Here is a 72089-nt window from a genome sequence, read left to right as displayed (position 1 = left end):
CCCTTGTAGCTATACATGACCTGAAATTATTTATATTTGTCCAGTACAAAGTACATTGGCTCTGGGTTTACCCTGAGAGCCAGGATTGAGAACTACCATCACTTTTGTTACAAAGGTGTTTCTACAAGCACCATGTCTGTTTGTTAGATACCAGATCACTAAAACATTTCAGTCCCTTTTGGAACCCAGAAGTGCTGGAAGTTAAAGAAATTGCCAGTGTGGTGGGATCTTTGTTTAAATCCAGCTGTCAAATCCATTCTGGTGACACTGCACAGCAGAAAGGCTTGGCCTGAATGAAAGCTGATATTTTGTTTGTGCCAGCCTGGCAGGAGCACCTCACCCCACCCCACAATTTGTTAGTTTTGGCTGCTGGTTTTGGTAGTGAATTAAAGTTTCCGGAGTTTGTTCTCTGTGTGAAGTTGTTTTCCTGTCTCTCTGTGACACCAGGTTGGAAGAAATGGAAATTCTGGGTGGAAGGAGGTGCTGAGAGGTCACACCTCAGTACGAAACTCCTTCTGGGGAAGAGATGGAGAAAAACCAAAAGCAAGCAAAGAAACCTAAACCAGCCTTAAGGAAGGAACGTGAGACTTGATGAGCACAAGACAAATCAAACCCAGGCTTTGGAGCTGCTTGCTGGGAGTGCACCTGGGCTCTGAACCATTTGTTTTCTCCTCCAGGCCAGCCCCTGAGATCCTACTCGTTCACAGTTGAGCCTTTTCTTTATTTACCATTTCCCAAGCTGGCTCCTGAGGAATTTTGACAGGGATATTTTGAGTTTTGTGTAACACAGACGTGAGAGGAGAGCCAGTCCCCCTAAGAGCTGGGGAGCACACCTGCTCAGCAATTTCTTTTCATTTTCAGGCTTGTCACTTGACTCCTTTCCAATGCACTCAATATGTGTCACATTGATTTTAGAGCATCTGAGTGTCTCAAAATTTCACGTGGAGCAAAGCTAACACACACCATACAGAATGTTTGCATTCCAGCATTAAAGCTGTTGTCATTATCAATGGGAACTTTAGCTAAAATCCCTAAAAGTTGAAAAGCTCTGGGGGCAAGGGGCAGTTTAAATCTCATGATTTAGGACTTGTAATTATTCAAATATTAACAAGAATATGACATTTCAGAAGCTGAAAGAAGAAAAAGGTTAACTTTTCCTATGTCTAGTATGCCTGTTATTGCTACAACAGGAATTCAAATTAAATAATGTGGAACTCAAACCAGAAAAAAAAAAAAAGCATAAATAAGAAACCATTGAATTTTTGTGCAGTATTCTTTTCTTTCCATGATATGGACACATCAGATATGATCATGAGATACTGAGTCCTGGAAGTACAAGACAGATTTATTTTATAATTTTGGATTTTCTGTCTTTCTGTTTGATAAATTAAGTTAGCAGTCATTAAAGAAGCTAAGCAAAAGACAACTTCAGATAAATTTAAAAAATATTAGTTAAATCTAGCCGTTAGTGTTAGATTATTTTTTAAAAACAACCGTATTTGTAATTTACTTACTGGACTTAAATTGTACTAAATATTGAAATCCATTCTATCTTAAAATATTTGGACATGATATAAACTTTAATTCCATGATCAATAGCTTCAGTTTAGTCAGAAATGTCACCATGTCTTAAGGGAGTAGGAGTTTATTTAATCAAACATGAAGGTAAACACTGAAAGAGGAAATCTACTTTATCTCTCATAAATATTTTACTTTGTTTCATCAGCTGTGCTGAGGAGATTAATTGTCAGCACTGTTAATTCTTCTCACTCCTTACAGCTCAGGAATTACTCTGTGATCAGCAATGGTCAGGCAAAAGCAGCTTGTACCAGAATGTTCCATCCAGCCTCAGAATTGCTTAGAGGTTGATTTCCAATCAGCATGGAAAACCTGAAAACCTGATGAAGATTATTGTGTATGTTTTATTTTTAATCTCCAAAAATCCCAGGGAAACACCAATAACAAGAAGAAAACTCTCAATAGTCCCTGTGAGCTGCCTTGGCACCCAACTGTCAATTTTTGGCTTTTAGAGTGTGATTGAGTGATTGCTTGAACGTATGGTTTTAATATTATTCTTTATCTGAAATATTCCATAGAATATAGCTGGGATTAGGTCCCAGAATTTGCATCAGGATGTTAAATCCCCCTCATTTTCTGGGGCAAAGAGAACTTTATTGTTTGAGATTTATATACTCAAATTTTCCACATTTTTGACATAAAAAATAAATTATAATCAAAATTACCTGAAAAATGTACGTTTAGTTATCTAAGCACAAACTGAAATGTAATGCCAGTGGTTTGACTACCTTATCTCCTATGATTACTGTCAAATATGAATTCTGCTTTAACCAAGTCAAACAGAAGAAAAAGAAGTCTGAGAGATGTTTATAGGATTTTCACTGTTCATTTGAAATACATATATAATGTTAGTCTGTAACATTTTTTTTTTAATTAATGGGGACTCGCCACTGACTTGCTAAAAGAGAAGCACTTAATTCCATTAAAATGCCACTTTCCTCCTAGCAGGACCTCACATCTCAGAGTGTTGTGTGCTTTTGTCTCAAGAGAAAGGCAAAAAAAGCCAGAGGAGGTTTCAGGAATCCTTATTTCCAAATAAACACTGTTGTTCTGAGGCCTTCCCACTTACAGCACGTTAAAACATGACACTGAACAACCTCCCCTTAAATCCTTGTGAAAGGAGAAAGGTTTGTGATGCTCTAAGGGAAGGAAAAAATGTGTTTTAGGCAAAAACCACAAAGATTTTTATCAGGATCTGTAATGAAAAGCACATTTAAACAGTCAAGAAAGGTTGAGGCAGCCTGCACAGCCCTGTAGCACACAGAAATATCACCCTTAATTTGCCCATCTGTCCAACAGCTGTAATGTGCCATCTCTCTCCCTAACCTGCAGATAATACATGACAGAATAAAGAGGAACAGATCAAATGGGCCTCCCATACTTTCTGGAGGTGTCTGGAGCTGACACTCAGCATTATTTCTCTCGTGAGCTTCTCCAAGGCTGCAGAGCAGCATCCCCACCCTGCCTGCAGTTGAATCTGGGTCCCTCTTGGAGCCTTTGCTGGGGTGTTAAATTCATTCCAGGCAGTTCAGAATGGTATTTTTTTGCTAATAGTGCTGTCAAGGAGACAATAAGCAAGAAACAGCACCTCAAACCTAAGCAAGGGAGATTTCAACTGAATGGAATTTTATCAGAAAATGTTCTTCCTTCTGCAGGCAGAGTTTTCAGAAAGCAATTTCTGCTGAATTCCTGATCCTATACCTTATATACCTAATAATTCAACATCCATATCCAAGCGCTCAGATTTTTTTTTCTAGGGCAGGGAGATTATTCATATATTAAACATAATCTTTACATCTCGATCATGACCTGACAGTTTAGAAAGAGGATGAAAAAAGCAGTGGAGGCCATTTTTGTACACAACATTTCATCCACACTCATTCTTCTGTTCTCAGAGTACCACAGAAGTTAATGAGCTATGAAGCACTGTCACTCTTGGGTTATATTTTCAAAGCAAGCATGAATAATTTTCCCCACGAACCACTGTTTCAGGAAGAGGCTGAGATTTGTATCTGCCATCATCCAGTGTTTCCTGTTAGCTGTACCATACAGCTCCCAAAATAAACTCTTGTGAGTACTTTTAGACCTTTTAGCTAAAGGCAATTTGTATTTTCCAGACACTTCAAGAACTTTATTTTAGTAGATTCATAATTCTGCTTCTATCTATAACTCAGCTACAAGTAAGACAATGCATTATTGCCTCATACTATTTTTATTCTCAGGAAGGAAGCTGAATTGAATACCGCACCATAATAAGCACAAAATTACTTAACTGCTGTTAAACACAATTAAAAAGAATATGCAGGGCAATAGGGGAGCTAGAAAAACACACTGAAATAGTTTTTATGGGTCCTCATTACTGAAAGTCTTGCTTTGCTACATGGCATCATCACTAAGATGGAGATGAGCACTCCCAGCCCTAATGCAGATAATTTTGTCAAGGTCATTAGGTGTTCAATAGAGTTTAGTAAAACTGGGAAAGGATTGCACCTGCCTGGCTCTGGGCTGGTTTGTGTACCAGGAAATGGGAAGTGTCGTGTAGATTGGTTACAGATTATTCTGGGGGATTAGTTCCACTGCTTGCAGATGCATTTGCTAGGGGTAAAACTAGGCAAACAACAGGTTCACAATCAGCTGCTATAAATTCTAATTTTGTACCAGGCACAGGCCTATCAATTTGTGTCTAATTATATTCTTCCACGTGAGATATAAAATACCTCAGGGTTTCTATAATAAAGGCTCATTAATGTGGACGAGAAATAATTCTGAAACTCTTTCTACCAGGGCTAATGTTAATACAGATTTTAATTGCTCTTACAGGATATTAAAACACTGATTTTTTTTATATCAGTTTTAACCTAATCATTAAATGGACCCATTTTTGTAACCCTATATATTCAAGTATTGCATTTTACACTGGTAATTGCGTCATTACCAGTCATGTTGAACCAGAGAATAAAAGATGAATGCAGAAAGGATAAAAGGTAATATTATCAAAGATATGTGAGAGCCAATGCCCTTCAATTCATTGTGGTTCCCTTTTCTACCTTTAAAATATCCTTTTCTGGCTTAGATCAGTGAATATCCTAAAATATACTTGTAAAAATAAAGCAATAACATTGTGAATAAAAGAGAATTAATATTACATTATTTGAAGGAATTTAAGGTAAAGGCCAAAAGCAAAATCCCCCCAAAGAAGACTTATAAGTTTAGAATTAAAGTTGTTATCCTATGATCTCAAGGATATAATTCTTCTGAAGCTACTCAGAGGGTACAAAACAAGCAGAGTAACATCCCAAACTGACATTATGTGACTTCAAGATCAGGTAACCAATACCCCTGTTCCTCAGCGTCCCATCTTTTACAGGTACTGAAGAGAAAACTATTATTTTGCCCACAATAAAAAGCAAATTCTCCATTGTCAAATTCCTCAAATGCCACTGTATTTCAAAAGCCTTTTGAAAATAGCATTCAGGTATATATTTTGTACTGAAAAAGAATAATATTCATGGAGTCAGTGGTGATGGAAGAGACACTTTGATGCACACCTTGTCAAACTGCAAAGCACCACCAGCCCCGGGCCTGCTGTCATTTGAATAGGTGACAGGGGCATTTGTCACAGGGTGCAGCCTGGACTGCACAGCTACCTGGATAAATAAAATGTACCATAGGCAAAAGGGCCTTCGTGGCTTCACTTTTGTCAGGAGAAGGGGAAAAGACAAAAAAAACCTGAAAGGTTCACACTTGGCTTTCGAAAACACGTGCAGATTGAAAAATAAAGCTGATCTGAAGAAGCAGTTTGCATGCTAGAACTGTCAGTTCCTTTGTAAAAGGGAACTGAGCTAAAAATAAACTGATAAATTCATAAAACCAGGGTGTGTGTTCAGGAAAGAGAAAGAAGGACTTAGAAATATACTGAAGTTTTGGTACCACTGATGCTTCCACCAGGAGAAGAGAAACACATTTTGTTTTTCTGTGATATTGTGCATGAGGAATATATTAAGGTATCTTAAAGAATTCAATTTAACATCTTATCAAATATCTTACTCAGAATTCTTTTGCCTTTGACAATTGCATGAAAATATCCTGAGATAGATAAGTCCAAAAACATTTCTAGTGAAAAACTCTACTGGGAGCCTTAGGGGAATTTGCTGTATGTTCTTGCAGGCTATAATAGAGCACAAATCCAGCAATAGATCTGAGTAATGTCCATTCAGCACTGAATGGAACAGGCAGAAAAGACAAGAAACAAAAGTTGTGAGGGGAAAAATTCAGCCAGCTATTTCACATGCCTCAATTAATGATCAACAGCCCTTCTGCCCAGGGAATTTCTGCTTTCAGGTTTAACAGCTGAGTTTTGGTAGAAGAGCCTTTCAGTGACTCCATAAACTGATCCCACAGAAGAACTGCAAAACATATATTTGTCCTAGAAAGGGAACTAGACAGAAAAACTGCGGAGTTTTTTCCCCTTTGGGTTTCAGAGCCCTTCTAAAAACCCAGTTGCACTCGACAAATGTCAATGCCTTAATTACCAGGTGAATTCATTTCACCATTAACATGCCATTTAGAAGTATGCACCATTACCTTCACAGGCTTCAGCTTAGAAATAAAACATGAGTGAAAATTAGATGACCTAAATATCCTCCACATAAAGAGAAATGGATGGTGCTGGGAGGTGACAGCCCAAAAGTAAGAACTGCATTTCTGGTTCTGCAGCGAAATGCTCCCAGAAATGTCTTGGAGCAGACCCATCACTGCAAGAGTGTGGCAGCAACCTGAGGGACAGATTTATGTCCCCAGCCTCCAAAGAACTTCCCTAAGCACCTGAATGCATCAATACATCCTATTCATAACTTTTACCCTCACATTTACCTTTAATAATCTTTGCAGACTGTGGCAAATACATTTCTCTCCCTCTCAGGATTTTTCATAGAGGTGCACAGAGAGAAATGAAAGAGAAAACAATTTCTCTTTCTGCTCCTTGTTTTTCCCATGTGGAATGTGTTTGGAGAATTATTTCCTGGGGTGTTGCTTGGTTGGATTCTGGTGAGGATTGTTTGAGCCTGGTGGCCAATCCAACCCACCTGGGGCTGGGCTCTCAGAGAGGGTCACAAGTTGTGTTAGAGTCAGAGAAAGTAGTATGTAGTTTAGTATCCTCCTTTTATATAGCATATTAATGTATTTTAGCATAGTTATAATAAAGAAATAATTCAGCCTTCTGAATTGAGCCAGACATTGTCATTTCTTCCCATTGAGTTCGCCTGCATTTACAATAGCAGACCAAGAGAGAGTGAGAGGGAAAGTAGGATTTATGACAACATTCACATGAAAGCACTACATTTTTATAAATTATTTGGACAATTGACAAACTTGATTTTTAGTATTAATATTACTCAGGCATCTAGTCTTTCCTTCTTCCTTCTTTTTAAATGTTATTACTAAAACCAGCCAAACAAAAATAGTAAAGAATACTGGTTTGGGGTAATAAGGACTTCTATTTCTTTAAATATCTTGTGTTGTTGTTTGGTATTTGTATTTTTAAATAATTTATCATCTTCTTTCTGTTTGTAATTATAAATACTTACAAGATTCTCAAAAGCAAATTAAGAATGATTTTTCTAACAAACTAACAACAAAAATGTTGCCATTCTATAGGCTGTAGTCGGTTTCAAATGCACCGATTTCTGTGCAATGTGAACAGATATATGTATCAACTCAATAATAAACATCCTTTAGGAGGAATAAAATATTAAACAAGGAATAATTTCTAGTAAATACCTGAGTCCTGGAAAGAGGTGTGGCACTGATATTTATATTTGACCCAAGGCTCACAGGCTGAGTAGGTGTAATACCTGCATCAGTGATGACTTCACAGAGCAAGTTTGGCACAGGAGGAGCAAAAAGTTGAAAAATATGTAAAAATACTGGATCAATTTTCCCTCTTAACCTGGACTTTTAACCCTCTTCTTCTGCCCAAGAGCTCTGCCCTTCCCATCACATCCTGGCCAGAGCAAGTTGGTTTTTCAGGCAGGAGCTGAACCCTCAGAGCCTGAAAAACAAACAAAAACCACGAGACATAAAAATCCCTGGGCTTGAAATGTCCTGCCTGAGCCTGAGATCAGGCTGCCAGTTTCCAATAAGTGTTTCTTCAAAATGTGTTTTTCAGGATATTTTGACTGCTTAATCCCCTCCCTGCTTTGGACAGTTCCTGGTAAAGATTTGCTTGGTGTGCTACAGCTGATGACACCCTTTAGTTAATTGCCAAAAAACCCTCAATTTCAGAGTAAAAAATGTTTTCCTCTGACATTTATAATCATTCCTACCTGTGAGGAGAATACAGACACATTTCATTCCTACAGCACACATAGGCAAATCAGTTGGAATAGTTCCCATTTCTGTTTTGGGCTGGTTTTGTGGGTTCGATTTTCTGTAAGAATGCTTATATTTGTGTAACATGTTCTTTTTTACAATCTCTTTAATCTTTGCAAGTAAAAAATAAATAGAAAATCAACTTGTGCTGTAGTCAGATATTTTAAAAGCACAATAAATGCTGAAACCCATTTTTCCAAGATGGATTTATACAGGATTGAAGAATGGTTCACTATTAATCAACTCACTTAAACTGGAACAAAAAGGTGCCAGTGAATGTGGCATTTTTACCATTCACCACATGCCCATATTAATTACAAAAAGGCTGAAACAAGTAGTAGGATTTTTTTTCCTTGTCTTAAAACCTGACAATGCATGAAGAACCAGACACCAGCCACGAGTCAGAGAGATTTGTAAACCTTCAGGGTAAAATATTTAATAGGATAGATATGGTAATACAAAGTTTTATACTTGATGAAATTAAACTGAATTATAGGAACTAAAACAGATTTTGTGCAACATGAAAGGTAAATAATGAGGCAAAGAGTCATTGCTTATGGCCTATACTGATGTATTTATGTAATTGTCAGCTGGTTTATCACCCACATGGGAAAAATTTGAATTTTTAATAGATTTTAAGTTCTTGAACAGCTGTCCTACAATCTAGTGGTACTTAAAAGAGTTTTTTTTCTAGCTGCTTTGTAAGAAGATGTTTGACTAGTTATGGAGCACTGAGCACCACTCTGAAATACATTCTGTGCAAAATGAAAGGTTCTTTTCATTCAAACATAAAATCTGCCTAAAGTTTTTTAATTTTCATTTAAGAAATAAATAATCAAAGAGAAGTGGTTTGCATTTATGAAAATGTATAACTCTGTGATTTTTGGCTTCTGCACTTATTTTTTAGGGTCTGTTCAGTGCATAAAGATAAGAGAATGGCTCAGACTTGGGTTCTTTTAAAATTAAATAACTACAGTGAGCATCAAGATAATTTTTCAGTCTCTCTTGATCAGAAAATATGTTGAATTAAAACCTTCAGCAAATGGAGAAAATCAGTGGACCATGTTTTAAAAAACCAACAATTGAAAGTATACTGAATCAAAAGTATTTCTAATCATGCGGATCCTAAAGGTAATTATTTAAATTTACAAATAACCAAAAGTAGCACTTCAAAGCCAAGATTACATTTGGTCATACTTAATTCTGAAACTATTTAGATTTTTTATTTCTGCTTTGAAAGACTTTTACTAAAGAAATTGTCCATATGGTATGTATGTGTAATTTCTACTTCTCTGAACATATAAAATCATAAGGACATGACTGTAAATAATAGAAACGTTTTTTTAGAAACATGAAGGACATAAGTGAATAATGTATAGTTTCTTAATTATCTGTGATGTATTCAGGTCATGTTTTCTGTAATACCAAATCTGATTGCCAAATTGTCAGCTCTAATGCAAATCTCAGTTTTAACCTCCCCTGCAGTTCAATTACAAGATTACTTTTTGATCAAGTTTCTAGATTTTAGAATTATCTTTTCACGATAAATTAAAAAAAAAACTCATGTTAAAACTTGCTTTCTTTTACTTGGAAATAATAGAAACTACTTTGTGGAGCACTAATAAAAATGGAAAGAAATTCTTAGAAACAAACAACGACCTTCTCATTCCCAAAATCTGAAGTTACAAAGTTACACAGGGCATTAAGAAAAGGAAGAAATAAAAACTTGACTGTTCTTCTAGAAAATAATCTGACAGAAGCAAGGAATTAATGATTAATAAAGAGTAGTGGTACAACTTTGTGGATGCTGTCTGGAGCTCAGCTATCATTGTGGGACAGGAATTAAGCTACACCTTGCAAAACACCTTTGCCTGATGGGTGGAAGAAAGGGACACAAAAATGTAGGGGAAAGCATTGATAATAAAGGGGACATTCCTGTTGAAAAGCAAAATATTGCCAATGGATCATTCGAGAGCCATAGAAGACATAGGAATGCCAAGTTGCTTTATTATTATTATTATTATTATTATTATTATTATTATTATTATTATCCATAATGCTGTTCATTGACAATGTGTTCCTCTCAGCCCTAGCACAGCCTGGGTTCCATGCACCTGGAATGTGGCCAACACCACATTTATTTTATGTCACTGTCACAAATTGGTTGGTGGTAGGATGGGACAAATTTACCTGTGTCCTTTGCAAAGCTTACACTTGGCACAGATACCCACTGGATTTACATTATATAATCAATAGCCATGGGAATCTCTGAAATACAGACCATTCACACTATATTATGAAAGAATAAATAAAAAAAAAAAACCCACCCTAAATTGGCAGACAACTTTAAAATTACACTCCTATTAAGTGCTTTGGATTTTTTGGCTTTGAATCTATTTCAGAAATGAGTTATCTGATGAACACAGAAATTGATGTATGCTTCCCAAACTTCAGAACAGAAGAAAGAAATTAATCATATTTTTGCCTCTCAGTTGTTATAACAATGATGAATGATGTACTCCCCTAGAAATGTTGCTGAATCATCCAGTAAATTGTTTGCTCTACAGTAGGTCTCATCCACAGATATGCTGACCTTCAGTGTGTTCCTGACAGGCTCAGTTATCAAAATCTGTTTTTCTGGCACAAATTCTGCTCTTCCAAAGCCGTAACTTGTTCATTTGTAAAAAAAGGCTGCCAGTAATTGAGCCTGTTTATAACCTTTCTGTCAGGAATTTTCTTTGTGTGACTCCAAACAGAAGAATGTTACACAGATTCATAATGATGCGTTTAGTGAAGTAACCCATTATCAATGTCATAAACACATTAAGAACTTAATTTAAAATGAGGGCAAAATGGAACTGCTCTGCATAATGAAAGCTGATCATTCAGGAGAGTTAAGCTCTTCATCATTTACATAACTGCCTAAACATGAACTAAAAATAAAAATTAATACCTAGTCTTTACCATATGATGAACAATTCCACTCTGAACAGGTTTTCTGTCTCTCACCACCACCAGCAACACATGTTTAGAAAGGACGGCAATCACCCTGGGAATACCCACGCCAGGAACCACACAAATTCCACACCATGGCACAGTCCTGCAGCTACACACAGGAATAATTCCTTCTGAGGTGAACATTCAAATACCCATTTCATTTTTAAGCCTATCGGCAGCTCTACTGGATGCAGAAAAATTACTTTTTCTCTTTGCTTTAGCCACAGACTCTGCCTTTACTACTACAGCCCTTGGATCCTTGTGCAATAATGCTGATTGCAAACAGCATTTGGGTGCATTTCTACCAGCAAACTCAAATTTCTTTGGTCCCCATACTGTAATTGTTCTAAGATGGTCTTTGCTTCTAATTTTGATTCCAACAACCTCAACAGGTCTGTAAGGCAAGACAGACAAAACTTCCAGGACAGTTTTAATCTTACATGTGGCATTTTAATTCTCTTCAGCTCCTGCAGGAAGAGTTTCTCCTGCTCAGGTGGGAAAACCATACCCTGTGCAGAAGTCACAACACAGGGTGGCTCTGAGCAGCAGAAGGGAATGAACATCAAATGCACCAATGAGAATTTCTCTGCTTTTCTCCAGCAGCACAACCATGGCTCCAGGGCGAACGGAAATCCACAAAAAAAGCCCAAGAAAACAGGGAAACTACACCGAAATGATGTGAAATCCTGATTCAGCAAGTGTAAGATCATCAGCTCAAAGCAACCTCAGAATCTGTCACTGCAGGAAGTGCCTGGGAACGCTTTACCTTAACAACCTCAGGAGATGCTTTAATTGCACGGCTGTGGAGGAAGCACATCCACCACATGTGAAATGATCTGCTCTGTGTGTGACTCTAAGGGATGTGTTCTGCTACTCTATATACTTAAAATGTAAATTACACCAAGTGCTTATCATTTATCATTGCTTATCATCAGTGCTTATCATTATCGTTTGCAGACAATACTTTTTTTTATCCTTTTTTACAACCACCTTTAATGGTACAACAAACTAACAAGTTTTTCAGAGCATTAACTCTGTAATTGCCTCCTTTCTTCATGTAGTAACAGATGGGTTTTTATCTCCTGGGAGAAGAAAATCAGGAATCCTTTATTTGCAAAGCAATTTTCTCTCTCATTGTAATCAATACCTTTTAGTATGTATGTATTAAAATCCAGTTAAACAACAAACCCAAATGTATCTATATACATATATACATATACATATATAAAAAACTAAACTAAACAGGTGACATGGTCAGTTGAACTTTTTTATGCAAAATTGTGCAATCTTTATGCAGAGGATGGAATTCCTATTAAAATCTCACGTCCACATTTTGATGAAGGGGTGAGATCACAGACTGCAAGAATCCCAATGTAGTAAGGAAGAAAAATCATCACTTTACAATATTCACTCTCATGATCATGGTTCAACAATTTTACTACAATGGCACAATTCTTGCTGCGTGATTGGGGAATACAAATTTTTGAGCTTCACTGCTGATGCACACAGGTTTGAAAAGGAACAAGCTCATCTTTTTCTTTTGCAGTCCAGAATTATATACCTTGATGAGATTCCCAGATTATATTTTGAGCAATTTTAACAAATCTGAATGACTGTGATATTTTACTTCATCAAGAAAGAAAAAGAAATGTTTTTTTATGATGGTTACAGTGATTACTCTGTACTGTAGTATAAGAAAGTAGAATAAATTATTGGAGGGAACTAAAGACCATGGCAATTAGAAGACTGAAGTAATTTCTTCCTTTTCTTTGTTAAAAACTCTCTAAATCCACCTGACGTGTTCTGAGCTGTAGTGTGTTACTGTTCTTTTGGAGTACAAAGCTGCATTTTTGACTGTGGTTTGACCATTTCACCTCTGAGTAAGTGAAACAAGTATTCAGATTCAATTTTAAGCAAACATTCTTCTCCAAGCAAAAATTAACCCCTCAGTTAAAGAATTCCTACCTCATATTTAATAATATTCTTTATTTATTTTCATAACTAAACAGAAATAAAATACTTTATTTCTAATAAAATAGTTTTAAATGTCACCTTTTTGAATTTTAAATGGATAATCTTCAGTGTTCTAAGGTTCTTTTTCCTTAGTCAATGTTGTTTTTTGACACTCATATTTTAGGGAAAACATAGACTTGCAAACTTACTATTTGACATTTTAATTATTATCTTTAATAAAGACCACAAAAAAGATCATCAATTCACTGAGTAAAGACAACAGTGGTGTAAAGACTTTCTGTTAAAATTCCATGGATATTTCTGCAATTGACTAAAATGAAATACAGAAAATAACTTACAGTTAGGTCCATTTTTGTCTTTGCAGTCTCAGAGCAGTTGCCTATGAACAAAAAGAGACCTATTTGAAATAGGTAAGATCATTTTACTGAAAAAAAGGAATTATTTCCTATTCAACAGCTGGTCCACAACAATGATATCCCATTCCTGTTATTGCTCTATTTGGGTCATTGGCAGCTGAAAGTGAAAATAAACTTTTGCAATGGCAAAAGAACAGATTCTCAGGACAATCATCTACAAGACAAAGATTTTGGATAAATTTATAGCTAAAAAACTAATATTTTTAGAAGTCTCTCTTAGCAGATCGCAGACACTTTTCAGTAACATGAATTTCTACAGCGAATAACAAATAGCCTGGATTCTTTATTTAAGAGGTCATATTGATTTTGGAACCAGTTGTACTTAAGGAGATACATTAAGAATGCATTGCATCTTAATTATAACCTACTCAAAAGCGCAATACTCTTTATTGGCATTAAACAAATCAATCAGCATAAATTAAACATGACAAGGCTCAGAACAAGAGATGCTGTACCTGACACTTTGGGTCTATAGCTGGATAATATAACAATAATATTAATGAAAATAAACTGCTGGAATTCAGTCTCTGTAAACTGGAAGTTACATATTCTATTGCTAAAATAACCCCATGAAATACAACCATTTGTATTGGTAGGAATAATTTCCCTTCTTTTGTTTTTTTTCTCCTTTGACAAGTTAACTTTATGTATTTTACCTAATTCAATTCAAGTAATCTCAATGCTATGTGACCTAACTAGGGCAGAAAAAATTAATGTTTTAAATATGGACTAGAAACATAGGAGTGAAATAGCATCTAAACCTGTCCCCTAGGGAGAGTAAAAAAAATTATCTGAATCAATAAAGAAATGAAGATAGGAATCAGTGAAGATATAATTTAATCATATTTTGGTAGAATTCTGAATTTTTGAAAAGTTCTGATGTTTTTAAAAATCTATATTTTAGTTGCTTTTTGGCTTCTTTTTATATATGATATTTTAGCTGCTTTTTTTATTGCCTGCTTTTCTTATAGAGAGAATATTTGACTAAAAGCACTTTAAAAAAAATTTTGAATGATAGGTCTTTCTTTTGCCATGATCAAGATTTTTTAATAACAGCCAATGTTTTGAAGAGAACTCTAATAAAGAACATTTCCTGTTCTGTACAATTTTAATATTTCCTGCCACAGTGTTGTATTCTGCAACTTGGTCAATTTTGTTCTCATTCCGGCAGCAATATTGGTCACATAAACAAGGTTTTAATGATCTTACCAAGCCTTCATGAAAAAAATTCATATTATTTTATTAGCATTCTTATCCAATAATTTTGCTTGATGCAACAGCTTCTTTACTGTTTGCAGTGCCTTAATTCCAAAGGCTAGTGGAAGGAGCACTTATTACATCTGACCTAAAATCAGAAGCATTTTCAACTTTGTAATCCTGCTGGAATATAAACTATGGTGAACAAAACATATTTGGAAGAGGTCCCTTTGCAACATTTGCATTTTTCCTGCCCTAAGTGCCACAGCAGAGGTGACCAAGTGCACAGAACAGCTGCCAGCTGTGCTTACAGAACAGTAAATAAGTTTAAGAGAGCTCAGATTATTTCCATGCCTGGTTTCTAAATCTTGTAGCACTGGAAGGCCTTAAAGCAGATATTCTGAAGAAAAAAATAAGGCACATTGAGTGTCCAAAGAAATTGTGCCTCTTTAATCAGCTAATCACCTGCATGGTTAATCCTGCTCCTCACAACGTTGGCGTTAGAGCTGTAAGACAGAAATATGTTTTGTTTTTGTCAGATTTTGCTCAAAGACAGACAGAATATAACAGTCAAAAAAATGCAAAATTAAAAGAATCTTTGAATAAATAGATGCCTTGAGATAAAATCTTTTAAAAAAGTATATCAAAGTCCTGAATGATGTCATCATGGCTGGATCTGGTCCCCGGCTCAGGTGGGGCTGAGCCAGGCTCAGGACTGTGAGTGGAGAGGATGCTCTGGACCACTTTAAACCCTCTCAGGGCTCTGACACCTTCTCTATTTACAGCACATCCACAGTTAATGTTATCAGAACCTGGCCACATAAATAACTTGCCCAATTAAGTAATTAATCTAATTAGGTGAGCGTTCAGCTCAATGGTTATGCCACGATTTGGAGCCTGGGTCGAGCAGCTCTGCTCACCCTCTGTGTGCTGCTCATGGGTGGGAGTGCACAAATTACAAACACAACCCACAAAACTGCCACAAATCTGCTTTTTTTTGCTTGCTATATTTTCTGTGCATTGAAATTAAACATCGAGTTTGTTCCAGTGTTGTGTTCTTTGACAGTTACATTCAAAATTCTTTCGGAGCGGCTCAGCTCTAATAGTATTTTACAATAATATTGGTTCCAGAAAAGCTTTGGAAAAATGACAACATGGGAAGATTTTGTAGAAATAGCAGGAAAAATTAAAACCAGAAGTTGTCAGCACCAAGAAAGATAAAATGGGAAAGGTAAAGGAAGCAAGCAGTTAGGCAAAAATGTTCAATACTTCAACTCAATTATCACACCTAGGACAGGAGTATTAAGAGCTAATCAATACAAGTGGGATATTATGTAGCAATACATTAACAGTTGGGTTACTTCTGCAATTATTTTCTAGCAGAGACAAAAATCTCAACCCTCACTTTGTAACAACAAGTTATCCTGAGTTTCAGGAATCACAAAACAAGATTTATGCTTAGGAAAAGTACAAAATTTCCTTATGCCAGTCTTTGAGATGGGCTCACCTAGCACCCTGAAAACCCTGGTGAGACACCAGGAATAACCACTTAAACCTGTTTATGATTAACAACAAATTCAAGAAAACAACTGTTACAAAGGAAATGAAGACATGGCCTGAACTGCTGGGATTGTATAAATCAGCAGAATTTTTAAATTACTTTCAGTCAATTAAATAATATCAGCGTTTTTTTATTGGTACTGATTAGAACCTATGGACTGATCTTTTATCAGGAGCAAGTTTAAGCATACTGTACTTTAAGCAGAGCTGCTGTTAACATAAATTTTAATATTTCAGTGCCTTACAAGAAGATTAAGAGGTTGAGCAGCTGACAAAATAGAAAATTTGATGGATTACATTGAAATCAGACAAATATATTTTAATAAAAAAGCCATTTTGACTTGCTTGCATTCAAAATACTCCACACATTTTAAAACCTCCTCTGTAGACAAAGAAGTGTGGGTAAATATAAATATATCCAGTATGAGCAGCTGGATAAGGTCACTACCTGAGAGTGACATCACTTGCCTAAAGTTTTAAGCATTTCCACATGGTATGTATTTTTCATTTTTTTTAAAGACAACGTAATTTAAAGTGAATTAATGAAAATTATACTATAAGGAAGTATATTATGTTTGGGGATATGGTGCTAGAAAGGTTTAGGGGGTATTTTACACATTTTTTATAAGCCCACTGAGTAAATCTCAGAAGTCAGCCATTGTTTTTGGACATGAAAGAGTTAGAAAATCCTATAAAAATCTTTGTGGAAGTGCTCTGGCAGTACTGCTGCCATAGAAAAATGTGTTTTGTATTATCACTTATTACAGCAAAATCCCAACTTGTGAATCCAAGGGAGTTCCTGAAATCACTTCGGCAAAATTATTCTTCTTTTCTTGCAATATTTTCAATCACATGTATTACCTTATTGTGAAAATATAATGGAGTGCATGACATCAGCCTCTCTCCTTTTCTTAAAATAGCATAGTTTAGTGCAACTAAGACAATGTCAAATTTACTTTTGTGCAGTTTTTCTGTAATATTTCTAAATCACACAATTTTTTTTCCTCCCTGGAGTTATTTAGAGTCTTCACTTTAAATGAAATTTGGCCTTTGAGAAATGTAGTTTCAATCTCAATTACCAAAAGACTTTACTACAGGAAGAGATGGATTTAGAGAGCTATTTTAACAGTTTTCCTGTGTAGCCTGTGATTTTTCTTCCACTATAGCTGTTTAACAAAGTCTGTGTGTATGTAACAGTGTACAAAATGAGAATGTTTCTGATTTTCAGATCTAAATCCTACTAGACACATTCCTACCCATTTCAGGTGGATCTAATTATAATTTGGCTACACTGAAGACTAAACCACTTTAAATCTTAATCAGAGTAACACAAAGGTTTTATAAAAAAAACTAACTAGAAAGAGAATTGTTTGGAAAAGAGAAAGTTCAAAGAGACAGGGAAAATACGTTAAGAGAAAGGAGACTTGAGGAAAAATGGAGAAGACTTTGAGATGGTCAAAGAATCCAAATTTATTGTGGAGTACAACTGCTTATGTACTTATTCTAGGAAAGCTAGTAAAGTTTTACTACAATGATCAACTTCTCACAAGTCATAATAACTCAATTTGGTTAAAGAGAGAAAAGACATAAAAAAACATGGAAAAATACATAATGATTTGGAGATCTTAACTGTTCCTGTGCTCTGTAGACAGGTAAGAGCAACCTCTGGTTACACAAAAGTAAGCGGCAATGGATTTGAATTAACTTCCACAAATTAAATCCATCATATAACTTTATTTTCAGCATTTATTTTTTTTCCCAGACAAGCAATTAACTTCTCAGTGCCAGGAAGAATCAATTTAAAATTTGCAAACTGTAGAAAATTATGAAAGAATTTGAATGTTAAAAGCAGATTAGAAAAGAAAAGATTTAATATCAGGTTAGAAGAGTAAAACACAGCTGGAGAATAAGTTCTTTATATAAAGAATCTACAAACTCATGTAAAAGCTAAACATAATTATGATGATGGTACTTTATAATGTTTTTGGTTCTATTCCAACTCTGAAATCAGCTGATAAATGCTCTGTGGGCTTTGGTGGCTTCCACTTCCACAAAAAGCTTTCATTGAGGGAAAAGGGTGATGGAGAAAAGGGGCAAAAGTATTGCAAATACTGCAGCAGCCGAAATGGTTCTTGGCATGTCTGGGATAAGCATGAGAAAAAAACCTTAAAATAATGTCAATCTCAATTTACACATTTTAATCAAGAGTAAAAAGTAAGATCCCTTTTATGGGCAGGTTTTATCTAAATGATTATTTTTGATTGCTAGTTTATTAAATGTCAGTTCTAATTTTTTTTTAGTGTAGGAAGGAAAAGCCACCTTGGATTTCGAAAAATTGTGCTGTGGCTAACATAGAAATAGCACAATGAAAGCAAGAGTCTCATTGTTATTTTAATAGCTATGAAACCACGTGCAAATATGTGCTCTGCTAATTTCCAATGACTGAATGTCAAAAATCTGTCCTGTCAAGGCCACTCTCCCAGATATCACAGCCATTGGCACACTTGTTGAAGGAGAAAAGAAAAACTTTAACAAAATTAATGATTCTACACAGTGGAACTTTCTAAGGTCTTTATGAATTAAGAAAGGCAAGTAGTTTCCAACCTGTAGGAGTGGATGTTGTGGTTCAGAACAGAACAGAATTTTTTATTTTCTGTCCTGCATTCAAAATGAACAGCTCCACAGAAAAAGCAGCATTTTTATTATCACTTAATCCATTATTTATCATGCATTTATTCATCAACTTTATTTTAGAAGAAACTACCTGTGAATTTGGGACTGAAATCCAGCTCTAAGCAAAAAGTAGGTGCTGCCATTGCTTATAGAAATTGATTCTTATGGGATCAATAATTCTTATTGAATTATTCCTAATGAATAATTCCTATTGAATTAAATAATAATTTATTTATAAAATAAATTAAATTGAATAATAATTCCTATTGAATTAAAAGTCTGAGAACCAGGAGAAGCTACACATGCACACAGAGTGTTTTTAAACAGCCTGTAGTAGATTGAAGCAATCTAGATTTAGCTCTTCATTGATATCTAGTGTTGCCACATTGGACCATCTGGTCCTGTTCTGTTTCTGCCTCATGAACTAGGAAAATGAGTATTCCTTTTCCAAATCACAAGTCACAAGACTTAAATATTCGGTGATAAATTACTACAGAAAAAATTAATTAATAGAACATCTGCCTGCCAAGAAGATAGAGTGCAAGGAACTAATCTGTTACAGTTCCTGGCCCAGATCCCCCCATTATTTTGGCAGCTAACAAAGACCAGAAGGCAGATGGGTCAATCTGGCCAACAATTTTTCCACGATGGTGTAACTGTCACCTGGCAAATGTCACCAAGCAAAAACCTCTTTCTGTCTGTGCCTGCAGCAAACTGGGTGCTCTTCCAAATCCCTCTCAGCATCCATCACTGTCTTTGGGAGATTCTGTGACTTTGAAAGTCTGGTACTAAATTACCAAAGTACACGAGTCCCATTATGTTATAACAGGTTCAGAATGATGAAGCCACTCCTGAAAACAATTCTCACATCCCATAAATTGGTACTGCTGATGTCAAGCAAAAAGGACATTTTTTACACATATGGTATGGCGACTTCAGTGCAATAATCTGTAACAGTGAATTTTCTGCCTAAGAATAATTAACATGAATTATTTTTCTTTAATTGATCATTTGGAATTCTTTTATTCAAATTGAATATGCAATGCTTTTATTCCACTCCATCTTTGCATTTGCTTTGAGACGTCAAGTGTCATTTCTACTTTGCCAAGAAGTCTTTTGATTAGCAAGATAAAAGAAAATGTTTGTTCTGAATAAATTCTTATTTTTTATGTTACAAATGACGTGAAAGGAAAACTTCTACTAGTGATACACTTCTCACTAGCAAAAGGATCCCTTTGCAGTGGTAATCAAATAAACTTTTCCTTCCAGTCAGTCATTTCTCATTTTTATAATTACCATCAATGTCCCCATTTTTTTTTTCCTCTTCTGAAGCATAACTTGAAATGTATGCCTGTGAAATCTTTCTAGTGGGTTTGCCATAAAGAAGCTGATGGACAGAACTCCTGCTGGGGTAATGAACTTCTCCTAAGCAAAGAACTAAATTCACCACCAGACATAAAATCATGCCAGGAGAAAGCCACTGCCTGAGGGGAAGGAAAGAACTGCAACTCATGGTTGTGAGTGGTCAGCATTAAATACAGAACTCCAGCTGGGGCACAGAACTTGTGCTCTGTCAGAGCCCAGCACACCCCTCTGGCTGCCCTGGCTGTCCCCAGACCCTGGCAGGGGGCTCGGAGACCCTGGCATGAAGTCAAAAACACCTGTGGCTTCCATTTTAGCCTGTGGAAAAAACTGCCAACTCTGTGTGAGGAATTACAAGGCACAAGGGTTTGAGTAGTGTGATATTTAAATTAACACAGGGTGGAAAAGTAGAAATTTGGGTTTTTTAGAATATAATCCAGGGGGTCAAGATGGAGGAATTTGGGTGTGTCCTGACCTTCTTTTCCTTCTTGTCCTCCATGTCTTGGTGTGATGGTGACACTTTTCTATTGGTTTAAGGTAGAGATTCACTGTCTGACATAGATGATAGGTATTGGCACAATATTGTAAACATCTACACGTATTTTTGAGTATATAATGTGGGAGCTGCCCAAGGCTTGAGGCAGACTGCCACGGCTTCCTTTCTGGATGGACCTCAGCAGGTCAGAGAAAGAATGTTGTAGATAAGGAAAAATAAACAACCTTGAAAACGCAACTGGACGCATTCAGACTCCTTCTTTGGCTGGAAAAAAATCTTTCACACTGTCAGAGTCCCAACAAGCTGACCCTGACAGTGCTCTGTGCTGTGTTAAATTAATTCACTGCTGACATCGTGCAGGCGTGGCTCAGTCACTCTGAATGGATCCTCACCAGTGCTCTTGAGGGCACAGCCTCCAGACAATGGCAAAGCATCTACAGAATCATAAATTGACCTATCGTGTATAAAATGAAAAGAAATGGGATAAATGTGGGAGCCTGAGGTGAAAGAGGAAGAGTTTGTGAGCTGAACTGGCAGTGGAAATCAATATGGCACAATGAATATGGAATCTCAAAGTGCTGGTCCTACAGGACTGAAAAGAGTGACTTTGGAGGATCAACATTTTCTGTTCTGTTCTCCAGCCTTTTAAAAAATGCCTTGTTTTGCTGTACCTGAGAGATGAGATGAAGTACTTGATAAAACTATTGGATTTTTAAACACAAAAGGTACAGCATTTCAGCCCAGATCTCAGGTCGAGTCTTTTTCTGGAATTATTCATGACAGATTCACAGTGTAAAATGAAAGAAATTAGAGTATTAAATATTCTGATATGACACTTGCAATGAAATTGAGAGATCAGGTTATGACCAAGTCAGTGTTTATTTCATTGACTTCTGATATGACATGGATCTAAAGCATTCCCAGCTGTAATTTTCTCCAAATTCAGAGGTAAAAGCAGTAATCCTCATCCCTCAAAAACTCCAAAGCTGAATTTTAACAGGATTTTCTCTCCCAGCTGGTCTGGTCAGAACTTAAATGCTTGACATAACCTGGCCACTTGCAAAACAAATGTGATGAGTGATGCCAAAACCACCTACAAGTAAAGTATTGTGGGAAAAATCAGGGAATAAGAATGTTTGAAACCCTGTGACCCCATCAATTAAACAGGCAAAAACACTGACTTTGGTGAGTTGGATCAAAAGAGAGAGAGAAAAAAAAAACACCGTTTAAAGGAGAGTGAAAGATTTTTTTTCACTTCAGAATGGATCATTTCAGTTAGAAAAGACCTGCAATGATCAATTTGTCCAAGAACGTGGCTTCAGCACTGACCAAACAACTGCAAACAAACAAAAAAATCCCCTCACAACCTTTATTGGCAAGGAAGCAAAACTTCCTTGCCATTTGGGTCAACTTGACCATTTCTCAAGGTAATTTTTTGTGCCTGCCATCAAGAAACAACAGCAAAATATCTGAAAATGTCAAATCCTTTTAGTTCATCCTTTCAAAACCAAAAAATGTTTAAGAATTCCCCTTTGGCTTGTTTATAGCAGCAACAGAATAGAAAACCATGTTTTGTCCTCTGTGTTTCTCCACAGGAACCTTTAAAACTTCAAGTTCAGGGGTCTGAACACAGAGTGCTCAGTGACCTTTTGCTGCACTGTGTCATTTCTGTCTCCTGAGCAGAGAATCTCTGCTCTTTTCCTGGGAAAAGTCTGGGAACAGAGTTTCACAGTGGGAACTGCTGATTCCACCCAAGCTAGAATAAGTTAATGAAAAAAGTCACTACAATGCTTCTTACTTTGTTTAAAACACAGACCCTCTTGAGCCAAATAAAGCAAATTTCCTTGTGAAGATCTCCAGTATGAAGAGCTGATTTGTGATAGTTATGAAAATAATTATTTCCATGTGTTGGGAACAATCATTGTCAAACATAATTAGTTTGCTGCTACCACTCCAGTTATTCCTGCAGGAATCTGTGCTGCAGACCCAGCAAACTCCTCAGAACCTTGGTTTGTGCCAATTGTTTAGGATTCTTCTCCAGAAGAATACAGACATCTACCATTAAATTCAACCAACACAATCACAAAAGCAGCCTGATAACAGAAAAAATGGAGATTGTATTGTGCCCAAACACAAGCACCTTATACCCTGCCATGTGCTTGGAACAGGAACAGTGGATGGACCCAAAGGATGTTTGTAGGTGAGAAATGAGCAGTAAATTTTTTTCTTTTTTCTGCTCACAATTCCAGCCTTGTTCCTGGAGCAAAAGCCCTGGAGTCAGCAGATAAAACTTTTCTTTGCCACACACTTTGCAGTAATTGTGTTACGTCTTCGTGTCTGGCTTTATTCACAAGTACATCACGATAATTTCCAGCTCACTGACATGGACAACCTAAAGTATTTTACAGGCATGGGGGAATTTGAGAATCTAGAGAAAACTGTGATGGAGATGTAAATTACTGCTATGCCATGCATATATTCTCATTTTTTACAGTATTATCTGATGCATTTTATATTTTGAGGTAACTTCCACATTCCAGGATAATTGCAAATGCCACACTTTTCCATTATGCAGGAAGAGATAAAAAAAATTATTTTCAAAAGAAATAATTTTTTGTTCTTTTTCAACCATCTCATTTATATTTATAAGCAAAAGATATTTTGGAATGCAGACCTGTTTTCTCCCTCTTTATAGGATCTCCTTGTTCAAAATGCCTGAACAGCTTCATCCAAAGACTACTGAAGACACAGGGTGAGAAAGTGGGGTCTATATCCCATGTTTGCCACTGCCTTGTCACCTCAAAAAAAAACATTGTAGGAAAGACTGGAAATCTAATGTAATCTCAAAATCAGGAGGTTCTGAAAAATGGATGCAGATGTACCAGCAAATTTTAACTCAAAATTTTCCCACATTTAGCTCTGTCAGGTTGCCTCCCCTCTTCACATCCTCGTGGGGCTGACATTTACCAATGTTAAGCTATAAAAAAAAAAAAAAAAAAACCCAACCAAAAAAAAAAAACAACAAAAAACAAAAAAACAAACAAACAGGAGATGTTGGAAAGACTGACTTCATTAAATGGCATCTGCATCCAACACAGACTACAAAGCAACACACAAAAGCATCTTTGTGCACTGCTGGTGCTTCCCTGACATCTGAAGAGGCTTCTCTTGAATGCTCTTGCAGTAGAGGAGTTTGTTTTTTTTTCGGTGAAAGAAAAGCAACTCTCAACATTTCTCTGCTTAGAAAAGGAAGTTCGTGAAACAGGGGAAAACTCTGGGCAGCTTCTTTCTGCAACTCCCCCCCAGCCCCCCTCATCCAAGATCACCATAACAATATTTAGAAAAGCTTGTCTAAGCGTATTTTGTTGGCAAAAGTGATTGATTCTTGGCCTTGGTGAGCCTAAGATGCATTTTTTTTCCAGCAGATAGCAATATTCTGTTAAGTGGCAATAGCAGCAGGAGGCTGCATCCCTCACAGCCCAGAACTTGATCTTGGCATCTGTGAGGCAACAAACATTCTTCCCTTGTAGCTGAAATAATTAAACAATTCAACAATTCAACTGCAGCCAATCTATCCCAAAGTTACTGGATGTTCTCAGCCTCCAGATTTTCACTCTTTCTCCAGACTCCCACTACTCTGAACGGTGCAAATGGAAGATTTTTTCTCAGATGCAGAGCACATAGCAGAAATAAAAAGATTGCTACAACTTGTGCACACACAGGTCACAGAAAATGAGAAATTCAGTCAAAGCACTGTCAAAAGAATAACTTTTGAGTGATCTCAAAAATACCAGGTCTTCTGATCTTTCTGACAAGGCTGTTCTGTGAAAACACAGCCTTTTGTTTTTCCAGAATGTAAAGTGCAGAAGATGACAGGTAACACACCCAGAACAAGCTTCTAAACTCTACCCCCACAAAGGAAACCTTTTTAGGAATACCTTTAAAAACTCAGTTTTTCCATGGAACTAACAAACAGAAAGGTTTCTAGAAGCTGACAGTAAAGCCACTTTCTCTCAGCATATCATTCTCTTTTTCAGAATATTAAAAGTTTTTCACCAGACATTTTAATTAAGTACAGACTCCCTTCAGTCTTTTTGGATGGACAAGGGCTACTTATACCTGGAGACTAAAGAATCCAATTTCTTTGAAAGCAGGTGTCTGTATGTACCTAAAGATTAAAAGAAAAATAAAAGAAACTCATAGCAACATACAACAGTACCAATATCAAGTTGTCACTGTGGATCTGTAGCAGAAGAAAACATCCTAATGAGCTCATAAAAAACCTGAAAGCCCCAAGAAGAGACATGTGGATGCTGCAGAGACCATGAGCAACCAGATGAGAGACTGGATTCCTTTAAAATGTTATGTCAAAAAATCCTGGGCTGATAAATTTGCAAGATGGAAAAGATACTGAGTAGCACTTTCTGAAAGGGTGACCTGAAAATGAAAATTATCACAGACATTTCCTGAGTATGATCTGTTTATTCCTGGTGCTGTAGGAACAGAAAGAAATCCTCACCAACCTCAGGGACTTCAACAGGACTCACTGCAGTGTGTGAAGGGCAGGATGAAGAAGAGGAAATTATGAAAACATTATTGGAATACTTTTCCAATGATTTCTCTTTAATTATTCATTATAAACCCCACTATTTCTAAATACTTAAAAGTCATTTTAATATTTCAATGGATCTTTTTGCCCTGTAATCAAAGCTCATATTTTTTGTATAGAATCAAGTCAGACTTCTGTAATTTTAAGGGGTACCATATCTATTATTGTGCTAGATACAAAAAAATTGTTTGTACAAGTATCATAAAATTTTATAGGATTAAATCCAAGTTGTGGAAGACTGAGGGTAAAACATTCTACGAACTACTCAATGTAAAAATTGAAATTAGGTTCTGATAAACAGGATCCTTAACCAAAGGCAGGTGCAGTAGATTTTCTGGAGAGGAATTTGCGAAGAAGACAAGAAATGACTATTTCTGCCCAGTATTTCTTATTCGGCCAGTATTCTGTTTTATCAGGAGCAGTGGATGGACCCAAAGGCTGTTTGTAGTTGAGAAATGAGCAGTACATTCTTTTCTTTTTTCTGCTCACAATTCCATGGAAAACAACCCAACCAAGAATATTCAATTGCAGCTGTAATCTTTGTTGTGCAGGTTATTTTTTACTAAAATGCAAGCTTCTTGTGTTTAAATAAATAATTTAAAAGAGGACATGTTAATGGGCTATCATAGTTTGCTTTCTAACATCAGGGATTCTCCATGGGTATGAAGAAAACATAATCACACATATGGTGGAACTAAAATGTACTATTTTTCTTGAATGAAATTCTCTTGTTAACTCAGCAGGCACTGCATGAGATCACATATCATTTTTCAACCATCTGCACATCTCACAGTATTATGGACAGAAAATTTCCATTATTCAGCCACTAAGACTTTATGCTGGATGACTTTTAAGTGTGGATTCACTGTAGTATCTTTCATCACTGGGGGAAAATTTGGCATCTATGCAGATGCTACTTGCATTTTTATAGATTTCAGTTCAAAGAATAAACTTCAAGTCTGTCCTCTTTCTAACCCCTGATGGATCAGACATTCCAGGTAATTTGGACACATGACCTTTCATATCACAGGCAAGCTGGAAAAATTCATGGCTCAGATTTCAAAATGAAAAAGACACTTTAAGAAACATCAAGAGTCCTTGATTGTGATTAGCTGTTTGATAAAAGAGAAACATAATAAACCAAATAAAAAACAACCCCCCCCACCCTTCACATCAACAGCTTTGCTGCCCAAAGATCAAAAGCCAACATGTTAATGAGCTCTTTTTTATGAAATGAAATCACTGCTGATAGTGCTCAGTGAGTTCTGATTAATTCACAGTTTGCCACAATACAGTGCTTAGTGAATTACCAGATTTAAGGACTGCAGCAGGAAGTTCAGACCATGCCTCTCTTTTGGTGTTGGCTATTGAGGGGCTTGCAAGCCCCAGGCATTCTGTTACTCTGTCATTTATGACATCTTCCATTTTCAAATTAGAAATCTCAATATATACATCAACAGCAGGACATGTTCAGGAAGCTCTGACATGATATTCTTGTTTATATAAAAATATTTTGGAGATTAAATTCAGTTTAATTTCCTGAGTCCATACAGGTCTGATTTCTTACTTGAGACATAGCATCTAATCCTTGAATATCCTGAAATTAATTAAGAATGTGGTGAGTTTTACATTAAAGGGTAACCTGTTCTTAGGCTTTCATTATTTTAACCTGTTCCTTAATATCTACAAGAGACCCATTGGGAGTCATTGTTTTTTTAGAAACACATTATGGAAATTCTGTCTTTAAAGGAATATGCCTGTTTAACTGTAGCTAAGTAGTTGAACAAATAAAAATCAGCAATGGAGGGAAACACCCAAGAATTTTTTAAATAATAACTGAGCTTCTTGATTTTCCAACTAGCCCTGCATGATTCCTTCTGTACTTTCATTAGCATATATATTAACTTCCATAGCATCAAATTTTTGAATCTGTAAAATGCTATGAAACATCTTTTTTAAAAGCACACCTGTCTAAAAGGTTGTGCTGAAGGCCCCATACTTGATTAAAGGTGGCAAACAGCATGGCTACACTATTTATTGACATTTCCTCTTGCTGCTGTTGCTAGAACCATTATCTTTTACTGTGCTCTCCATTTCCCTGCATGACATTTTTAGCATTGCCAAATACTGGTGTTTAATTGTTTCTTAGGGGTGATGAAAATATAAAATGGGGAGTCATTATCTGTGTGGGAGAACAGCACTGGGAGATTTCACTCCTGGATTCATCACAAGGAAATGGGAGTCACTGGTGTGACAGCAGAATAAAGGGGAAATATTGCGGGATGTGCTATCCCAGAATGATGCTGGATTGAGGACACAAGAAACAAATTACTCTGGCAAACTCAACACTACTGACAGATCCAGAATGCTCTATCCAGGCTTGGAAAACAGATCTTGGAGAAGATATTGGCTACTGGAAATAAACTGGAGGAGAGAAGAAAGCGCAGTAAGAATTTTAGAAAAAAACAGCTGAGGAAAATATGGAGTTGATTTTCCTTATGTGTAAAGATAAAGACACAAAGGATCAGAAGAAAGACAGAATCCCTCATGCAAAAGAAAAAAGCTGTGGAGCTTTCCAGTGGTTCTGAACTCCAGGCCAAAAAGAGCTGAAACATTTGTGGAGTCAGCTTGAGCAATGCTTTTCTTTACAAAAGCATGTACAACTTTCTGCAGTTCAAGTATTTGATTAAGCTCATTTGGGGATGAAATTATGTATCAGAAATTAGAATAAAGCTGAAACTAAACGTGACTTTGAACTGCACCAATATCTGTACTTAGAATACACTCTGCTGGCAATGTTGCATTACTATAAATGTCTGTTATTGTCATGATACATAAACATTCAGGCACCTGAAGAATGTGCTTTAAACTCACATTTGTAGTAATTTGCCATGCCTCTGGTGTTTAATAATGCAACAACCCTTGCTTAGCATTAGCAAAATAATTTAAGTGAGTGTTTTGCAATGTTCCATGAAGAGCATTAATGCAATAATACATTCTAAGTACTTAAAAAAAAGGAAACCAACAATACAGCTATACAGCTAAAAGCTCTATTTAATGAATGTAGAAGAAGCAGACATCATAGATGACTTGAATTAATATTTTTAAATTAAAGTTCCAATAGCTGGCAGGTTTGAAAACTATCTTCCTCTGGAAAACAAGGAAATATGACTGAAACCAGTGAAAACACAAAACTGAAAATGTTTCATTGTGAGAATTCTGTGATTCTCTTTTTTTTTAAATATACACCAGAGGTGACATAGCAGGTTATATACATATTAAACCACTGCTTAATAGCAAATACTGAGCACTGTGGCCTGCCATAATGCAGGGTTTGGAGATAAAACAAAAATGTGGCTCATCACCAAAAGACAGAGATTCATATTGGTATAATATTCCCTTTGAGTTACTTCACCATAGTGATATTTTCCTTTTGGACAGTAATAACTACTCCTAAAATAAGTTTATTTCCTGAGCTGGGATGAAAGGGATGTTTTCAGCCACATTCATTATGCAAAGAGGGGAGTCTGTGGCTGCTATCACAGCAATTCCTGCTTGCACTCACTCTTGTCAGATGTGAGCCTCATCTGCCGTGCAAACAGCACTACAGAGCTCATTGCTGATGGAGAAGCTTTCCAAATTTGACATCCAACCCCACGGGTACAGAGGATTAGGAATCCTGAGGATTTGCCCAAGGACTGTGCTCTCTGCTTTTGTCCCAGCCTGGGTCATGGCCCCCCTGTAACTCTGATCCATTCCCCCAGGTTGCTGTTGGAAGGCACCTTACAGGATTTCCCTGTGCAGCACAAGATTCTGCTTCAGATTATGCTGCTCCACATCTCACATTCTGCTTATACAGGCATCGCATCACACACAGACCAAATGTGCCATTTTTATGATGAGCAACCAAGAAATAATAATTCAAGCTTTTTTTTTTTTAAATTACTGCTGTCAGAATTTTGATGAGAATATTCCTATGAAACAGCTGCTGCTATATGACTATGAAGTAGGATATTGATCGAGGAAAATAGTGAATAAACTCTCTCTTTGAGCTGTTTTTAGTGTTAGCTAAGCTTGATGCATATTTCATTTGTATCATATATAACTCCTATTTCTTGTATCCTGTTTTTCTCCTTAATTATAATCATCTTGTGGTTAATTACACAGAGAGTTCTAATGACATCATGTTGCATTGTATCAAATAAAAAAATCTATTTTATGTTTCAGAGTGATAGTTTATCAAGTAGTAGAGATCTGGTTAGATATTCCATCTCGAGCACCTCAGTTAACCAGCTCCTTTCCCTTATTTATTTGGGTAAATCACAGAGTTACTCAAGAATTATGATGATTTTATCCATATAACTAAAAAAACCCTACAGGAACATAAAGCAAAAAAATGAAGTATCAGGTCTTTGTTTCACCAATTCTATTCAATCCCTCTCCAAAGGACTCACACAATGCCCCAGAAAATAAACCAAAAACACCCACATTCAAGTCCAATGCTTTCTGCAGCCTCAAACTGAGAATTAACCTGTGGTCCAGGTTTGCAATGAAGAAACAAAATCAAAATACTGATCTAAAATCCAGGAGAAGCAGGAACATTTTTCAGCCCTTCCACCTACCAAAACAAGCTTTGCAAGGCTGACAAAGACACTCTTCTAGGATATTTTTGTTATTTAAAATCACTTATTTGAATTATCTTGAGGCTGTTTAAGAGTATTTTCTAAAGTAAGCAGCAGTCACGTGAACTCTAAAAGAAACTCACACTGATCATGAGAAAATTGGAGGAGGAGCCTTCAGATCACCCCAGAACCTCCAATAAAATGAGATAGTAACCTCCACACAAAATAACTAAAAATGTTAATTCAATTGTGGTTACAAAAAATCAAAAAGGTACAATGAACAAATTAGAGCATCCTTCAAAGAACTGAATTCATCCCTAAGCTAAGAACATGAAAAAATCTGGCATGGAAATAGAGAACACAATGGAGATCCATCGTAAATTCAAGTCCTGGTAGAAGAGGTTGCAGATCAAATTCAGCAGAATTTTGAAGAGTAATCTCCAACTCTGGATAGTATTTTACACAGGAGTTCTAAAGGAATTCAAGCATGAAACAGTTGAATGATTCACTGCAATTTAACTCAGAACTCTTTCAGTAACAGACAAAGATATTTCAATGCCAGGGGCCAATAAGACACCAATTTTCCACAAAGACAACTGTGGCAGAAATATGAAAAATTACAGCAAATAAACCTGGCTTCCTTATCCCCCAAACTGGCAGAATTTGTAGTAAACCCCCCATGTGTTAGCAGACACCTGAATAAATATCTTTAATGAGTTAACATAGCTTTTGTTGAGAAAAGGTAGACTTGGAAAATAAGTAGATAAAAAAATTGACTGATATCTCACATTTCAAAAGACCTTGTCCAGAAATGTCTCTAATACTTGGAAATATTGATAGCTGACAGCAGTTATTGAAAAATACGCCTTGGGGGAAAGTAGTTCTTTTGAGTAGAGAAAAACTGTTAATGTTTTATGGAAAATAACATTTGAAAATTAAAAGACAACCTGTCAATATATCATATACAGAGGCAATTGCATTCTTGGCACAGTAGAGCTTTCGTGTAGCAAACAGCAAAAACAATTTGAGTGCCTTGTCTCAAAACACTCAAGAATGGCAACACATGAAAAATGGAAAAGATTGAGTAGCTGGTCATTTTCTTGAGCACAGAATAATTGCATTTTACAAGTTTAATGTTGGTTCACCTGTGCTCTTCAGAAAAACAGGAGATGTCTCATTTATATGTGCATATATAAATATATATGTATTTAATATGCATGTATTGCGTTACTGTTGCATATAATCACAGGAGGTGAATTGGATTTAACAATTTCTATATAAATTACAGCCTCACACTGATTTCTTCATAAATCATAGCTTTAACCTCAGTCAGCTAAAGAGTGCTTTTGAAAAACAATATTTAAAGGAAACTGTAAAAATCTTGCAGTCGCTTAAGAACAAAAAAGAAAATTGAAAACTGGTTTATGGTGAAGTCTCAGAACTTAGATGACTTGAACAGTGATTATTTTAGTAGAGCAGTTTCTGACATCTGGACTCAGATCCTTCATTGCTCACTCACCATGTGCCTGGAGCCAGATTTAGGTCCTTGCCTTGGTCCTGTGGCAGCTTTTTCCAGCCCAGCATCTGACATCAGCCCTGGATCCTGCTCCCCACGTGCCAGACTGTTCTCAACAGCATTTAAAAGAAACACACGCCCACATTGGGGTGCTTTGGACTCACACTGGGTGTAGCCAGACTTCTGTTTTACACTCTTGCTCTTCAGGAACTGATATTTACTGGGGGTCTGAGTGGTCCAGGGACTGGGACCAGCTGGGAAACAAGAAACGATGACAAGGAAACAGAATTAAACTAGGCATTGTGTAAAACACAGCCAAACCAAACAATCATTAAAGATATGGAGGACAGTATTCACCATTCTTTTGAGATGTCAAATCTTTTGGATTTGTTTCCATCCTAGTGATGGCCTGGAAACACACTTGGATTTCTGCAAATGAATAAAATTGTGTGTCTACACATTACATACACACATTCCTTCCCCTCCCCATTTCAGGAATGACATTTTCTTTTCCCCCCAAGGTCTCATCCTATGCCAATAATGCATTTGGGCTATAAAGAACTGAATTAGATGCAAAAGGAATTGTAACCTAGAAATGATAGATCATTTTCAGATTTTCCTAACAATAAAAGGAATTGAATATTTCATTAACGTTATTTTCTTTCTGATTTTAAAGCTTTGGAAACTGTTACAACATGTTTATGTTTGCATTTAAATCTATTTCAAATAAATATATGGTTGTATATAAAAGGCAATTTAAATACATATAATGATAAAATTAAGTTCCATTACTGCAATATTCTTTATTTTCTACAATAACAATTCACTGAGATTGTTATCCCTTTCATCTTAATTGGGTAATGTATTTTCCTCAATGCAACTGTTTAGAAAACAAACACTGGGTTTCTTTGAGGCAATTTGCAGACATTGTTAATCTCTGTAGCAGTTATGAAGCATATTTTCCTACACCACTTCCGTGGTATTTTATTATTGAGCCACAAACCCCTCATTTTATATGTGAAATACACCACAGCAGTGGTGTTTGTTTCAGCAGTATTTGTTCTTTTTTCCCTTTGGACTTGTAAGCACCCAGACAGGCAGGGAACAGAGGGCAGAGTGAAGTGTGCCAGCCCTTGAGAACATCCCAGATCTGCTGATGGAACTGGGACATGAGCACTCCAAATCACAGCAATTATTTGTATGTGATCTTGTGACATTCCCATTCTCTGGACAGAGAGACATCATTCTGTCTCTCAGGATTTCTTGGAGAAGCACAGGGAGAAGAAGAGGAAACAATCTCTGTCTCTGCTCCTTCGTTTTGCCCATGTGGAATGTGGTGTGGGGATTGTTTACCTGCAGTGATGGCTGGGTTGGATTCTGGTGAAGTTGTTTGGGGTCAGTGACCAGTGGATCCAGCTGGGTTGGGCTCTCAGCAGAGTCACGAGTCTGAGTTAGATAAGCAAGAAGTAAGTATGTAGAATAGGATAGTCTCTCTTTAAATAGTATATTAATAAAGCTGTCCTTCATCCTTCTGATCTGGAACCAGACATCATCATTTCTTCCCTGAGCTGGGGTTTGCCACATTTTACTCTAAGATCTGCTTCATGCAATCACAAGGGTCCACGGGCAGCTTAGAAAACCAAGTTAGAAATAAGGATTGCTGCAGCACCCTGGAAATCCCTTGTCTCTGTGGCCTCTTGCTGCTCCTTGACTGCTAATTTTACGTGTATTGTTGCAACAGGGCTGCTTGGACTTTTACTTTGTCCCAGGTTTGCTTTTTTACTCTTTCCTCCAATTGCAGTGCTACTTCCACACCGGTGAAGCTTCAGAGGGGAGAAGCAAACTGAAAGCAGAGGGTGAGGATGGGTGACCACTGTCACCCCGTGGGTGTCTCTGGTCCCCTCCTCACCTGACCTTGATCCCCCTTCAGGGGCTGTGCTCTCTCCAAGACCAGCCCAGTGCTCCCAGCACTTCCCGTGCCAAGGCAGGCCAGGCTTCAGCACATCTGGAGCCAGTTAAATTTAAAAAGAGCTTTAAAGAGCAGCACCTTTCAGTTTCTATCCAAGTCCTTTGCTAAACTGCCTTCTGAATTTTTTTGGCCTTTTTATAAAGAAAGGTTGTGGCAGCATCTTTCCACAGTTGGAGCCTCTTTTACTAAAGAGCAGATGGACTATAATTCAGCTCCTTTATTTCCAAAATAGTGATAGGGTGTCACCTACATGATCTCTTGAAGCTCCTAGATGGTTGCACAGATGATGTATTATCCCCCTGAAGGATTTTGTTATGAAAATTAGGACTTGGATGAAACCTAATTTAAATAACCCAAACAGAGAGTTAAGAGAGAGCCACACAGGGTTTTCAAGAATCTTACGCCTAGGAAAATGCTTCATAAACCCAAGTTTAGTGTATTTTCATAGAACATTTAAGAGATCTCTGATATTTCAATGACAAACCCAAATTTCATTTATCTATTTCTAAGCAATACTTTTTATTTTTGCAAAAATTACTTCTAGGTAATTAGGATTAAGACCAAGTTTAAATCAACGAATACAGAATGCTTTGTATAAACGACATAAGCCCAGAGTAAAAGCTGGATAGGAATAGATGATTTATACTGCTTTGGTTCGGTGACCTGGGTTCAAAGTCAGCCAAGGATAAAATCAAAGTAGGTTTTCCAGTCTGAATAATATAAATGTTATGTGGAAAGATTTATATTCTGAATGCTATCTAAGCAATTAATCCAAAGGGAATTATTTATAATTGCTAATTAGTTACTACAGACGATATAGAATGGAATTATATATCAGTTCTCTTCTAAAATCTCGTGGGCTAATGTAATTGTGTTCCATTAGTATAAATCCCTTTACAATGGAGATTAAAATAAATGGGACTGAAACTTCCTTGGCTTCTGTATCCAGTCCTGCTGTAATGGATGGTTTGAACCCAAATCCTGTAATAGGATGATGCTGCCCAGCTGAGGGACTGTCAGAGGTCACAGGCTGCTATCAAAGTTTCTGCTCTTTTCAGCAGTGGTTATTTACTTCTATTTCTTCTAACATTTACTTCCACTATTTATTTGTTACTCACAAAAAGTGGAAGCAATCTTCTGCTCTGTTTGGTCTCTCCCATTCCATCAGACACAACCCTAAATACAATAAATAACTTTCACTTTTCTGCAGATATAAAAGTGTCATTTCTATTTTTGAATTTGCTCAAGATAGAACATTTTACCACCATCACTACAAACATATACATCAATTATTTGAAGTTATTTTGCTTTTTGCTTCTCTGGGAGGTCAAAAAGTTGTCAGAAAAGAGTACGGGCAGATTTTAGGGTTTTGTGGGAAGCACACTGCCATTATATTCCTTCTGTCCTTTATCAAAGGACACTTCCAGGATAGATAATTTACACAGCAAGCAACATGAGAATGGTTACACTGAAAACCAGATCCCAACAAACTTTCACAATCCACAGAAGCACAACAATGGTATTGGAAGGATCTCCTGCTTTCCTGGTCCAGGAGCTGGAGGGATGCTGCAGCTCTGCCCTTCTCAGGAGCTTCCTGAGGGAGAGGATTCATCCCACAGTTACTGTAGCAAGACAATGGAATATTTGTGCAATATTTTGACATAGATTTCAATTAACAGCAGCAAAAATGAAAACACTTTTTTTTTTGCAGCTCTTGGAAAGTTTGTTGAACTAGAAATAATTTATCCTGGTAAGCTGAAGTCTCCTCCTGAGACAAAGCTTCAGAATTTTCCACAGTTCAAAGGACTTGTGCTTTATAAAATGAAATGACCCTATTAATCTACATTGAGAGAATTTACAGTCAGTTTATGCAGAATAACTTTACCATTTCAAGAGCAGTTAGAACTTGATTTACGTGCTGCTACTCCTAAAGAGGGAGGTGAACTTGTTCTCTTTCTAACGAGTGCAGAATTTCCGTAGGGTATGGGACACTCAGCAGAGCAAAGCAGGGTTTGTGCCAGGAAAGGCTGAGTGCAAACTGCTCCAATCTGCAGGACCTGTGGCATTGCAGATGCTCCTAGGAGGGCTGGGGAAGTGGCAGTGGAAGGGAGATCAGCTGGAACTCTGAGATCAGGGGTGGCTCAGAGGGACACTTCTGGTCACTGGGACAGGACAGCCCTTGGGTGGCTCTGGACACTGAGAGACAGGCTTAAAACCTAAAAAAATTAACTTAAAATCCAAACTAATTGATAGTCTTGAGCTGGCCTCTGTGTTCTCTTCAGTATTCTCCAAAATGTTGAGGAAAGGCAATGAAATCGGATTAAAGTATTTTTAATCTATTAGAAAATTCCATGTACACACAAAAATTCATCACTTGCATGGAACTGTAGGTTTGCACTGCCCACTGTGCTGAAAAAATAGGTAGATACTGTGAAAATGCCATGAAGACATAACCCTGCTCCTAAAAAAACAGACATAGAAACTTCCTTTTGGGAAACTGGCTGAGAAGATCACCTGAAGAACACACTAAGCTAAAGTACTACTGTATTAATTAGTAATTTAATATGCAGAGTAATTCTGAGGGAGAGACAACTGAGGAAGTCAAATAAAAAAGCTCAATAACCACTATTAGGAACTCATTGATTTGTTTGTCCAATTAATTTTAGACCTAACAAATTACTGTATGCCACGTGACTGATCTCCGACAAATTCACAACACTGAGTGGATGAAAATATTTGCACAGATTGGATACCAATAAAGCAGGATGTGAAACTATGGGGGTTTAGATTGGTTTAATTGGAATTTCAACTAAATTAAATTGAAAAATAAGGTCAAAGTAAACTGGTTCTGGTTATTGATATAAATTTCATGTAGCTACAGGAAGATATTGAAGCAATTTATTTCAATCTAAAGTTTTGATTCATTGTTAGATATGTAATTAAATTTATTTTGTAGAAGCTTTACAAATACTTAAATCTGCATAGTGAAATATTACTTCTGCAACAGAAAGTTTAAACAAAACAAGTCACATAGTTATCTTTTGCATTTTCCTTTCTCCCTTTGGGAATGCTATTCTACACTTTCACTACTTATGTACATCAAAGATATTTTCAAAAATTAGAAAATTAGAACTTAGTTCACATCCTTCCTTAGGTGGGGACAAAATTAATGTCAGAGATGAAAACCTCCATCCCTCTTTAGGTGCAGACCTACAGACAGCCCTGAGGTCAGTGGTGCTGAGCCCTGAGCTATTTGTGAGGGATTTCCCCAAATTCACTGTAACCCCAAATTTCAACCTAAAACCCCCCTGTGACCTAGAAATATAAATTTTATGTTACTGCCTTAGATGCTTACACAAAGTGCCTTTAGTGATACAAAGATGATCTGTTCCACGTGGGAAAAGAGATTAATGCTGATAACAAACATGTTGGAGGGAATGTGTTGAGGTAAGTCACCAAAAATAAATGGGAAAATTTTATTCCCATTGAGGCAAATCAGGATGAGGTTGAGATTAATTAAGCAGGAAAGTACAGCACATGACACCTAGTCTAATAAAGACATTTGCATATTTAAAGAAAGTGAAACAATATCTGTTTTAATTAAGTAGGCTGCTCCTTCAGGTTAATGCATTCAGGGGAAAAATTAAATCTGTCTGGAATCCCTGGAAGAAACGGAGAGGGGCTGTAGGAAATTTGCTCCCTGTAATGTGATTAATGGACTTGCCTGATGAGGACTGACTCCTGTAGGGCAGCAGGGCTTGCAGGGAGCCAGGTGCTGACACCTGGAGCAGGGGTCCCTGTGACCCCTGCAGGCACACATCAGCTCTCAGGTGTCACCCCCGTGCTGAGGATTCCCTCCAGCTGTCCAGAGGTGTTGGAGTCCAAAGATTTGACATCTAGTTTGCTCCAGCAGCCTGAACCTCACATTTCCTCCACTTGCTGATCAGAGGGAAATGTTTCTGCAGCACCTGAGAGGCGCCCAAAGGGTGAGGATTCAGCTCTGCTGCAGGTGCTGCTGTCCTCCTCCCTGCCTGCTGGACAGACAGACTGCAGCTGGACAGATGTTTGCTCCACTCAGTGCCACTGATCAGCAGGAGCAATTAAAATGACACTCTGCATTTCCAAAGCTGCTGGTTAAAGGTGTCAGTTCCCAACGTGTCCTCTTGTAAATGCTTTCTATCCTTTGAATTTCTCATGTGAGTCCAAGAGCAGTGAGAAGAAACCTCTTGAAGTGATCAAAATTCCATTCTCAGGGGTGCTTCAAGGTGAGGAGCCAAAGATTCTTTATGCAGAATAAATTTGTCTCTAGCAGAAAATAGTGCAAAGCAAGAACAGAAAGCTGCTTTCTACTCCCAGCTGTCCCCATGTGTAGCTCCACAACACCTTCAGAGAGGGTGCCAGGCAGAAGAAAAAGGATTTTTAAGCTGAAGGTAGAGGAATGTCCTGGTAAGATCAAAGGGGAATTAAATACCTGTGCTATGGACACAAATTTATGCATTCCCTGTGTTTTCAAAGAGCAATTTGATGTGATGCCACTTCATGTCTAGCACATTATGCAAATATTGTCTGCAGAAATCTGGCATTTCCATGGTATGTCTCGTGTATAATCTGAGCAAGGAATACAGCTGGAGCTGCTCTCACCAAAAACCACTGCCAGCATCACTGCCAGGCACAGGGATTTTTCTAATGAAGAGAGTTCTGCACGTTAAAGCTTTTTGAACAGACTTTATAAATAGCAACAACTCTGCAAACTTCTGCTTGAGCTTTAAAAAGACTCAAGAAGAAAAGTGCATAAAAGACCAACTCATGATTATCTAGTAACTCACTCATTAATATCTAGTAACTCATTAATATCCAGTAACTTATTAGTATCTAGTGAGAGTTACCATAAGAAATAAATATAAGGGCTGGAGGAATCCATATTAAATTCAAGGTTATCAAGTGAGTCATGCTTGATAAAAGCACATCTTCCTATTTTTTATTGCCTAGCACTGCTCAGGATGCATCTAGCAATTAAAAACATAATTGTTGCACAATAAAAATTGCCAAAGCTATTAACCAGCCATATAAATGAAAACTTTGACTCCTAGCATTTTCCATCAGAGTAATAAGAGTACAGTCAACATGCTTCACATTTCCAGGAATTCACAGCCATTACATCTGCTGTTTTTGTAAGTCAATCCATTAAGTTAAAAAAAAAAAAAATCTTCAGATCAACTCTGCCACATTTTCCTAGATAGTTTTGATTTTTATATAATAAGAAAAATTTAAGAGACAAATTCTTCTTTTATGAAATCAACTCTGTTATAATTAGCTGGGGGATATTTTGATGTTCAAAAAAAATGTTAGGGAGAGGATGTCCAAAGTTTAAAACATCAGAGTGATAAACTGCACTTTAAGTTGGGGCATAAATATGGCCCCAGTAATAGTTGGAATTAGCAAGACAAGGTTAAAATTTAATTTTTCTAATAGTGAGTTGTTAAAAGTTACATCCTGCAGTATTAGGCATAAATGGCTTGTGTTACTTTGACTTTCATGGGGAGAGCTGAGGTCACCGGGCCCAGCTCCAGGAATGTACTTAAGCACATGTTTAAGTGCACAATAATTATGCACATACTTAAATTTTGTCCTGCCTCGTTTTCTCAAGCTCTTGCAGCTACAAAACCAGTGATAAAAATCAAGAAATCATCTGGTTTATGGATGGATGCTGGTCCCAGAATCTTCTGGGTCATAAACATACAAAAGATTTGCAGTTTTAAACATTTTCTCTTTCCTTAATCTTGGTGCAATCTGATTCAAATAATCTTGGTTTTGGGGTACATGATGCAATAAAAGAGCCATCAACTGAGCATCCCCTCATGATTTTTATTTTTTAATGCACTCAGGAAGACATTGCTAAAATCAGAATTTACATAAATTGCCAGCTAGAGAACATGAGGAGCATTGTCATTTAATTGTAATTTCCAAATGACTTTTGAGGCATAATTGTAGAACATGGACAATATGCACAATTAAAAATGGACTGTGAACAAAATATTAATACATATATTAATTCTGGATTTCATTTTTATACTGCTTCCTTCCACCAGGGTCATATATAAGTACTGGTAAAAAAAGTCACAGGTACCTTCCAACTTGCAATATCAACATTTAATCTCTATGTTATTTTTATATCTAATCCTTTGCCTCTATAATCTTTCCTGAAGTATCTAAAAATGCTTTACACTGCAGTTGTAGTAAAAATTGCCTGATTTATTTACAAATTATTCTAATTTAGTTATTCAGAAGCAGTACATTTTTATCCTGTTTATCTGATAGATATTCTGATGTAGTAGTTTAATAGACAAATGTAATTTTACAAAACACTATTAGATTGCATGCTTGTTTTAAAGATTAAAGTGGGTGACAGATTGATTGCTCCTAAATTGTTCATTCAGGGTAACTGCGTACATTTTAAACCACATTTATTTCATCTTCTGTGTACATAAATCCAATGAAACATTAATTTTTCTATTTAAAAACCCCATGTTATTGGAGGACAGGAATTATTGTCCACGCTCATGAAATTAGATTAGATTACTTTGGTTTTGATAACTTGTATTGGAACAATCAGGTCTTAATTTTGTTATCAAGATCTAAACTGTGGATATACCTTATTTCAAGGGTGATGATATATAAAGATTACTTTTAAGGTAATTTTTTTTCCTAAAGCATTATTCCTAAAATAAGCTATAATACAAATTACTCCTTTACTGACTGAAATATATTTAAATTAATGATTTGTTCATTTTATGAGCATACATTGAGAACAGAAGAAACATTAAAAATCATTATAGATTTGTAAGTATTTTATTAGGAAAAAAATTACCAACTCACTCTCTAATTGGCTGGCCGATTAGAGTGATTTGTTTCTAATAGAAGAATAATTTTGTTTTGGTAAAAAAAGAGGAACTGTTTAGTGTTGCCATTTATTCCAAGTCAGATTTTGCAAAGGGTTTGAACCCAACAGTTAATTTGTCATTTTCCTCTGTATTCAGTTTTGCTCCAGCCAAGGTTTCTGTGTGATGAATACAAACACAGGCTGGGGAAATGTTGCTTTGAGCAGTGAAACCCTTTAGAAAAGGTAGATGAAATTTGAGGGAAAGTTTCACATACAAAGGGGGAGATGTAGATATGAACCCACCTGAGTTCAGCTCCTGGAATCTGCACTGAATCCATTTGCTGGACAATAAATAAAACAAATAAATATAAACTTTTTTTTTTTAATGAATTATTTCAAACCTATCAACTGTTCAAGTGGTTGGTTTTGTTTTTTTTTTTTTTCTTTTTTTGGGAGGTTTGTTTTTTTTTTGTTTTGTTTGTTCTGTTTTTGGTTTGGGGTTTTTTTAGTGTAGTGACAAGTCTTGGGGATAAGAGAAAACCAGACTATTAGAATTCCTTATGACCTCAGTGTTTTACAGTAACACATGATACTCTCCTAAGTAAGCACAAAATAGATTGTTTGGATTAAGTTTTCCCCATGTGGGATGATTATTAATCACTGTCAATTTGAATGGATAAATAAAATGCAGTTCAAGTATGACTTTCCCAGGGATGACAACTCACTGTTTTGTAATATTGTCATGGATGAGGGAAGGAAAATATTCCTACTTAATTGTCAGCTAATTCAGGTGTGGGAGTAGCACAATTGCATAGCCAAAATAACAGTTGCTGTGATCCTGACCAAGAATAATAAATGAATACAGAACCATTGTAAACGAACTTCAGTGGTGCAGACTCTGGGAATATTTGTTAGTTTTAAAGTCAGTGTCCTACCTTTTTTTTTTAATCTCTTCCTTCAGAAAATATCCACAGAGATGAGGAAGTTACTCCTTTTCCTTTGTCCTTGCAAGTCCTCTGTAGTCTTTGTGTTCAGACAGAAGATCAGGCTCATTGCATCTGCTAACGACCCTTCTGCTCTGATCAGACCTGTCAGCTCACACTGGCCAATTATTTTGAAGTGTGCAATCCTGTGAGTTGATGTTTCTCAAGAAATATGAAGTAAAAAGAAGAAATATTACTATTTTAACCTTTATGTGGCATAAACTGACAATACTGTACTTCTGTGTCCTTTTCTTACCCATATTTTCAACAGAAAATCCAGTAGTTCTCCATATAATGGAGAAGGTCCAAAATGTGCAAGGATGACTAGATGAGTATGTTTGAATGTTTTTTAGAAATGTTTTTGTCACCCAGTTGAGATTTGGGTGGTATTGACATCTCTGGAATCACCAGCAGAGTTTTGGGTGGTATCAACATCTCTGGAATCACCAGTTGAGTTTTGGGTGGTATTGACATCTCTGGAATCACCAGTTGAGTTTTGGGTGGTATCAACATCTCTGGAATCACCAGTTGAGTTTTGAGTGGTACCAACATCTCTGGAATCACCAGCTGAGTTTTAGATGGTACCAACATCTCTGGAACCAACGTGAGCTGGGACAGCTCAGCCCACGGGGCTGTGCATGAATTGAGCAAAGGGGCAACTCAAACTTCAGTGAAACCACAACTGCATTCTTTTCTCCTGAGCCTAGTTTATACTTCCAAAACATCACGAGAAGATTTTTGCATGCATTTTTCTCTTTGACTTAGTAAGTTTTCAACAAACAGATCAGAAAGCTTATTCTATTCCTCTCTAATCCCTAGCACAGAGAGCAGTCAGTAGTGCTTCCTTCACTGTGAATGCATCTCCTCAGGTTGTCAAAGAACTGGTGTTACCTTGGTTTTTCCCAAGCATTTTCCAAATCCTTAGTGCTGTTGGACATCATTTTGCAAATGCTGCTGCAAATCCCATCCTGAAGTGCTGCTGGCTTTGTGATTAGCTGATGGAAGAGCCCACAGCAACCTTGTAAAAGCACAATGCTCCCTCTTCCTCTGCTGCCCTGCTCAGGGGGTCAGTATCAGAATAACTCTCACACTTTCTCGTGCTGCTGCAGAGCCTCTTCTATTGCTGAAGTGCTCATCTCTGGGGGAGTAATTTACCTCTGCCATGAGGAGCAGGGAAGGAAAATGACATTTTGCAAATGTAGAGTTAAACACATACTTGAAAACCAACCCAGTGCAGCTGAACTGTAAATTTCCATAACCTTAAATTACACCAACCTTAGCACAGCAGGTTATGGTGTTGACACAGCAAGGTAATCAACAGTTCTTTATACAAGAAAGTGTCTTTTGTGACAAAAGTTCCAATTTTTAAAGACCACAGAAAAAAAATGGATGTCTGATCTTGAGAAACTTGCAAGACATAGGTGGTTGGCACATACAGCAGCAACTAAAATGTTTTGTTTGATTGGGTTTTTTTTAAGAACTAAATGGAATTTTTAAATTCATTCAAATCTTGAAGAGCAAAATAACTTGTATTACCTATTTCTGTTTTTAAGGGGAGCTGAGTGCCTAATTTGCTTTGAGAATCTAGCAAGTATATTCTCAGTTGCTGAAGGAATGAGGACATGCTTGTTAAAACCTGTTCAGCTAATTTGACACGTATTTGCTAGAAGAAAATATATTACCTTACAAGTTGTCTACTTCTATATGATGCCAAAATACATTTGCAATATTTTTCTCTAGTGAACTGAGCTATTAATTTACACAACGGAATTGCAAATCTGAGAAGATTTTCCAGGAACTAAAGTGACTGATGTTAACACTTTTCATAATTTACAGAAACAAGAAAAAAGACATTTGCTGGCATGCAAGTAATGGAGTTATAGGATTACAAACATAAACCTCATCTACATCAGTGTAACACAAATAATCTTGCTTTTAAATTGTTTTCTTACAGTCTGCATGGATTACATGAGCACATCAACAAACTGATCTGTGAGCACTCCTATTGCCAGCATCCCTGTTCTACCCAGGGATAAACAAAATAAACTGGAATTCACTGAGACCTGGAGTGCAAACTGTGGCCAGGATGTGCCCCACACACTCAGCTCCACATTCCAATCTGAACTAAATCCTGTACCTGCTAAAATATGCCATTTTTATACATCTAAAACAGACAGCCAAACCATTTGGATTTAAAGGCTTTAATGATTTTCTGCCTCTTGGTGTGCCCTGCATTTTGACTCCACTTTCACCATGAGATGTCTATGGAGCAGCAGTGGTAACTGGATCCTGAGCCTGACCCAGATGAAAAGAGAAACAACATTATAAAAATTTGTTATTTATTTTTGCCTGGCTCTTCCTGAGGCCATGGCTGACAGCTTGCAGAAGGCAGGCTGGAACAGGTCAGCACATGCCCCCAGCCCAGTCTGCCACTGAATCCATGGGACTGGAGGCTAACTTGGATTTCTGGGTTTACAGCTCTGCAGTGAACCACGATCTCTCTCCCCTCAAAATGGGTCAGGCATGAGAATGCTCTTATTTAATTACTCGAGGGAAATATTGACACTTTTAACTCATTTTCATTTCCTTTCTTGTCAATATCTCTCCTTTCTTTACAATCCCTTTTGTGTGCGCTTGCAAATCTTCCTTTCAGGAAAACCATTGCAGAGACTCTTATTTCTCCCCCTATATATATTTAATTCCTTTTTCCTTATTGCCCATGAACACAAACATAAGTCTCCTCCTTAAACAAACAATCCTTATGATAACTGTTGAAAGCAACCAGTCTGAAAAAAAGCCTCCTTCAGATGGAAAGTTAAAATTTGGAGATGAAAGAAAAATCTTGTGATCATATCCTTCCCTCCAGAGTTATCCGGCTAACTGAGAAAAAATATTAAATAAAGTTTTCTTATTTGCTTATGCTAAATATTGACTTTCTATCTAATCCTTCAGCTGTGTGACACTCTACTAATGAGGCATCATGGACAGAGCATTCCTTTGTTTATTTGGTGATTACTCGAATGGGCAGTGCCCCGAGGAAAACACAGCTCAGCTTTGCACTCATCCAGGACAGAAATTTCTGGCTGCCCACACAGGAGGGGGATGTGCATCAAAATGCTGCTGGCCAGAGATCTGACCTTATCTGTTGATCCAGCTTCCTCTTAGAAAAGTGATAAAAATGCCATGAGATCTGTAAAGAAAAGTATTTTAATTGGCATTGCTGTCTGGAAATGACATTTTGAAAAGGAATGCCAGGTGAGTCTTGAAATTTTTCTCCTAACAGCTGTCACAGTAGATCTAGCTTTATTTCCTGGTTTATTTTCTTTACGTGCTCAAATGAGAGGGCCAGTTTTGGCAAATATTGTAAACTTTCTCAGGAAACACAAACACTAGCATGCTGCCTCTGCTTCTCACTCATGGCTGATTTTTACTTGTTGTAAGAAAGGTAAGTTCAGTATATTTCATAGTTGTGTCATTTTAACTATGTGAGGCTGTTGAAAGGCAATTCTATGTTTACAGAAGTGCTTTAAATTTACAATTCCCTGCTCCAAATACTCCTGCATCCACTGAGTGTGTGCTAGCCATCAAAAGAGAATTAGAGGTTGTCCAGGCAGCTGGCAAAGAGATATTACAAGACTAATAGAAAGACTATTCACCTTTTACAGTGGTGAAAGAGAAGCCAGGCCTGGAGGAAAGAATTAGATTACATTTCTATTACAAATATTTACATTGCATTTTTGAACACTGTTCCAGACCCCGTGAATAAGCTCAAAGCAGAAGCCTCACCCAAGGGGTGACAGTCACAGGCACAAAGATATCTGTGTGCAACAGCAGCTTTGGCCTTAAACCACACAAACCAGCAGTCTGTTGAGCAAATGAGAATCCATGTAGGTGAACCCTGCTATTATATGCCACCATAACAACGGACTAAAATTCAATTTCTGTCATTTTTAGACCATTATTATAGCATCAGATATCTGCCTTTGGCTTTATTGGATAACAGAGAAAAAGATGGTGTGTCTTACAATTATTTATGGGAGTGGATGGATCTATCTTTATGCAAGTGATGACACGTTCTGCTGGAAGTATGCACTGTGTGAAATGTGAACAAGCAATTCTGGCTGCAGAATTTCTTAGACAGCATTTAAGCTGTAAAGTCTGAATTATACATGAAGGGAATAGTTAAATTATATCCATTTATGGAAATTTGGTAACTGGACCAGGAAAAAGACCTTTACAACTGATGAAGCCACACCAAAGCATTTAGTTGAGCGCAGAACAAAATCTTTCACTTAATCTTCTGGGTTTTATTGAACCACATCATACCTTTTGTTTTAATGGAGTTCAATTTTAAGACTAAAGCTATCTTTAACTGATTTCACATGTATGTCTATGAAATATGAAAGTAGCTCTTAAGATCCCCTCTAGAATCTTTTTATTTCTCCCGAATTATTTTTACCAAAATACAAGTAGTTCCTCTGGCCTAATAATTAGACTCATTAACAGATAATTTATACTTCAATAAAATTCTATATATTAAAATAAAAAATATTTAAATTTTTCTATGTATTAAGGTATAAAGCACAACATTAAGAGGAATTTATCTTAAATTCAAAGATTCTGAATGCTTTAAAGTTAGTATGCCAAGAGAAAGTCCCCAAGTTGAGAATCATGGCGTTGGAACTCACACAGGGTATATGGAACAATTACCAGGCAGAGAATCCACCAAAAATAAATATCTCAAATGAACAATTATCTTTAATAAGACTTGCCAAGATTCCAAAAATATTTGTATTACTAAAAAAAAGAGATGCCAATTTCCATGGAACCATTTTTGTTGTAAATGTGGTATATCCTGTGCTCACAAATGCATCATCCAAGTCGTTTCAGGGATTAGCTTTGATGCCATTAATTCCTAAAGACTTCAAAGGCAGCACCTATCAGGAGAAAATTATTTTTTTCACCTTTGTGGTGCTGCTTATTTTGCTTTTCCTCCTCTAAATAGCTAATCCACAGACCCATTTAAGTAATAAGTACATGTACAGCACAATAAAGAAAAGATGGCTGCAAATAATCCTGATTTCTCATGTTATTCATATTGATGCATATCAGAAATAAAATTAATCTCTTGGATTATTTACCTCCTTATGAAAACTAAAATGCTTCTTTCTTAAAGGAGTGTAATTAATTTCTGACCTTCATAAATCTCATTCAGTTACTACTATGCAGAAAATGTCTTTTGTGTCATATTCTAGTTATTAACAGTACATTTTTTGGATTTTGCTTTATCATATTAATAACTGTACACATTTACATTATTTTAATTAGAAAAGCAATAATTGTACATAAACTCTTTAAAATATCCTGCTCCTATATCCCCCCGAGATTATTCTATAAGAATTATAGAGATAATAAGATAGAATTGGTGTGAGTGTGGTATGTAGGTCAAAACTAGAACCCTTATGCCACTAAAAAAACAATCAAACCTCCTCAGGTATCAGTGCAGAGGCCTCAGTCTCAGTTTAATGTGCAGCTGAATGGGTCAAGTCCTCAATTCACAGTCCCTGTTTTAGTTCTGACCTGAAGCCAAAGCAGAACCGCAGATTCAGAGGAACATTAAGGTCCCAAAATGATCAATCCACCCTTCATCCAAACACCCCCACGTCCATCAAACCAGACCATGGAGTGCCACATCTCCTCCTCCTTCTAACCCTTCCAAGGACGGCAATCCACCACTTCCTGGGCAGCCTGTTCCAAGGTTTGACCACTCTTCCAGTGAAGAATTCTTTCCTGTTTTCCAACCTAACCCTCCCCTGGCACAACCTGAAGCTGTTTCCCCTGTCCCATCCCTTGTTGCCTTGGAAGAGAGCCTGACCCCCACCACATTCTCCCACCAGAGAGTTGTACAGAGCAATCAGGACTCCCTGAGCCTTTTCTCCTCCAGATTAAACACTCCTAAAATCAAAACTCCAAGAATTTGATTCATTGCAACCCCTCTTGAATCACAAAGTGTCCTAAAAGTGAAGTTGTTGGAGGCGCTGCTTTGCTGAGCGCCAGCTCTGGGGCACACGGAGAGAATTTGGGGTCTCAGTGTATCACCCCTGTCTAAGCACAATCTGTCAGACACCAGACAGCCTGGCTTGTCAAGCTGCAGCCCAGTGAAGCTGAGCTTTGGGGTTGTTAGCTCTGAAAAAGGAGAGCCCGTTTGGCAGGGTCTGTCTGACACGGCCCACGCTGAGCTCTGCTTTAATCAGCCCATGACAGCAGGACACCTCTCTGCTGAAGAACAACCAAGACCAAACACTTCAAAGCACTTCTCCTGTCTTTTTTATACCCATTCCCCCTTTCTGATAACTAATCCAACTTAAAATATATGGCTTGCAAATACAAACCTGATTTGTGACCTACCTGGATTAAAGAAGAGCCTTTGTTCTTCTCTCAGAATGTCTCGCACACCAAAGGATAATTATGATAGGTACAACCCCTATAATCATCTCTGTGACAAAACACCCAACCTGCAATGGAAAGATTCCAGTAGAAATGCAAATAGTGAATGTAAAGAACACAGTCAAAACACTTCCCTCAGGTTTATTTCAATTGTCTTGTTGATTAAAATATAATTTTGATAACCAAAAATATTTCTGTGCTATGATATCCCAGTAACAAAACCATCTTGGAGAGACAGAGAGAACTTCAGGGTGATGTTTCTAAATTCTCTTATAGCTTAATATATGAAGCAAGTCTATATAAATTTAAGGAAATTATGGTATGTCTTTGAAATGAAAGAAATCAAAGACTCTGAAATCTTATCAATCTTGAGCTGAAGAGGCCACAAGAAGGAACAGAGGGAAGGAGAAGTTCAAACTGCAGAATGGTGTAAGAGCACACAGACTTACTCATCTTGTCATGTTTTTGAAATCACAGCTGTCCTTTCTCACCCAGGGTTTCATTTATCACTCATGTTCCTTTTTAAAGCTGAATATTCAATAAGATAAAACAGGACAGGAAGGGACCCTAACAAATAGCTTGGTGTCACACACTTCAAACACAACAATGTGGAATTACAGCTTCTTTGAGAATCCCGTGCTCCTGGATCTCACACAGGACTTGTAAAACCAAGGGGAATCCATCAGAAGGCCATGAGAACTCTGCTGGCTGGATCAGTCCCTGAGAGAAACCTGGCTCAGCCAGGAAACTTGACTAAAAAGCTCTGGCACATTGTTCCTTAAATCTGTAGCACTTCCCATACACCTTCAGCTCCTCGAGAGCTGTTAACTGGCTTAAACATTCCTAAAAGTGCATGTAGAGTAAGTTGAATTAAGCTATGTGTGTCACTAATTAAAATCATTGAGATTTGAGTGGGCCTTAAGGGCAAAAATCTGTTCCTTTTAAAGGAACACACATAAATACTCTGGGAACATCTAAGTATAATTATTATAGCCTTCAGGACTCTGACCTAAAAGTATCAGAGTGACTGCATTCCTGATGGCAAAGTTTATTAGCACTATTTTTATTTTCATACAGTTATTACACAAATGCCTGGAAGTGACACTAGCACACAAGAGCTGTTAATAATACATCCTACATAAACACTTAGATTACTTTTGTTTCTTTCCATTTGCTTTCAAGGCAAACTTTAAAATCTGAAAACATGATAGTTGAAGAAATTTTAGTTCTTTATTCATAGAAGAAGCAAGCATTGCATTTTTGTCAGCAGTTAGGAGCCAGCCCAAAGCCACCTGTGTGTGCAAAGCTCTGTAACACTACACAAAACTGTAAAAAACCAAAGAGAAAACAACTTGGACCTCTTGATTTTTCCATCAAGATGCTTCTGGGAATCTATTATTTGTTCTCTCATGTTACAAGTCTGTCATAAACCTGGATCTAAGTCAAGATCTGAGTATAAACCCAGACCAGGACACCTGACCTGCTCTGTGCTCTTCTCTCTGTTGTAACCAACATTTTGCTGTGCTGCTGTCAGGCAGTTTTGGTGGCACATTGATGATACTGCTGTAACTAATAGATATTAAAAACACGCAGTTAGCACACATTTATGGCTATACACATAAATGTATGTTTTAATGGCCTATTACTTTGTGTAGAGAACTATTTAACGACCCTAGGATAAGGATGTATGCATGGCTAGGTTGTTTAAAAAAGCTTTATGTCCTTGGCAAGCCAAATCTCAAAAGCTACTGAAGGAATTCAGAAGAGGTAGAAGAGGTTTCCAAAGAATACAGCAAGAAATGAGGAAAGCAGAGGCTGGAGGGGGGCAAGCACAGATTGATAGCAGAAACCCCAGCTGAATAAACACAGATCACTGATGGTCAGTCACTGATCAATAATGAAAGCAGGGTAGAACCAGCTACAGAGCAGAAGTGGAACATGTAGAGAGCTCTGAAATACATTTTGCAGCTGCTGGTGACGGAAAGCATGGACAGAACCATTTTTAACTGCATGTAAGGCTCCAGTTAAATTAACTATTAATGTGCCTTACTGCAGAACAGGCTAAGAAAAACTGATTTCTTTGATAGCCTGTAATATGACAAAGTATTTATTATCACAAAAAGGAAATCCAAGTCTTGGCCTGTGTTATCATAATCCTCCATCCTCACAGCTCTGTAATCTACTTTCAAAAGGTCAGAAGAATAATGATTCATTTCTCCTAATGGTTTGACACTTTTGTAAAGTATGTTTTGGAAGCATGACAAGGAAATAAATATATTCTTGTGTGTGAATTTCCAGCTTCATGTTTCCAAAACATACTTCACAAAAGTGTCAAACCATTAGGAGAAATGAATCATTATTCTTCTGACCTTTTGAAAGTAGATTACAGAGCTGTGATCAAATCTTACTAGAATTATGTATCCACAAAGGCACTTCAGCACATCCAAAAATCAGGGTAAAGCATTCTCAAACTCTTTTGGTTTTGCTCTGCAAAGAGGTTTAACCATGACTAATAGGAATTTTGTAGCTATCCTTTCATTAGCTTTGAGACTTGCCATTCATGTGCAGGAACTCTTAAGGATCAACATGTATTTTTAAAGATAAAACAGAGATGAAGCCTTTTATCTTTAAAGACTGGGTAAAGAGGCTAAAGACTGAGAAAAAGGCACAAAAGTGACTCATTCAGAAATGAAGTTCCATTTTAAATTAATGGAATCATTAAAAATCACTAATGAAGGAGCTGATAATCAGACAAGAGCTGGCTGTATATTGGCCTGGGGTCTGTGCAGCCATCCCAGGTGAGTGGAGGACATTAATGGCAACAAGCAGAGCTATTTGGGATACGAATGACCCCAGACTCAGGCAGAGCTGTGAACACCAGCCCAAAGGATGGAGTGGACTCTGCAGGAGCTAGGAAAGGAAAGGGATGTGTGTTAAATATTGAGATGCACAGGATGTAAGTTGAATTTGCAGCTTGTCTCTTTTTCCCGGCGGGGCTGTGCATGCAGCCCCATCTCCTGCAGGAGAGGAGCAGCTCCTGCACCCCAGGGCCCTGTCCCAGCCCTCCCTGGCCCCAGCTGGACCTGCCCTGTCTGACAGGACTGCATCTCCCACCCTGCTGCTGCTCTTCACTAATACATTTTACTTTCCTCTACAAACCTTTAAAAAAATAGTCTTTATTTTATATAGTTTGTGGTACAAAATTGATGCCTGATGTGAAATTTTCCTTAAGGAATATTTGCTGGAGTTGGACATCTGCCTGTTTGCAAAAGATCTTTAAACTCCCAGCAATGATTGGTGCAGCTCCCCTGTCCTACAGGCAGCTCATATTTAATCTGTATGTTCTCTAAATGCAAAGCATGCTATATTTAGTGTTCAAACTGCAGCATTAGTAAACTGAGCCTTCACTTATGTGTGTATGTTGGTGAACTGGGTGTCTCACAAAGGATTCAAACAGATGCTTCAGCTTTAATGATATTTCTAATCATCTCACTTATGCCCCAAGGATATTTTCTTATGCTTTATTCTCCTGTCATTATTTCTACTCATTACAGTAAAGTGTTATTTTAAATCTACTCTTTATATTTGAACTTGCTTCAGCATCATCTCCTTAACAACTTCATTTTTTTTTTAAACACACACTTTCCTTGTGCTGTCTAATTATAGGTACTGTCCTCAAAGGCATAGGCAGAGCAGATAAAACAATCACACATTTCAGTGGTGACTTGTAATCTTTAGTGGTGGCATCAGTGGTGATTGTTATGCACTTTCCTAAGAGTGAAATCAGGAATAAATTCAGCTGAAATCCCAGGCCAGGCTGGATGGGGCTTGGAGCAACCTGGGATGGTGGGATTTGTCCCTGCCCATGGCACAGGATGGGTTCAAAAGTTCTCTCCATTTCAAACCTTTCCATAATTCTATGTTTCTATACATTTTTAAACTCCAAAGTTCCTTTTCACTGTCTATATTTTTCCCTGCAACCTTATAATCCTGTCTATTAAACCAGTGTATGCTTAAAGATCACATCAAAATTCAGATTTTATGAAACATAAATAAATATATCAGTATCTTTATAGCAGGTAAGTATGGTATCAATTGTTTTATTCCATGCAAGTCAGATTTCTAAAAGAAAATTTTATGTGTACATGGATGTGCCACCTCATGTAGGAGAGTCAAGAAAACCTTTCTTGATCTGTATTCTTACAAAGGAGAAAAAAAATAGGAAAATATTCTGATTCCTCGTGGAAAGTTGGATCCAGGAAAAACAGCTGGGAATGTCAGAATTCCTTCCCTGTGAAAGTCCATCTTATAATCATGAAAAAAGTGACTTGGTGAGGATTTGTGAGGAAACAGGAAAAGGGAAAACCAGGGGAGGGAGAAAGCTGGAAGTGTGAAAAGGAACCACGTGCAGGGGAAGAAATCTGCCTTGGTCTGAATCTTGATTCCCAGAAAAACCAGATATTTATCTCCTAGGAAAAAGGAAATATAAACCATAGTAAAATTTCATTTCTTACATAAGAACATAGGAAAAAAGAAGATTTTTCAAAACCCAGAGTTTTGTGCAGGCCAGCAATGTCAGCTTCAGCAATTTCACTGCTGGGAGCTGCTCAAAACTGCCCTGCAAATCACAGACCTTAAACTGGCCAGGCTCACACAAAACTCAAACTGTAATTAAAATCTTGATCCATTATTTGTATGGACATTGATTCAGAGTAAGCAATAAGCCAAACTTTCTGATTAAAAACTTTACATTTCATTGAAAAAAAAAAAGATAAAAAAACCTCTGGCATAAATAATTGGCAAAGTAAATCTGAGAAGCAAAATTTGTCAGTTTCATTATCTTAAAAAAATTAATTAGCAGTAGGTATTGATTATCCAAAACTAATAAAAAACTCAGAAAAACCCAAATACTCCTACTAATTTGCAATCTGAAATTAATCACCCATAGCCATATGTCTTTGCTTGTGAAGAAAATCTGACAGATTAAGTTTGGTGGAATTAAAGACTAAGGAAAGTTTCCTAAATCATATTTTCAGTAATTGTATTTGAAAGCCACATGTTTCTATCCCATCAATAAACACAGCAATGGCATGGGATGAAATTAGAACTTATTAATTAACCTGAAATAGGAAAATATTGGCTTTGAAGTTCAAGAAAATTATCTCAGTGTACATATTGATACTTTAAAAATAGTGTTAGAAGCAAAACAAAATGCTGTCAAAACAGATAAGGGTCCATTGAAAATAGTTATTTACTTAATGGCTTTTCCTTTCATAAAAGAGTCTAAACAGGTATAAATTTCTACCTGTCAACAGGTGGCTTTGCCCAGGTGCAGGTTTTTGGGCATTTTTAGCTTTTTTAGAAGTTGATAAAAATTTTTAAAATTTGAATTAGAGGAAATATTGTTTTCCTTTTATTTTCTCAAAGCCTTTCCCAACTGGTTTAAGAAACTACCACCCCTTTATTCTATGTCCTTTATTAAATCTTACTAATACTTTGATAAGGGAATTTTTTGATGTGCCTTCAAAGCCAGTATTTACCCCTTCTTTATTTCCTACTCTTGCAGGCACAATTTGCTGAGATGAAGACTGCACACATGCAGATTTCTGTTAAACAAAAACAAACATTTCAGTTGGCAACAGGCAATGTTTCAACCAAATACACTTAATTTACATCTACAGGGAATTTAACTTTATTTATCAAAGATTAGACTTCAATCTGTCTAAATCTTGATTTTGGATCCAACACAAATACTTTATCTCTGAAATGTGGCAAATCCAGCCTTGTGACTCTCCTTTTTTGGGGAAACTTCTCTTTTTTGAGAAGTGAGGGGTTTGCCAGCCAGAATGACCTCTGGGAGAGGAAAAGTCTCCCAAGATGAATTTTTTTGCCCTCGGGACACACAAAACCTCATGTGCAATGCACACACCAGCCCTGGTGCCTGTAAATATTAATTCTGATGCTTTCAAAGCCTCCTGCAGATATTTGATAAATTTCCAGTTGCATACTGGCTGTAAAATTGTCATTTATGAAGTTGATTTATTTTAATTAAGAACATAAGTGATCCTGTGTCTCTTGAGATTTGCTGCAATGACTCATGCACTCATATTTATCTTATTACCTGGGGATTTAATATAATACTGAATCAAATTTTTTTCCTACAGAAAGTTTCTGCATCAGAAATCTACTGATTTAATGATTAGAGTACTTAAATAAAGGATAATACTTTATTTTCTATTTTAACCAGCTATGAAGACTTGCAGGTGTTCACATTTTTTATGTTATGATTTATATAATCTGTGCTTTTTCCCCCTCATAGCTGAGCACGAATGGATGAACATCTTGATTTCAGACTTTATTTGAAAATTACTCCAAGCATCCTAAAAGTTATTCAGCCAAATTAATCTCTTTATATAATGAATAATTTGTCATTATTCATGAAAACCCTAAAGAGCAATACTCTATAATTTGTACAGTAGAAGTCTCTAGTTGTCTTAAATTACAGGCAGCTATATCAGCAAGAGAATGAATTCCCAACTTTGACAAGAGCCTAAATATTCCAGTGTTTTTAGGAGGAAATAATTACCCTCATGTATCACTCCAAATTGCACTTAAATTTTGGGGGAGCATGGCCTGCACCTTGTAAGGACGAGCCATGATATTATAAATACCTTGTGCAAAAAAAACTGGCTACAATTAAGACACTATTCTTCTAATATCTCAAAATTCTAATTAGCTAATTGCATAATTCTAAACAATCAAATTTGCCATCTGCTAGAAATGGAAGCCCAAATTAGAAAAGTTTAAAAAAAGGTGCATTATCTAAAAAAATTCTCTGTGTTGAAAATTCTAGCAGGAGTACCTTTTATCTTCCTTTCTACTCACTTTTTACAGTGTGGTAGCCCATTATGTGGGTGAAGCAGCATCACAGCATTTTGCTAAAATATCATTAAAATTTATATTATTTATTCCATTCTAAAGGGGCAAAAGTGTCCCTGTGGAGCCCTCTGAATTGTTTATTATAATAATGTGTATTTTCAGATATGCAGCACGGAAATCTGTCATAAGGAGAAAGATTAAAGATGGAATTATCAGAACATTTTAGAGGTTACCCTCAAAGCTGAAGCTCTTCTGTGACCACACCTTCACATTGGGCTGAAATTCCTCTGAACTGGGGAGACCTTCTACAGAATTTTTTTCTTTGAGGAAAAAAACCACAAAAGTTTGGTGTTTCTCTCTTAAAATCCACCCCCAAATAGCCCTCAATGTATGAGAAGAGACAACAACCTCCCAAAAAACTGCATGAAGGGCTCAGTGTTCCTTGCATGAAGAAACATCAGCCCATTTTCACTTGGAATCAACGTGAGCTTTTATCATCAGGCATTTTAGGTATTTTTCTGCTAATTTTGCATCAGCTGTCTGCAGAAGATTAATAGGCTGTCTCAAGTATGCATTTAACCAGCCAATTAATATAATTGTTAGACAATGAAGAGCAAATTATTGGCAAAAATTAGCTTGTTATGTTCCAATAAGGCAAAAAGCAAAAATATCATATTGTGTAAGGCAAAAGCCCAACATTTATGTTTCTGCTAAAGGAATTACATAACATTTTCCAAAGCAAAAAAGAAAACAGCACAAAATTTTTATAGTTTTTAAATATAAAGTAGCATTTCTTCCTCTACTTATTTAGCAATAAGATTTTGAACATCATTGTGTTCTCCCAATTTTATACCAATCTCTCAAAACCAACTGGTTTCTTTTACACTTCTATTAAACTCCTCAATTATCAAAGTCCAGTGGAAAACATTTAAAATATTTTAGAAGTTTAAAATAAAAATAAGATATTACCAAGTTTCTGTGGCCCTTCCAACCCAAACAATTTAATTATTTTAGGTAAGGAATCCACTCTGTAGGAGCAGCTCACCATGAGTCCTCCTCCTCAGAAAGACTCTTGAAAATGTTACAGACGGAGAACAAAAAGCCAAATGCAAAATCTTTGTAACATGGAAAGTAAAAGCAAAGGTTTGGATACAGAAAGACTTAACATCTTTAATCATTCATTTTTATTTTGCAAGACAAACCAGACATAATTTGAAATGGCTCAGTGAGCTGTAAAAAATTGACAGTAGATGTATGTGAGAAGACTGAAAAAGCAATTATCTGAGACTAATTTGAGTTTATCAGGCAGAAATTAGACTTTTATGGGTAAAGTTAGAGTTTTGTATTAAAAATGATGCATTAAAATATATAAAATTTCAAGGGTAATATAGTTAAAACTTCCTTGGCAAATAACTGATTTTCTGTCTGCACAGCTCCTGCCTCCTCAACAGCTTTTATTCAAGCAGGAAACATTCTAAAATAACAGATCATAAAAAAATACTGTAATACATAAAAAGGAGGGGGAAATCTCTCTTTGGCTTTGTGTCTGACTTCTGCAACATTAGGGATGCCAAACTTTTATTGTCAGCTCCTGAGGAGGTTGGGCAGAGTTCACGTCGGAGTTGCAACTCTTGTAAAGCAGTTTTTGCAAAAGGTGCATTAACATGGATGCTCTGCATCTTTCACTGACCCCAGAGAAGACTTCATAAAGCAGTTTGGAGGTTTTTTCTACATTTTAAAAAGTGAATAGAGGCTATAGCAGGGCAAAAGTCTAATTATACTATGCAATCACATCAGAGTTTCTCGTCTTACATGTTCAAAGCATTAAGGAAAATGTACTTTGTTTCTCACATTTCTAAAAGCTCTCCTGTTTCCCTAGAAGGTGTCAATCCTGCAATATTCCATGCAGCAGTTCCTATTTAGTGGCCAAACTCTTGTTTATGTCATTTTCCTATAAAATAAGGGACTGCTTACAGTACATTCACATCCAGCATGATATAATATCTCTCAGGATGCAAAATGTATGTCCTGAAGGGTAGGAAATAGAAATGAAAGGCTAAACTTTGAGCCTGTGAATAAACTATTGAATAACTGCCTTATTAATCACTTTTTATAGTATGAAATGCACTCTGTGGAGTGTAAAGCATTCCAATAAACACTGGACTGAATTTATTTGTACAGGTAAGCTTAATTCTAGCATTTCCTCAGTTGTCAGTCATCAGCCTTGCTGTCTTTTTCATCATAATTTACCTGGGAACTATATACATAATGACTCCTATAATTATATTTTTCCTACAATAATTCTGAATGCTTCAGAGAGGTTGTTTATTGCAGGAGGTAAAGACCAGAATCTTTCTGTAGGATCATTATGAAATCTTTTGTCTCAAAAACCTGTCTTCATTGCACAATTTAATTTACTTGATTAGATGCAAAAGACAATTGAAAAAAGGAAACAAGAAGTTAAACATAAGGAGTCTTTCACTAAATGCAGTAAAATTTAGATTCCTGGCAGGAATTCTTTCATTTCAAAGATTCATATCTTAGTGAGCCTTGGAGAAGCCTTTATTGTCACTCTAGTGAAGAACAATAGTTCTCCAGCCCATAATTGCAAATTTGGTAGATAACTGAGCCTTTTCTCTTCCCAGAATCCTGTCAGTGAAAAATATTGGTGCAATTGGTGAGCACACTTTGCAAACATGGGCAAATTTCTGGGATCTAATAATAATAGCAAGTTCTGATGACTGAAACAACCAGAAAAAAGCAAAATTTATTCCTTGTATTTCAGCAGTCAATGCATTCTAGGAAAAAATCCCACATTCAGTGATTCAGTTCGACTGGATAATTGCATTGGGGTTGTACGTACTGAATAGACGATACCCTGAAAGCTTTGTGATGGACATTTTATAAGCCAAATTTATTGCCAAAGAAACAATATTTTACCACATCTGCCCTTTACAACTTCAAGATTTTCTTCTGAGCAGATGGTCTTAATTCTTTGTCAGGTTGATGCCTTAAAAACTTTACTGATAATCCATTGTCATGGAAGAGGAAAGGTCAAGGAAATACCACGAAGATGTGCTTCTTAACACAATTTATAATTAACTGGCTTTGGGGAGTGGGGAGGAGACAAAGATGATGGAGGAGAAATTCTTCTAAAAAAGAATTTTGTGCATGAAAATGTTTTTAATAGCTCAGATGTTTTGATTGCTATTAAAAACATCGCTGCCCTCCACAAATGGTGGCAAGTGCTTCTCCAGGGTGTTTTCCCTCCCTGCCTGAGACATTCCTGTAAATGAGAATGGAGGTTATCTTCAGTCCCCCAAATTCTGAGTACATGGCTGCTAACAGGCTAAAGGAGGGGCTCTTTCCTAATGTCTGTCCTTGATCATTCCCAGATTTGTCCCTAAAGGCACTTCCCATTTTTTAGCCGAGCCTAATTCATTTTTTTTAATTAAAATGATAATATTGCATCCATATTCCTTTGAGAAGAGCTTAGCCTTTACACTCCCATTATGTGCTATCTTACATGTCTTTACATGATAATGATTTTGCTGTTACTCAATAAATATGCTAATTTCAAACACAGGAGGTAAGATTATCTCCCTCCCAGCACTTCCTTTCATACCATTCCACCCTGAAACCTGCAGCCCTTCTTCCCCTTCACATAAACATAATTACCAGGTCCTTCCCACTATCACAGCCTCCCATAATCTGTTGGTTTTTATGCACATAACACTGATCCTTGTCATCTCTACGTCTATGCAACAGCAAGATAATCAGGAGCTCATGATGAAATCATTCCATTCCTGTGTTAGTCTCAATTTACATCGAGTACAGCTCTGCAGCTGCAAATCCCATACTTGGCTACACCTCAACAATTACATTTACAGGTCGTAGATTGCTTCACTTTTTTCATTTTTCAGACTATCATGAACAAATAAATAAATAGATGAACATTTCAGTACCTGACCAAGCGATGAAAGTACAAGCATTTTAAGATACAATAACTACAAAGAGCTTCTTTAGTCTATAATTTATTGCTTTATTTCTATATGAGAGGGGATCTCACCAATCCATGCCAACATCTCCAAGGGGTGCCAGAGGACGGTGCCAGGCTCTGTTCAGTGGTGCCAGTGCCAGGATGAGGAGCAGGGCCCATAAACTACAGCACGAGGAGCTCCACCTCACCATGAAGGAGAAATTCTTTCTGTGGAGAGGGCAGAGCATGGAACAGCTGCTCAGGGAGATGTGGAGTGTCCCTCTCAGGGGACATCCCAGACCCACCTGGACACATTCCTGTGTCACCTGCTCCAGGGGTTGGACTGGGTCCAGGGGTCCCTTCCAACCCTGACTGTATCATAAAAACCAGATTTTGCCTTATTTTGAATGGAAGTGTGTGCTAAGTTTAATGAGGCTTGCTAAATCTGACACATCCTATCTGGATACCACAGTGATAGATACATTAGATATACCAAAATAGATATATTAGGGAGGCAGAATTAGCACTGTATGTGCTAAGGTTGATTGATTACTTGATGAGTATTATATTCCCTTTACTGTTCTCTAAACCCCTGCTTTATTAACTCCAACCAATTTTCTCCAACTCTTCAATTTGTACAACTAATTGTGCCTCGTTGCAGCTTCCTCCATTTAACTGATGAAGACTTAAGAGACAGAAGACTTCTACAGATAGAAGTTTACTATAGACATAAAAAGCAGATTTTTATAAACTGAATTTTGTTTAACCATATTTATATGTTAATTGAAATGTTTATGTACAGGCAAATGCCTGTATATGAATATTTAATACATTTAATTCTGGATTTTACATTTCCGTGCAGAAAAATCTGAATTTTGGCTGAGTACAAGTTCCATAAAACCTTTACAATTTTTCTTTGTTAACTATAAAAAGGTAAGGAGATATTTGTGTTGTCGCCATTGTTTCTGAATTAAATTTATAGCACTAAAGCCTATACTTGTGATTTATAGAGGAGAGTGTCTTTTCTCCTGCTCAGAACATTGATTTTCTATACCAATTTAAATGAAGCACTGCATCTATAGAACAGGTAATGAATAACATCTTCATAGGCAGAAAGGCACTCTAAACAAACATTTGCAAGAATTGATCTCACCTTTGTTTTGCCCTCTGTCTAGGGAAGCGTGTTGTGCAGATTGCTATTAGTATTAATCTAATTTTCATGGCAGTACGTTTGTTCTCTATCCTGCTAAAGAAAACATATATTGGAATTAATTTGATATTACATTTAGAATATTGCATGAGTTTAGAACTTTAACAACTACTGACCATTTAACACTTGAATCAAAAGTTCTAGTTAGCAACATCAATGCATTAAACAATTTGGAACTGGAGCTGGTCTTTGGAAACCAATCATATCATTATTACAGGGGCATAAAATTGACTGCTCAGAGTTATTGTAGCATTGTGTGAAACAATAACTGTTTTCACAATTAAAAACATATTTGCTGTGGGAATTTAAAGACAAATGTTATTTATTGCATATTTTAGTTACAGCAAGTCAGAGTGAATTGTAAATTCAGCATTTACTATTTATTTATGGTTTAATTTGACACAATAATCAATTTTTCTTTATTTGTTGAGGGCTTTTTTTTTTAGCAGAAAATACACTGTCATAATTTCACTTTATTTTGTCATGGTAAGTGAGCTTTCACAAGAAGTGCTCCAGTGCTAAACAACCCTCTCAAGCAGCAATGGCAGCATAATTAGGTCTCTGCAGACTTATTCTGAAACCACTTAGTGCAAGGGCGTAATCTCCTGTCATGACATAATAATGTGCTCTCCACGGGCCAGCTCAGAGCTTGCTTTGACACTGCAATGGCAGGAAAATCCATGTGAGAGCTGCAGGGATTTGTGCTGGAGGAGCTCCTGCCCTGCAGAACCCTCCTGGTGCCGGGCTCCGTCCTCGTGGCCAGGCCTGGAGGCACCATCCTCTGTAAAGCCTTAAGATTTCAGCCTTTATATTGTTCAAAAGCTGCACTGCATTAGTGCAGAGCTCTAAACTCCATGGGAAGTGTTAACTGCTGTCTTCACATCTTGGTGGGACAAAACAATTCCTCCAGGCCACCCTGCAGCCTCAGGCCCCAAAATGTAGAAACAAAGTGAACTGGAGGGAAGCAAACTGGGGGGATATGACTTCATTACCTGCAGCTGTAATTGGAGGATTAACCCCTGGTATGTAAATGGACCAAATTTATAATTGTCTGAAAAACTCATGACCATTGTCCATCTTGGCTGTAGCCTCTAGAAGGCTTCTGATGGCCCAAGGTGTATCGTGGCAGGCACATTCTTCTCTGCCTCAGAACTTTTTCATAGAGGAGCACAGAGGGAAGAAAGAGAAAACAATTTCTCTTTCTGCTCCGTGTTTTCCTATTTGGAATGTGTTTGGAAACTTGTTTACCTGGGGTGTTGCTTGGTTGGATTCTGGTGAGGATTGTTTGAGCCTGATGGCCAATCCAACCCACCTGGGGCTGGACTCTCAGAGAGGGTCACAAATTGCTAGATATGGTAGTTAGAGGAAGTAGTATGCAGTTTTAGTATCTCCTTTAAATAGTATATTAATGTATTATAATATAGTTATAATAAAGAAACCAATCAGCCTTCTGAACTGGAGTCAGACATCAGCATTTCTTCCCACCAGGTTCACCTGCATTTACAATAGTGTATCTGTTGAAGGCCTTTAATAAATCCTCACTTTATTCTCTTAATTTTGTCTAGCCTCTGTTCTAGGTGGCCACTGCAAGGTGAGCCAAGGTTGTTGGCTGGTAAAAAACCCTGTGAGAGGCTGGGTGTCAGGAGCTTTGCTGCTCACAGAACCCTTTGTTTCTAACCAGGGTCACGCTGTAAAAATCCCTCTAGGCCCTAAAAGAGCCATGGTAGGACAAAACCCCAGGTGCTTTCTCCAAGTCTATCAGGTCCTAATGTTTTATACCTGATGTTCAGAAGAAAAGAAGAGATAGGGTATCACAGATTCACAGAATGTTTTGGTTAGAAGGGATCATAAAGACCACCTGATTCCAGCCCCAGCCATGTCCACTATTCCAGGTTGCTCCAAGACCCATCCAACCTGGCCTTGGACAATTCCATGGATGGGGCAGCCACAACTCAGGAATATGATGAATATCACTCATATAACATTTTTCCTCTTGTGTTCAAGTCAGATTCATTATTTCCCACATAACTGAGATTTATTAAAAATTATTACAAACTTAAATTGTCATCTAAATAGTTCTTATTGCATCTGTGCTAGAAGCAGCCTTCGTTTTACTATCTCATGTTTAATTTTTCAAGACTTCAGAAAGTATTTTGTGTGAATGTTTTAATTGTTTAGCACAGATGCAAGAAGCTGGGTGGCTTCAAGTCAGCAAAATGGAATGCTGAAGTACCTTTTTGAAAATGGAAACAAATTAATTTTACAACAGCAAACTGAAAAATAAAATCTCTGCAACATAAAGGAAAATTTTATTATCACAAATACCTAACAGCTCCTTCTGATTTACCTTGAACACATTTTTATTACTTTAATTGGAAAACAGCTAAAAACTTGTCTTACAATAAAGTTATGCAAATATTCAGCTTTCTTTAAATTGCCTCAGGAAAGGAAGGAGCTATTTTGGAATAAAATCCTTTGCAGGCTATTTCCTATGATGAAGTAACAGAGGAGAAACTATAAAAATTACCGTATCATTACCATCAGAGGCCAGAGAAGCCCATGGTTGCAGAATAATTGTCCCATTACATATGTGAAAACCATAAATGTTAACTAAATATGTGTCTATTCTGTGATTACTCGAGATGACAGGAAAAATAATTGAAGATTTCCATAATGGGTTACAAATTCTGACCATTATCAGCACAAGCCTGGACAAGGGAAATTTAAGGAGACAAACAAGGACCAGCTGTTTCCCTAAGTGATGATGGAACCACAGAGCCAGATGGACACTGAGCAAAGCAGATCTTAAAGAAATTGTCACTTGCCTTTCACTATGCACAATAAATAAATTCATCTGCAGCTACAAATACAAAATAGATTTTTTCCCCCAATAAGTTGTAAGTTATGTTTAAAACATGTGGGATATATTAGATACACAAATAAAGCTGTGTGTGAATTATTGTATAAAATATCAACTACAGAAGTGCTGTCAGTTTTTGAGACAAACAGGTGTTATTGTCATGCAATGTGAAGTAAATGTAGGGGGTCTTAGACATATCTCATAAAATATCCTAGGAACATTGTCACCAGACACATCAGGCATATTTACATTTATAGCTGTTTTTTGTGTGGTTTTAATTACTGTAAGGAAGGCTACACCTGTCATACAACTCCATCTTTGACATACATACTTAGAACTCCTCCTTTCTCCAAATGCTCTCACATACCCTACAAACAGAAATCTGCAGATTGTCACTTGCTGTCATCAAATATTTGGTCCTTCCTTTCCAACATTTAGGTGTCCAGTCTGTCAACATATTGAGCACTGAGCTATCCTCTGCCTTAGGCACTAGGAATAATTTCAGGAAGATAAATCTGCAGCCTGTTGCTCTGTTTACATCATTAACCTCTTAGCCTCAGCTTACAGTCATTCCTTTTATTTCCCAAAACTATTTTTTGTTTGCTTTCAAGTCCAGGGTCACCTCCCAGTTCTACCAAACCCTTTGGACGTGCTAATTCCTGACTCACTGACTCAGTCTGTGGCTGCATTTCCAGTCAAGTGCAGTCAGACATTTCCTCATGGAGCCTGCTCTGGTTGGTATTAAGGGACAACTCTGATGGTTTTCCCTTTCTTTATTTTCCCCTTTTACTGTGTAAAACACCCAACAACAATTAGGCTGCTGATTTCTAGACTGCTTTTACATCTACATCTATTTTACATCTACCCACTGGAAATGTGTGAAGACAAAGTGTGCAGGAAGCACAGGGCACAGGAAATTCTGGTTAAATATTAGTATTTTAACTTTTTTTCCCCTTAACAGATGTGTGCTCAAACTTGAGCATGTGAACCACAGATGCTGAGGAATTGCCAATCCTTAAGACATTCAAATTTGCTGGAGGAATCTGCCCTAATCTGTCCTGCTGCAAGGTGTGAGGGGCAGAAGGGATTGGAAGAGATCTCTGGAATCCCTTCCAAGATGGAATTAAAGTGATATTCTGCTGATGCAAAAAAAAAAAAAAAAATAAATTGAAGTGATGAGTGCCATAAATGCCTCTGTTACAAACTGTAATGAATAAAAAATGATTGGACAGAGCCCCATAATAGGATTGCTTTTATACCCCAGTTTTATTTTCACTTCTGTACTGCTCACATTATGGGCTGTAACTTACCCCTGCATACTGCCAGCACACAGACTATTTTTTCATAATTTTCTTTTGGATCATCAGTTTTCCCTCACGCACAAACTGCAAACAAATACCTTTACAGCTTTACAACAAAAGGAATTATTCTAGACGTAGCAGAATAGAGCATATCTATTATATCTTTTGTGCCTTTGATTCAGTGCCATACAGTTTACATTTCATGGAAATAAATAGCATTTACTATGATGTAAATTGAGAAGATATTTCCTAGGCATGGTACGAACAAGAGCCAGACATCTTCCACTTTTATGCACCTTTAACATTTCTTTTTATATCAGCACGTTTCTCATTCTGGCCATCTCTGACAGGTTTCAAATTATAATGCTCTTTTTTTATATTCTCAACACAGCAATCAAATCTTTAGACCTTGAGGAGAAGGAGGAAATTAAGGCCATTAACATGTTAGAGAATTGTTTGATTTACTCATTATAAATTATTCTGAAGCTGAGCAGCTCATAAGACATGCCCAAAGGGAAGACAAATTTTGATTGGCAGTGTCAAAAAAGTCAAGGACGTAGAGAGGTTTTGTTAATAATTACTAAGTGCCATTAAGAAATGCTGTGTGCTATCTCTCCAAAATCAGGGTTATTCTGATCCAGAATTTCCCAGTTATCAAACACAGTTATGATTTCAATTTATAATTAAAAGACAGATTAAGAATATATGTTGTAAACCTTCTCTTAAAAATTATAAAATATGAAAATATTTTAAAAAACTCAAAAAATGAATCAAGTTGGAAAAACAAACTTGAGGATAGCAAAACCCCTCAGATACAAGTTCAGAGGCAACTTCAGGGAGGCCTTTTTATCATGGTTTCCTAAATCTCATTTTTTAACTCACTATATACACAACTTTTCATCAATTATCAAAAATGCACAACAAACACAAGTGCATACCAGCCAACAGAACCTTCTCAGAGCCCCACCTTGACCCTGGGACCCCTGTTATGGGATGGTTTTGAGCAGAAATCCACTGTAACCCCAAATCCCTGTGCCAAGCTTGGCAGCTCCACAGTCTGGCTGTGCCCATTAAATGTAATGTACTTTTCTACACATTAAATGTGTGTACTTCCAGAAAATTGTCTCCTCATAGAAGCAAATTGTGCAAAACCTCAGTTTTCAGGAAAGCCAAAACCTTACCTGAAAATACAAGTGACAGACCTTGCAGATGGAACTATGCAAATTGACAGTTTTTACTAAAAGTTTGGACCTTCTCAGTTTTTGGAAGAGGTTCTGTCTTTTCTGTCCTGAGCAGAGGTAAGAGTCTGGGTGAAACAGGAGTCCTGTGCCTCTGACTGGTGTGTGGTGCACTCCTGGATCACAGCACTGGGGTTTGCTTTTCTTCCTTAGGTGCTTAATGTACAAATCCTAAACATTACCTGTGATGGGAAACAGAGGAAAAAGATCATCCAAGCAGCATTTTCTCACTAGTATTACAAAACTCTTCACTCCAATGAAGAGGGGAGATGGATGTGCATATTTGAATAACATTTTTTTATTACTGGTACAAACTATAGTAAAGCAGCCAACTAGGAAGTCAGGGCTGGATTTTTTTTTTTCCATGTTGTCCTGTACTATCTCCCTTGCAGGCAATTTTCCCCTCTAGCAACTTTAAAGCCCTGCTTAGCTTCTGAAGCCACCTTGATGTGTGTATGTCTTTCTTAAATAAATAAGGCATCCCAGCTGCCCCCTGGGTATGGCACAATGGCTCAGTGACATCCTGGGGACAACTGAGGGCTGCCACAGGGTTCTCTCCTCATTTCCAGCAACAGAAGTTCACTGCTCTGTTAGAATTAAAAGCACTTTGCAGGGGGTTTCCTATGGACAGAAATTTTTAAAGCCAGAGAAGATCAAAATTTTCTTCTGGCACTAAAAAATAATTTGTATTAGCAATGCCATGTTGTTCTTTTACAGCTGGAGTTGTATTATTGCAGACTACTCAAACTACTGAGTAGATGCATCAAGGTTTTTCTCTTTAATTTTTACAAGATCACAGATAATCATCATTTTATTTTGAAAGCATTTTTTCTTTTTAAAAAAAATCCAATAATCATTAATTTTTAATGTACTGAGCTAAGGATTTGTCTTTGATATCATTATTACAGACACTGCACGTCTGTAAATTTGAAGTGATAGGACAGCAAATACCTTCAGAAGGACAGACACTGCCTTTGAAGTCAGTATATATATGGTTTAACATAAATGTAATTTCACAGCAAACTGCCTTTTATTGTTCACTCTTGTTTTGTCCTGACACTCAGTGTCTTGTAAAAAACATTCTGAACTTTGATATAAATAAATAATGTAATACTTTCCTTTAAACTCTTTGGAAATAAACTAAATGGAGACAGGCAAGTGGGATAATGAACACATTCCCTTGCACAGACCTGGAGGAATTCCAGAGTCCAGCACACCCTGGGAAGCTCCATGTCTGCCACAGTGATGCCTTGCCAAAGCTGACCTATAACAGAGGCTGGACAGAGCTACAGAATAAATCTGGGATTTATTAAAGGATCTCCTCCATGGATCCACCTCGGGCAGCACCAGAGCCCAGCCAGGGCTGCACCCAAATGACCCAAAATGGTCCCAAAATGCACGAGCGCTCCCGGGGCTCTCCCTGGGATCAGTTCTGCTCCATTGGCACCTTGGAGTTCATTGTCCCATTCCAGCTCCAGCCCATCAGTCCCATCCTGCTGGTTTTTCTCTCTCCAGCCCACGCTGTTTGTGCTCCTGGGCTGAGGTTTGGATCATTTGTCCTTGGTGCCCAGCTGGAGAAGGAATTGTTTTGTCTCCCTGCTCTGTGAAGAGAGCTCACCATCCCATAATATGAAGCTCAGACCCACACACTAAAGCAGCAGAGAATCTGAAAAATATAAAAGCTAAAACCTAAGGCATCAACATCTGATGGCCACTCTATTTAAAGTCATGGATCAGATTTTCAGCCCTTCTAAAGTCTGCAGTGCAGCAATTTTTCTTTACCTGAACACTTTTTTGTAGGTCACATACTGTTCCACCATGAGAAAAGTTGCCATAATGTTGGTTTTAAAATGGTGGGATTTTTTTTCTTTTCTTTTAGCCCTGCAAAAATAGCAATTTTAGCAGTTCATATGGAACAAGAGCAATTATATTCTTAACCATTTCACAATAAGTTTTTAATTTCATTTTTTTGGTAGAGAGGGGCATGTCTGCCTTCAAAGTCTGCAAGCCTGAGAACCAAAGACGGAGCCCACTGTGACAAAAAGGAGAGAAAATCTGGCTAGCAAAAAATTGCAATTAAGATTGAGCTTCCCTAAGGCAAGACAGCTTTTTGTCATCAAAGAAAACACAGACAGTGCCATGTAACTGACCTAAGAGTGCTGGCTCATTAAAAACCTGCATATTTATGATGTTTGTGATGGAATGATTATTGCAGGGGTGTAAGGAATATAGCATATTTCTATCTGTGTTAAGGACTACATAATTTCTACAGCAGCCATGCTTGCATAAATGCAGTCTGTGAGGATCCAACCTTCAGGGAAGAAAAACAAAAGGATTGTGCACACAGCCCTCAGTAAGCCCCAAATTCAGGCTGAACTTGAGCATATGACCATGAATGTAAAACTAAAAGAAACAAATCTAACTGTAAGAGCAAAACAAGGAAATGAAAGATGGAAGATGAAGCTGTGGATGAGTGGGTGAAGTTCCCAGAGCAGCTGTGGCTGCCCCTGGATCCCTGGAAGTGCCCAAGGTTGGACAGGGCTTGGAGCAGCCTGGGACAGTGGAATTTGTCCCTGCCACGGCAGGGTGGCACTGGGGAGATTTAAGATCTCTTCCTACCCAAAGCAGTCTGGGATTCTGTGGAAGGGAAGATACATCAGACCAAAGACACATGGTGTACATGGGGAATGTGATAGAACCTATTTTATCCTCAGAAATCCAGGGAAAAGTCTGATTCATTTTTTTTTAAGAAAAGCTGGTCACACTCCTCACATGTACTGAGCTTTAGAGTTCTCATCAGGATAAAGGGAGAGGGTACAATTCTTGAAGGAGATTGATGTGTGCTTCATCACAGTACTACCCCATTCAAATGCCTGAAAAAAATCAATTTTCCTTTTCATTATCACTCAGCCTTGCCTTGACTGGGAGATAGCAAACAAAAACCTCTTCTGACTGCAGCTGTGGGACTCCAACAGCAAAAGCTGTGTTCCCATGAAGAGACCAAAACTCTCAAAATGTGAAAGTTCAGCTTCCTTCTGTTTTACATGAAACAGCCCCAAAATGTTACAACAAGGGATAGAATTCTCCTCCTTTTCCTGATGGTTTGGAGTTGCAGTGACACCTGACTCACACAATGCCAACCACGTGGGGACGGGGGCCAGAGCAGGGTGCAGCTGATGAAACATGACAAGCATAAAAAATTAAATGAAAAAAACCATTCCCTTTGACTCAATAGTTGTGATCAGCTTGACACAGAGTTGGTTGTCTGAATTTCTGCCTAACTTGAGGGTGGAAATGTTGGTAAGTCAGGAAGATTTCCAAATTTTTGAAGTAGTAATAGTTCCATTCCAACATATTTCATTGGTAAAATAACCAGTAACGAGACACTGCTTGTAAAAATATTTCCCACTTGGGTGTCACAACTGATTACTCATCCTGTTACATTATTTTTATTTTATCCAATGAATTTTCTATCAGATAAGACCAAGGAATATGCATATTTTCTACCATAACAGCTTTAACTAAAACATTACTTCGTTTCCTTAATGGATTTTATAAACATATTTTCTCAACAGATGCAGAAATTAATTTTCAAGCCTGCAGCAAATCATGTGAATATTGCACCTAACACACCAACTTTAAGTGCAAAATTTTACAAGGATAAAAAAGTCAGCAAGGAATATTAAAATTTTATCCCTCTTCTGCTGTGAATCATTTAAATTTCAGAGATTTTGCTAATAGCCTGGATAAATATTTAACTCTTCTGATTTTCTGTTTAGATATTCTTCTAAATATAATGCAAAAATGGGAAATAATATAGCATCTACTGCAATTACAACCTATTTTACCAAGATAAATATTCCAAAAAGCAATGCTCTGTCATATTATTATTGGAGATAAATATTGGAAGTTTAGACAGAGAAAACTGTAGGACAGAATTACCAACTCCTTATCTCACTTGATTATAGATCTTTACTTATTTGCACTTTTAAACTAAAAGTCAGTGATCGAACACTTCATAGCAAAGGGCTCACTAGAATCTCCCCATCTCCATTTATTGAGGATATTCTGCTTTAAAAACATTTTTTGAGGAATGGTTATGAGCAGAACTAGAAGTAAAAGGATTTATTGAGGATATTCTATTTTAAAAATGCTTGTTGAGTAAAGTATAGGACTGGAACCAGGAGACTATAAAAGCAGAGACCTGGGCTTTTAATAAATATATTAATTTGAACTAAATGTTACAATCCCAGAATCTCCCACTGGTTTCAGCTGATGCCACTTTTGAGCACCAAAGTTTGATAAACACATCCAGCTTGTGATCAATCTGACAAAATACAAAATTTCACCTGCTAAGTGCCAAACATTCCATCAACTGCTGTTGCTGCTGTAAACATTTAACAACTTCCAGAAATATTCCCGTATTTTTGCTCTCATAAAAAGTTCTTGTTCTGCTGAGCCCTGGTTTCATGGGGGCTGATAATCAAAGCATCCAATTCATATCTTTTATACTTCTGTTCCAATGATATGAAAAATTTCTGAAGAGTTATTTTTCCTCTTCTGTAGGAACACTACTTCCCTGTATCCAGGTAAATAGTCATAGATCTAAAAAAGGCAATTGAATTTTTATGTCTTAAAAGACTTCTCTGAAAGAGGAATACTCTTTTCAGTCTTCAGAACCAGATATAAACCTGTTTTCAAATGCTACGTTTTTATATACTCCACAATTTATTCTTATAAATGATGGATCTACTTCTAAAAAGTGACAGAATTCTGTAGTGTAAAAGATGAGTTTCAGTTTAACTCAGTGTATTATCTGCTGTTCATTTAAACAACAGATAAAGAACCTTCACAGAAGATTATCCTCTTAAAGAATGGAAAGAATTCCTTAGAATGATGTCACAAGTTTAATTTCAGGCACCTTTGGACTGTCTGAAAAAGAAGAAAAAAAAAGAAATAAAAGGAGAAATATTAAGTAAAAATAGTAGAGCACTATCCAATGCATAATGAAACCTTTCATCCATGAATTGCAGGAAAGATTTTTATAGTTTCGGTATCTAATGAAATTTATTTCTGATACATAATTGATATTGACTTTCTTGATAATAATCCCATTTATATCTAATAAATTATGGATATTGATTCCATTTAGGCCCCCAAATAAATAGATAAATAAATAAATAAATAAGGAAAAATACGGGATTACGGTAGATCTGAAAGCTTTCACTTAAAAAAAACCAACAAATCTTACTCAGGTAGAGCAGGGTATGTGACAGCATAAAAAGAATATTATTTTAACAGGGAATTTATGTGGAAGAAATTAACATTAGAAACTAAAGAAGTCAAAGCAGTCACCCAAAACTGTAAAATTTAAGAGATCTAGGTAGTAGATATATGTAAAAACAATTATGACCAGCCAACAAAATCAATCAAATATATTTATTGACTTGTAGTGAAGGTAAATACTGTAGGTGCATATTTTTATGTAGATATTTTTCTAGCTAGAGGCTCTCAACTATAAAATATAATGTTACATCTATTGGAGGAGCTTTACGCATTAAAATAAACCAAAAGAGACTATACAATTGGTTTAAATTTCTACTACTTTGAAACTTCTTCTCCTCCTTTCTTTACTCACAGGAACTTAAACAGCAGCATAACTGTATCTGCCCTCAGTAAAAGGACCACAGGAGTCTCCAAATCTGGTTCAAATTAAACCCCTAAAGTTTCTATTTAGCAGATTCTCAGCTGTGGGTTCTATTTCAGTTTGACTTTCCATACAATATTGTGTAATTCTCATTTACTTTCCTTTCCAAAGTGTTTACTCACATCTCCAACTCTCCACACCAAGCTGGGCATTTCAAAGGTCACCAGTGCTGCAGAGGATCCAAGAGGATCCAGAAGAAAAGGAGACACAATCAGAAGTTCCATCCCTAAATTTGCAATGGATTTATTGCATTATAGAATAATATCTATAATTGCATTATAGAATAACTCCACACTTTGGAAGAAAGGGGCACTAATGCAGGCTGAGCTGCTCCAGGGAGAGAATGATTAAGTGCAAAGCACCTTCATCAGTGCAACATTATGCTAATTTTTATTAGTCAACACTTATATCCTGTGTCTGCAGCTTGGGACTGATGAGGAAAAGAAAAGATTTGTTGAAAGTTCCTGCAAGAGCAGGTCACATTTTAATATTTTAATGGGCATCTACTGCTTAATGTTTCCTCTTATGCTTCTCTTTGTAAACTTTATGCTGACCTTCGAAACTGAAGATGGATCAATACCATTTTATAAGACTATAAAACTGTATGAAACACTAAGTCAATACTGTATTTTTATCACGCTTGTGATATAATGCAGTCCAGCACATCAAATAATCCTGAGAGTAGCAGAGAAGGCTCGAAATTTTGTTTAAAGGTATTCATTCAGCCAAGTGCTGGCCAACACCAAATTTGCTGAATGACAAAAATTTTAATCAGCCCAAAGACAACTTAGTATCCAAAAAAGTCTCCAAAACATGAACTCAAAGGATTAAGCTGATGGAAATTTAAATTGTTCAAATCCAGCTTAATGTGGGACATGTTATATGCATGCTTTAATTCTTCTTTGTGATCTAACTCAATTTTCTCATGAGCAAAAAGTACCTTAAATCCTGAGTAGTTTCTACAGAAATTTACCATAAACAGAGTTTTCTTTGCTCTTGCATCACCATTTTTTAATTCACAGAAGTTCACTGTGTTTTTATAAAACACACATAAACACAAATTAACATTAATAAACCAACATGACTTGAAAATAAAACATAATAGCAAAGCAGAAGAAAAGGGAAAGAGGAACACAAGATTATTTACCTTATCTTGCAAGGAAAAGTAAAGAGGAATAAGTAGCTGTAATTAGAATTTGTAATTATTTTTGAGAAGCTCTTGCATTCCAGGTGCAAGCATGAATAAACCCCTTTGGATCAGAACACC

The 72089-nt window shown here is 36.9% G+C and overlaps 1 long non-coding RNA gene across 1 annotated transcript; it reads right to left on the bottom strand.

The window, feature by feature from the left end:
- Positions 1-22719: 22719 nt before the first annotated feature.
- LOC146763258 (uncharacterized) lies at positions 22720-49883 on the bottom strand. The gene is made up of 3 exons (XR_014952395.1): positions 34457-49883; positions 32723-32815; positions 22720-31623 (listed from the first exon to the last, which is right to left on the bottom strand). It is a non-coding gene; the product is annotated as an uncharacterized LOC146763258 (long non-coding RNA).
- Between the last annotated feature and the right edge of the window lie 22206 nt (positions 49884-72089).

This window comes from Lonchura striata, chromosome 4A (assembly GCF_050655825.1).
Source record: "Lonchura striata isolate lonStrDom1 chromosome 4A, ASM5065582v1, whole genome shotgun sequence".
In the NCBI taxonomy this organism is placed as follows: Eukaryota; Metazoa; Chordata; class Aves; order Passeriformes; family Estrildidae; genus Lonchura; species Lonchura striata.
The sequence above is the reverse complement of the archived record's forward strand: the minus strand, read 5'-3'. Positions and strand labels throughout refer to the sequence as shown.